Source organism: Capricornis sumatraensis, chromosome 3 (genome assembly GCF_032405125.1).
Source record: "Capricornis sumatraensis isolate serow.1 chromosome 3, serow.2, whole genome shotgun sequence".
Classification (NCBI taxonomy): domain Eukaryota; kingdom Metazoa; phylum Chordata; class Mammalia; order Artiodactyla; family Bovidae; genus Capricornis; species Capricornis sumatraensis.
This window is the reverse complement of record NC_091071.1, coordinates 173,462,510-173,532,676: the sequence shown is the minus strand read 5'-3', so window position 1 is coordinate 173,532,676 and position 70,167 is coordinate 173,462,510. Positions and strand designations below refer to the sequence as shown.

At 46.2% G+C, this 70,167-nt stretch overlaps 3 protein-coding genes across 3 annotated transcripts in view; all 3 read left to right on the top strand.

Annotated features, from left to right (window-relative positions):
- Positions 1-1,297, top strand: part of RPL11 (ribosomal protein L11) — a 3,891-nt gene extending 2,594 nt beyond the window's left edge. The window contains exons 5-6 of the mRNA XM_068968000.1: positions 646-756; positions 1,176-1,297. Coding sequence (XP_068824101.1) covers positions 646-756; positions 1,176-1,205 — 141 coding nt within the window. The 3' untranslated portion in view covers positions 1,206-1,297. The remainder of the gene's footprint in view (positions 1-645; positions 757-1,175) is intronic.
- A 35,437-nt stretch (positions 1,298-36,734) lies between these two features.
- On the top strand, positions 36,735-51,961 carry ELOA (elongin A). The gene is made up of 11 exons (XM_068967257.1): positions 36,735-36,887; positions 41,491-41,547; positions 42,531-42,637; positions 43,532-44,723; positions 45,069-45,183; positions 46,110-46,265; positions 46,358-46,455; positions 47,285-47,465; positions 47,768-47,879; positions 48,436-48,617; positions 49,542-51,961. Exons 1-11 carry the CDS (start codon positions 36,735-36,737, stop codon positions 49,601-49,603), a joined length of 2,415 nt encoding a protein of 804 aa, XP_068823358.1. The 3' UTR covers positions 49,604-51,961.
- Positions 51,962-59,944: 7,983 nt separating this feature from the next.
- PITHD1 (PITH domain containing 1) lies at positions 59,945-67,557 on the top strand. Its single transcript, XM_068968233.1, has 6 exons — positions 59,945-60,161; positions 60,809-60,852; positions 61,228-61,305; positions 65,019-65,123; positions 65,771-65,879; positions 66,648-67,557. The coding sequence occupies exons 1-6, from the start codon at positions 59,964-59,966 to the stop codon at positions 66,747-66,749; spliced, it is 636 nt and encodes a 211-aa protein (XP_068824334.1). The 5' UTR covers positions 59,945-59,963; the 3' UTR covers positions 66,750-67,557.
- Positions 67,558-70,167: the final 2,610 nt, after the last annotated feature.

The window sequence follows — 70,167 nt, the reverse complement described above, 5'->3', positions numbered from 1 at the left end:
CCATCTGGGGGCATAAAAGCAGGTTTGATGATGGAACTGTTTGCTCAGGATGGGAATTTTAATGTAGACGTGACCATTAGTGTCACTGTAATGTTTTGGCCCCCCAAAATCACAGTAAATAGCAAAACCCTGAAGTCCTGACTAGTGTAAACCTGAAGGACGGCAGTATTCTGCCTATCAGATTTGAATGTCCAGACAGACTGTGAGTTTGGTGCTCACAGGTACCACAAACGTTTAACTAGAAGCACTTTTGAGCTGAAGCAGAGGAGAGAAATATAATTATTTCTTTGTGCTTCTTGAAATTTTAAGATTTGTACAATGCGCATGCTGAAGTGAGATTTTTTTTATCTGCTATTTTTTAAAATAATAGCCCTCTGGGACACGGGAGCAGTGGTGACTCCTTAGCCACCACTGGGAGCTAGGTGTGGGGAGAGGGGAGGTGCTGGGGGGCTAGCCTCCAGAGCAAACCTGTCTTGAGGCGGTGTGTCGTCCAGGATGCTGGTTCCATCAGACCCTGGGGTCATGGGTCTCTTGCACCAGAATTACGAGGTGACTCTGGAAGATAAATTGCTCCAGTGTGTGAGTCTTGTCCGTCTGCTCTTGACTCTGAGCTGGCTAGGTGACTGTTGGTTATTCCTGGGACAGGTGCTGGGTAGGCCAGGTTTCAGCATCGCAGACAAGAAGCGCAGGACAGGCTGCATTGGGGCCAAACACAGAATCAGCAAAGAGGAGGCCATGCGCTGGTTCCAGCAGAAGGTAAAGCTTGACCTGTCTCAGGTGGAGTGGCGGAAGGCGGTGTTGGTGAATGAAGTTGGGATACGGGGATGCAAAGCCTGGTGGGTAGCTGTTTTAAAGATAGAACATTTGGGCAGCTTGGCAAATGGGCTTCCAGAGTTTGTGGTTTAAGAGAACCCAGAACCAGGCTTCTCCCCAGCCCCGTGAATGCAGATAACTGGAAGGGGAGGAATATGACTTTTAATAGGAACCCCTTTTTCTCGGGGTCCAGTGCAGTTGAGCATAGTGGAGCGATTGTTAAAACTGGCCAGCTTCCTGTTTAGGGATATGGGATTTCAAGCCAAAATTCGTGTATCTGCTTTGAATTCTCAAACGTTGGCCATTGCTGCAGTCATTACTGTTACCTCCTGTTCTGAAAAAATAAATCTCTTCTCTTTCAGTATGATGGGATCATCCTTCCTGGCAAATAAATTCCCGTTTCTATCCAAAAGGCCAATAAAACATTTTCAATGAAATGTACAATTACTGTTGTGTGTTCTGTGCAAGGAGCCTGGCCATATTCAAGTCCCTGGACCTCCAGCCACTTAAAGCTTCGATGGGAATAGCTGGTAACCACCCTGTCTTCCCCTTGGACGCCAGTGCTTCCTGGCAGACCCCAGGCTGAGAGCTTCGCAGCACTGCCCGTGCTCACCGCACCTGTTGGCAGGCTGTGGTGCCGTGGCCCGGTGGAAACGGATTGTACGGGGGGTGGCGTGGTTGGGGCCGGGTTTGAACTTAGAGCCTTGGTTAAAGTGGGGTGCAGGGCTCCCCTCTGCTCAGTGACTCTGCCATCCACTGGAGGTTTACCAGTACTGATGTCTGGAAGGATCGGAGTCTTTGATGTGGTGCTTTCGGGTGAAACACTGGACTCAGTTTTTCCTTTAAAATGAGAATCTAGGGTTGCTGAGAATGTAAGTAGAGAAGGGGGTGGTGGTCTTTGAGACCTATTGGCTGGATTTGATTCCCTGCCCTGGATCTTATTAGCTCTCTTAAGCCTTAGATCTGCGTTAGCGTCCCCATGTGTATTGTGGGGGCAATGGTAGTTAACCTCCTTCAGGGTTAAGCGGTTTAATGTTTCTTAATCTTAACTTGCAGCAGGCACATAGTGCTCAAAAAGGATGAGTTCTGTGTTACTGTCTGTGCGAAATGTTACTGCTACCAGAGTGCCCCCTTTGGTATGACAGTGGGACCTTTGCCTGTACTTTTCCAGGTCACCGAGATAGTGACATTCAAAAGTCACCATTTCTCTATTGAACATAACACTTGGCCAGTGGTTCTAGCACAAGTTAACTCAATATTGTCACTTGTGACTAATGAGTTCAGTTGTCCCTGGGCCACCTTTACATTGCTGTTAAATGGTTCTTTATTAGCTGCCTTTGTAAGGTATTTTTCAACCTTATTAAAGGTTATTTGGTATACCTAACTTTTTATGAAAATATGGCTTACTTTGTTTTCCTGATAGTCTTATCCATTGGATCCAGGTGCTTGAAGGGGTGGATCATGAAATATGTTAGCATAAGCTTTGTTTCACTTCAAACATCAGCAGGCACTCATTTCTCAACCTTTTACTGTGGGACCCCACTTTGTAAAGAGTCAACTTGTGAAGGAGCCCAATTTCTGTGATTAAGCTTCACATTTATAGTGGGCGGACCTCTCTGTTTAACATCTCTATACTAACAACTACAACTGAAATAAACCTCTTTGAGAACAAACTAACTCTTGGTGAATATATTGGCTGGCTAGTACTGGGTGCTGTGGAAGTAGGTATATTTTCTAGTGATGGGAATGTGTACTAGTTTAAATAAAGCACTGCAGGAAAATGAAATGTAGAAAGTTTCTAATGGTATTGCCATCCTCTGCACTTGGCTGTTAGCCACTTGCTGTGTAGCTGTGTTTTTAAGTTAATGTGGTACTTCCTATTTAGTTTAGAGTGTGTGTGCCCACCCTTCATTTGGTCCTACTGACTTGTAAATGAGTTCACTTCCCATTTAAAAACTACCTAGGCTTCTGGCCCAGGGGGAACAAAGGCCCTCAGGAGTTTGAGGAATAGCTGGGTTTTGCTTCTAGCTCTGGCAGCGATGTTTTAGGTGAGCGACTGTAAACACCTTGGGAGCTGGCACAGGTGAGCACACGCGCCTAGCCAGCTGGGAGCAGCAGTGCAGGAAAGCCTGCCACTAGAGGCTCGTGTGCGTGCTCAGTTGTGTCTGAGGCCAGAGCCCGTCGGGCTCCTCTCCATCCATGGAATTCCCCAGGCAAGAAGACTGGAATGGGTTGCCATTTGCTAATCCAGGGGATCTTCCCAACCCAGGGGTTGAACCCAGGTCTCCTGCATTGGCAGGTGGATTCTTGACCATTGAGCCACCTGGGAAGCCTTGTTAGAAACTCGGCTTCCAAACACGTCACACAGGGTCTGAAGCGCTGGTGTTTGCTGGAATCGCCTGGGGAGTGGTCAGAACTACTTACTAGACCCCACCTGAGACCTGCATTCCTTTTAACAAGCCCTGCAGGTGATGTGTATGGACCTGAAGAGTAGAGGTGCTCCCCACATCCTAACGTCAAAGGGAGGGAGGGAAGGCATAACGTCCAGGGAGGTTTCTTTAATAAAATGTAGTCTTGCAAGGTTCCTGCTGTGTTTGTTTTTCTCAGTTCCTCAGCTGCTACCCGTGAAAGCTTACCTCGGTGTTAGGTGACTGCCCCCTGCTACATGTGGTGGTGTGCAGAGTAAGGTGGTATCCCTGGTGGGCATCTGGCTGTGTCCCAGTTCCAGGCCCAGGGACATTAGATGCTGCTAAGCTGAATGTTGTCCTGCAACTAGTCTTCAGGACAGCTCTCAAACAGGGTCGATGTTGCCCATCCCCGTCCAGGGGTATTTGGAGGTAGGCTTTTGATTATCACATTAACTAGAGCTGCTATTAGCACTAGTACCTGGAGGTGAAGGGTATCAAACATTCCACCATCTGAAAAAGTTAGTGTTACAAGAGTAGTATATGGCCTCTTGTGACCCCTTGGACTGTATGTAGCCTGCCAGCCTTCTCCAGGCAAGGATACTGGAGTGGCTTGCCATCCCCTTCTCCAGGGTGGATCAAACCCAGGGTCTCCTGCATTGCAGGCAGATTCTTTACCAACTGAGCTACCAGGGAAGCCCCACTCTGAGACGATCACAAAAATGTGTGAAGCACTGGGGGAGTAGGCACAGGGTGGTTACTGATGACCTCGGCTGCGTGGTGGCGTCTGCGGTGCAAACACTAGGAGGTCCTAGTCTGGTTGAGAAACTTTAACCACAACCAGAGAGAGTGAGGGTGGGCAGACCTGTGTGGAGCCTGCCATTGGAGGCTCCAGCTGGGTTATGGCAAAACAAAACTGTGACACAAATGGAAATTGTAGGTAAAATTTTGATTTGTGCTTTTTCTCTCTCTTCGCACGATGTGTTCTCATGTCCCAGTGGCTGCATAACACGCCATTCCTTCAGATGTATAGGCTCTACTATCCTAATCTACACGGCCAGCACCAAATGCCAGGAATGTCAGTTCCTCCCACAGAACTGTCCCAGGAGAAGCACTTGGGTCCGGGTTTCTTGGCCCTGTGTCCAGTGAGCGTAAGGTTCTTGTATCCTCAAGCTGTTGCTTAGTGTTGTGTAATTTACGGGCTTCCCAGGGGGCGCTAGTGGTAAAGAACCCACCTGCCAATGGAGGAGACATCAGAGATGGGGGTTCAATCCCTGGGTTGGGAAGATTCCCTGGAGAAGGAAGTGGTAACCCACTCCAGTATTCTTGCCTGGAAAATTCCATGGACAGAGGACCCTGGCGGGCTACAGTCCATAGGGTCACATAGAGTCAGGCACGACCGAAACGACTACACATAATTTATGCTCTGCTTCTGCCAGCATTGAGACCAGAGGCAAGTAACTGCAAACTGTCCTTTCTGGTCCTTTATAGCAGAGCCTGTTTGATTTTGTGCTTTTGCCTTTTCCTGCTGCTTGACCACCACGTGTGCAGCTTAACCACACATGGAGTTTATCAGTCCCAACCTGTTAAACTCTGCATATACACTGAGACTCTCTAACCAACTGTTGGGTAAAGACTGCAGTGACTAGGCTGTCAGAGGGGTCTGAGTCTTAAAGGGTTAAGGCCCATGCTGTCTAGGTGAGTGGTGAGGTCAAGGCCCAGAAACACCCACAGTTTCAGCTGCCTGCCACTGGGGACCTGGCTGGTGCCTGGGGGTACAGAACAACTTTAAGTGCAGCTTGTTATGGAAACCACAGTTGCTGTTGTCAGGGGGGAATCCAGCCTAAGGCACCTGGGGGCACCAGAACTTGACTCTGTTCAAGGTGCAGGTGCAAGAAAGCTTAGGAAACAAATGCAGATGGTTTGTGTTTTTACAAGTTTGAACAAAATGATGTGTGATTGTACCAATTAAGGACCTTATGTAACATGATTTTAGGATTCTGTTTCATAATTATATATCACTATTGATGTGATTTGTTATGTGATAAATATTTCAATAGTTAGAAAAACCTGAAAGTAGCTTACAAGGCAAAGATACCAGACAACTTAAGCAGAAGTGACATTTTAGACTCCTCCCAGTTACCCTGCCCGGAGAAGGCAACGGCACCCCACTCTAGTACTCTTGCCTGGAAAATCCCATGGACAGAGGAGCCTGGTGGGCTGCAGTCCATGGGGTCGCTAGGAGTCAGACACAACTGAGCGACTTTACTATCACTTTTCACTTTCATGCATTGGAGAAGGAAATGGCAGCCCACTCCAGTGTTCTTGCCTGGAGAATCCCAGGGACGGGGGAGCCTGGTGGGCTGCCGTCTCTGGGGTCACACAGAGTCGGACACGACTGAAGCGACTTAGCAGCAGCAGCAGTTACCCTGCTGAACACATTGCTTTGATAACATGACCCTTTAATACTACGATGACTGCCTCTGGAAGTATTTTCCCTGTAATAGTATTTTTGTAAAATAGTATTTCTAGTTTTTGCTTTAAAAGATTGGTCCTATTTCCTGTGTTGCTTTTAGCGTGTGCAACCTTTTATGAATGTGTGTGTAAAAAACTGTGATTCTATGAGAAAATACAGTTTACATCATCTCTTTTCAGAATTCCAAATTTCTCGCTGTACTCCAGAATGACTGGAAACAGTCACTTAATTAAAAACCACCTATTGAGGGACTTGCTGGTGGTCCACTGCAGGGAGCATGGGTTCAATTCCTGGTCAGAGAACTGAGTTCCCACGTGCTGTGTGGCGCAGCACCCCAAAAAAAGCATCTATGGGGGGGAGACTGCTTCTACTTAATCATTGCATGGTACCTCAGAGTGCATTGGAGCACAGAATTTGGAATTTAAGCCTGTCAAATCCCTCGCAGGTCCCTGGCAGATAGTATAGGCTTGTTTTCCATGGAGAGTCCCACTAGCTGCTACTTCAACCCTTTTCCAACTCTCATTTTAGGAAATAGCTGTGTGATAGTTGTTATTCTCAGAGTAGTGGTCCAGGCACATACCAGGGAAGGGGCGTGCTTTCCCAGATACTGGTTGGGATTCTCTCCTGACACACACATTAACTCATTTAGTTTTCATAACTCTATGAGGTGTTACAGTGAGGACATGGAGAAGGGTGTTAATTACCCAAAGTCACAAGTAGTAGTGGTAGAACCAGTCTTCAGACAAAGGCAGTCAGACTCCAGAACCTTGAGACCAGCTGTCTTTTTTGTACAGTTTTATAGCCCTGGTAATAAGGTTAAGCCTTTTTGTAGCTTCTGTTGTAATAAGGGTAAACCACACATCTGCCCCTTGACATATGCTTGTATCGAGTTTTTCTTTAAATTAGGTTGACCAACCCGCAAAATGCTGGCCTACATTTTCCAAGTCCCCAGGAGGGCTGAGAGTCATAGAAACGGAGTTGGTCTCTGCTTTTCAAAGACTGGGTCTACAGGGACAGCCGCCCAACTCACAGCTTAGTCGTAATTAAGGGAAGAAAGGTCTTCAGATTTCCGGATGTGTGCATTTTGTAGCTGGTGTTTTGTAACCTCAGACTTGAGGCTGTGTCTCCCCACGCGCTCCCAGCGTCTGGCCATCAAGACCAGCTCGTTGCTCAGATGGGCACAGCCAGCCAGCGACACTGCCCCCGGCTGCCAGGGTGAGCCCTTAGGCAAGTCAGCCAACCTCTCTGGGCCTAAGGTTTTGTGTAAAGTAGGTCAACACCTACCTTCCCGGGTTATTTTCGAGAATTAAAGGTCGTATATGCAAATCGCACAGTGTAGGAGCTGTTAGGATGTATTACATGTTTATGGAACATATATCTGTGGCCTGTGGTAGACTTCAGTGTGAGAGCTTTTGTTCTGTGACGTAAGGGCTTCTCCTTCCTGGGAAAGGAAAGATGAGGATGGTGGTGATTCACTGTAAAGGCGCTGAGCAAGCTCAGACTTGGGGTTATTTTCAGAGAAGCGGGCCTTGAGAATGACAACAACTTGCAGAGGAGCCGCGCGCAGCTTCCTGTTGTCTCAGTTCAGCATCTCCCTCTCTCATCATTCATTCAGCAAATACTCGACTGCTTACCCACCGGAAGCAGGACACTGAACCAGACAGGTAGCAGTCCTTTCTGTGAAGTGGAGCAAAAGTACACATTTCTCCTTGCTGCACTTCTTAGCAAAAAAATCCAGTATCCTTTCTTAATGTTATAAATAACAGAATAGGGTACCTCCCTAGTACTGCAGTATGGTGATATTAACTGTGCTTTTCCAGATCATCCCTTAGCACCACCAGAAACAGGGAGGGCTGGGAACTGCTCCTCCCAGGGGCATTCCAACCCTCTTCCTCCCCCTCCCCCAGTACCTAAAAGCACCGCATGAGATGGGTTCTGGAGGTAGCTTTGTGTTCACAGAGCTCAGTTAAGTGTGGTCTAGGGCCATGAAAAATGCAGATTCCTGAACTCCACTCAGAGATTTGAATTTGCTGGGGCTCAGAAATTCACGCTCTTAAAACACTGAAAGTTGAGATTCATTGTTCTCTTTCAGAGTTTTTTTGACCACAAAAGTATTTTAATATTACCACTTGTTACTTACATATATACTCATCTGTGGAAAATATTTCATGAAACAATAACCTTTACTACAGGTAATGCATTCTCAATTTATGGTCTGTTCTGTTAATTGTTTTTTGTTTTTTTTTTTCCCTGATGCTAGTTCTAGCCCAGTAAATCCACAGTTTGAAAAGCCCTGCTTTCCAGGGTAGTCAGCCGTGTTTCAATCACACAGTCAGATTCAGAGCTAGAGGAGCCCTCAGAGGTTATCTGGGCCTTAATCCTTGTCCAGTCCTGGACTGGTTACAGGAGAGTCACATGAGACTTTTGTTTAGAATATGAATCCCAGCCCCAACCCTAAAGAGCTTAGAGTAGGATATAGGCTTTTTGTTGGTTGGTTTTGCTTGAATATAACAAGCTTCCCAGGTGATTCGTGTGTGCAGTCAGGTTTGAGAGTTCTAGTATGTGACCCTTGCCTTGTGAAGGCTCTCCAGAATGAAAGGATTTGAATTTACCTGTGTGTATATAGAGGACAGTTTCTCAATTTGTAAACCACCTTTAAATAATTTCTGAAGTACTGTTGGTTACCAGATATTTTCTTTAAAACTCATAAAAGAGCCTGTCACTGGATTTACAGGTTTCACATGTTTATTACTTGATATATTTTTAGTCCTTTTTTTTTTGTTTTGACTGCTCTGTGAGGCTTGTGGGATTTTCGCTCCCTGAGCAGGGATTGGACCGAGGACCGTGGCGGTGAAAGTGCCAAGTCCTAACCGCTGGACCGCCAGGGAGCTCCTCTACTCTTGTAATAATACACTAAATAGACGTGGAACTGTCTTTAAGAAATGTGTCCTGCTGAAGTCACCTATTCTGTACATTTTTTGAGTGCCCACTCTGTGCCCGACACCGTTTAAGTTCCAAAGTTCTTAGGATACATCAGCAAACAAAAACAAAGATTTCTGCCTTCGTAGAGCTTTTAACTGTTTGGGAGGAGACAGATAATGGTGCACAAGTAAATTATACGTCTTATATGCTCTAAGACGACGTGCACGGCGGAGAAAAGAAGAAGTGGGGTGAGGGGGATGGGGCAGGTGGTCAGGGTGGGGCCTCAGTGAGATCCGAGAGGGCTTGAAGGAGGTAAGAATTGGCCGAATGGGTCTGTGAGGTCGAGCTTTCCAGCGAGGGAACGGCTTGAGCAAAGGCCTGCCCCCAGAAGGACATGCCGCCCATGGGCCAGTTGAGCCAGGGAGAGTGAGGGGGAGAGAAGGAGGGGCTGAGGTCAGAGAGGCCGGGGCGGGGGAAGCTGCTGGCCTGGTAGACCGCTGGCCTTCTCTGCGAGTGAAATGAATCACTCTGCAGAGTCAGAGCAGAGGCGTCACATGAGCTGACTTCCATTCTCTAGCTAGCTCTGCTCTGTTGAGCCTGAAATACGAGGGCGTGCGTCGAAGCAGGAAAGCCTGTTGGAAAGGACTTCGGTAATCCAAGCAATCATGTTGAGGGAGGCAACGGTGCTGAGGGTGGGGAGAAATGGTCAGATAATAGGTTTTGCAGGTAAACCCGCATGATTTCTTTGAATGAATGGAGAAGGGATATGAGAGAAAAAGAAACCAAGAACGATTAAAATTTCTGACCCAAGCAACAGAAAGTACGGAGTTGCCATGAATTTCAACAGGGAAGGCTGTGTTTAGAGCCATTTCGACTGGAAACTAAGAATTCCATTTTGAACATATTTAAGATGTCCAAGGGGAGACATGGAAGAGGCAGCCAGAGTCTGGAGTCTTGGCTGCCAATGTGTGTTTGGGGGTCTTCAGCATCAAGATATCCATGTTTAACATCTTGAGACTGGATGAAATCACAAGAGAGAGAGTGATGGAAGGGCAGTCCAGGACTGAACCTTGGACTACTTCAGTAGGAAGAGGTCTGGGAAAAGAAGAGAAATTGACAAAGAAGACTCAGAAGGAGGGACCCATAAAGTGGGAGGAAAAACAGATGAGCCTGGTGCCCTGGAAGCCCAGAGAGAGAGTGTGTAGGGAGGGCATGATGAACTCGAAAGCAGTGCTGGTGGGGGTCGGGTCAGGTGAGCCCTGAGACCGCTGGATTTCTCAGTGCGGAGGCCACTAGTGGCCTTGACCGGAGCAGTGCTGGAAGGATGGCAGAGGTGACAGCCTGAGCAGAGACCGGAGACAGCTGGTACAGACAGCGCTTGCAGACGGTCTTGCTGTCGGGGGGAGCAAAGAGGGGTGACATTTTTTCTGGTGATTGGAAAAGTCCAGTGGGGGGGCCGGAATTGATGTGAGAGAGAGGAGGCGTGCTGTAGCAGTGCCTTTGAATGAGTGAGAGGGGTTGCTTCTAGCGCACACGTGGAGGGATTCGGTTTGGATAGAATCGTGGTTGGTAAGTCAGGAGGCTGAGTGTGCGGGAGTAGATGTTGGTAGGTGGTAGGATGTGGGATGGAACTCCGTGGATGCTCTCTTGTGGTTGAGCTTCTATTTCCTCAGTGAGGTAGGAGAGTAAGGGTTGGTGGGCGGGGGAGAGGTGTTAGGCATTAGAGAAGGAGGGGAAGAATCACCCGCGAGAGCCCCACACCAAACAGGGAAACACTCCTGAAGGGCAGGGCCCTCTCAACGAAGCACTGGTGAGTGAAGAAACAGGTTGAGAGCTAACGGGTCACATTCAGGGTCACATAGCTGGTGAAAGGCAGAGCCACGCCCAACCCAGATTGCCCGGTCACCTGGCCTGACACTTGGTAGATCGGCGAGGAACTATCTTTTTCACTGTAGACTCTGCTCTCCGTGGCAGCATCTCAGCCTGCCGGCCTGTCCTGCTACAGAGTGCTCTCTGTCGTGCGAGCAGCTTTCTCTCTTCTCTGCTCTTGGTCTCTGGACTCTGCCTTGGCTGTCTTCCAGCCCTGCCCTGTATCTTTGTCCTACAGATCAGAGGTGATCAGACCTAAGAGTGCCTGTGAGACTGTAAGAACCTCCTATAACACCAGTTTGCTAGGACCCGCACCCTCAAGAGTTCCAGTAGATCTGGGGTGGTGTCTGAAAATTTGCGTTTCTGAGTTCCCAGGTGATAACTGAGGCTACTGACTCAAGAATCATTCTTTGAGAACCACTGGACCGGCCTCAGTATGTCTCTGTAACTCATTCATTCAGCAAATTTATACTGTGGGCTTGCAGTGTGTAGTGGGGTCTTGGGGATACAGCAGTGAAGACAGTCTCTGTCCCCGAGGAGCTCACAGTTTAGTTGGGGAGACGAGTGAGGAAATCATCAATATACTTCCATAGCTTGCTTCCCTCGGCTTTATTGACTTACAATTGACAAATAAAATTTTATCTGTTTCGAGGAGTGTTGGGGCTGAGTGGTGGCTCCGATGGTAAAGAATCTACCTGCAATGCAGGAGACCTGGGTTCCATCCCTGGACTGGGAAGATCCCATGGAGTAGGGAATGGCTACCCATTCCAGTATTCTTACCTGGTATGGATAGAGCAGCCTGGTGGGCCACAGCCCGTGAGGCCACGGAGAGTCGGACAGGACTGAGTGGCTGAGCAGCAGAGCAGAGGAGCGTTGTCGCGCGGTCACCAAGTCGTGCCCGACTCTTTGGACTGTAGCCCAGCAGGCTCCTCTGTCATGGGATTTCCCAGGCAAGAAGACTGGAGTGGGTAGCCATTCTGTCCTCTAGGAGATCTTCCCGACCCAGGGATTGAACCTGCATCTTCTGCTTGGCAAGCAGATTCTTTGCCACTGAGCCACCAGGGAAGCCTATATATTTACAGTATACAGTGTAATTATTTGATTAATGTATAATTGTGACGTTGTCACTACAGTCAAGTTAACTAGCACAGTTATCACCTCATAGAGTTGTCTTTTTTTGTGTATGTGAGAACACTTGCATATACTTCTTTAACTTTGTTCCAACTCTGCTTTTATCATTTGTTTCGTTTCTTTTTTTTTTTTTTTTTTTGGCTATATCGAGGTAGTTACCTAATGATTAAGTGGACTCAGTTGTTAAATTTATTTATCTATTATTGTTGTTTAGTTACTAAGTCGTGTTTGACTCTTGTGACCCCATGGACTGTAGCCTACCAGGCTCCTCTGTCCATGGGATTTCCCAGTCAAGAATACTGGAGTGGGTTGCCATTTCCTTCTCCAAGGGATCTTCCCCACCCAGTGGCTGAGCCGTGTTTGCTACATTTCCTACATCGCAGGCGGATTCTTTATTGCTGAGCCACCGGGGCTTCCCATACCTCTTTTTGTGTGTATGCTTGCATGCTATGTCGCTTCAGTCATGTCCAGCTCTTTGCAACCCCATGAACTGTAGGGAAGAATACTAGAATGGGTTGCCATGCCCTTCTCCAGGGGATCTTCCTGACCCAGGGACTGAACCCATGTCTCTTACGTCTCTTGGACTGGCAGGCAGGTTCTTTACCACTAGCACCACCTGGGAAGCCCATGTCTCTGTATCCTGTTATAAAAGGAACATCAGTATCACTAGCTGCTTAGATTCTGTTGCCTACTAAAGGCCCTGGGCCTGAGGCTCGCACTATTCAAGAGTAAATAGCAGTAGTTCAAGGGAACGGAAGAGAGCTGTTAGGCTTCCACGGTGGCGCTGGCGGTAAAGAAGCTGCCTGCCAGTGCAGGAGATGGCAGAGACCCACTCCAGTGTTCTTACCTAGAGAGTCCCGTGGACAGAGGAGCCTGGCAGGCTACAGTCCACAGGGTCGCAGAGCACCAGGCATGACTGAAGCGACTTAGCACGCAGGCAGGGGGAACTATAATAACTACCTGCTCCGGAGCACCTACCCTGCGCAGGTAATGTGTTAGTAACTCTCTCAACCCTTGGAACGACCCCATTTGTACTCTTATATGTATAGTACAGGTGAAGAAGCACTGAGAAGTCAGTTGGCTGTTAGGTAGCACAGCAGGGATTGAACCCAGGCAGGCTGGCTCCAGAGTCCATGCTCATCGCCACCACCTGATAACTAGCTCTGCTTTGAAACTTCCTCCTTGTAGTCAGAGACTGAAAAAGCACTGGAAAGGAAATAACCTTCTCACTTTGTGACTTAATATATTATTTACTATCGTGTCCATATACCCATCCCACACTTGAGGATACAGCAGGTTAGAAGACTGATGGATGGTGCGCCAGAGGTTTGCTCGGGCCGTTCTCTGATTACTTGTGTTGGGTCAGGTGTGTGTGGGGGGGGGATGCAAATGAGGAGGAGGGAGGGGTGTTGGTAATGACAAAAAAACTCACTTGATTTAAATGTCATTGTGAACCAGGCGAAGAAAAGGGCTGAGGAGAATCATTTTGGACGAGGCAGCAGTGATCTCTGAGATATGTTTGCTGCAAGGAGGATGTTGAGCTATTTGCGTCTGGAGCGAAGAGCAGTGTCTGGGGCGTGACAGGAAGGCCTGGGAATCTGCTGGCCGTGATGGGGAGGGCACCGGCTCCGGAGCCACAGAGACCAAGAATGGAACCCCACCCCTGGCTTTGCTAACCCTCTGCCCTTGGGGAATTTATTAATTTCTCTGAATTTAGTTTCCTTGATAAATAAGGATAGGTAAGTCCTGTCTGACTTGGTTATTATCAAAAGTGAAAATAATGCAAGTGAAGTTATTATGACCCAAATGTTCAAGTTAGTGTCCTTTGTGTTTAGAAAGCTCTTCCTAGCAGCCATCAAAACTCCCGAGGCACCAAAACTAGCCAGAGACAGAAGCCCCAGGGGTGGTCAGCCACACTCTGGATGTGAGAGGACGTGACCTGAGTTGAGGCAGTTGGAAAGGGGATGGCAAGTAGGGATAGCTGAGTGGTGTCTGGCGTTTATGAATTTTAGTCAGGATTGCAGCTGTTTGCAAGCAAATGTGAAAATCTGTAGCAGATTTTAATTTGTAGTTTTGCTGGGACACCCTTAGGACAGCTGTTAGGAAAATCACTTGCCAGTGGGGGTGATGGAGGTGAAGAGAAAATGATGTGCTCTCAGGAAAATTGATTTCAGTGACGCAGGCCCAAGGGAGAGAAGAGTGGAGGTCAGATTCGGCGGTCTTGCACCCACCCTGTGAGGTGCCCTCCATATGGGCAGAATGCTGTGAACTCTGTGGCAGAGAGGAAAAGCCATCTGTTTTCATCATTTTCATTCATGGTGTAAGTTACTCATCCAAAGAGAAGGAAAAGGTCAGATGAAAGTTAACATACTTAATAGCTCCATAAAGCACTGTTGTCCTGGGTTTAGGTGACCAGTAGGTATCTAAGGGGTTTTGGGTTTTTTCCCCCCCAGTTATACCTTATATCATATTTTGGAGGCAATTATATGGAAGTCTGAATTTGGGGAAGTCTTAAAAATCTCATCTTTCCAGAATATCAGGTGTTCTCTGTAGCACTGATAGGCTTTGGCCTATAATTTTCAAGGCTATTCTTTTCTCATGTTCTCAAGGATGGCAGCAACAGATGAGGTCAGTGAGAATCAATCACTAACTGATTGATTCTGAGAAGTGATTCAGGTCACGAAGCTTAGTTTGAGATATGTTAATCCAGTATCTAGGTTCAGTCTTTCAAAATACATGCCACTGACCGCAGCATCTGTGGAAAGTGATAGTGAAAGTCACTCAGTCGTGTCCGACTCTTTGTGAACCCATGGAATGTATAGTCCTTGGAATTCTCCAGGCCAGAATAGTGGAGTGGGTAGCCTTTCCCTTCTCCAGCATATGTGGAAGGCTGGGGTCAGTCTGAAAGTTTTGACAAAATAAGGTCCAAGGAGGGCCTCCAGGAATAAAATATAAAAGATGTCTAGACTGTCTGAGATCTTTTGTGCAAATACAACTCCTTCATCTAACCTGCTGCTGCTGCTATGTCACTTCAGTCCATAGATGGCAGCCCACCCGGCTCCCCTGTCCCTGGGATTCTCCTGGCAAAAACACTGGAGTGAGTTGCCATTTCCTTCTCCAATACGTGAAAGTGAAAAGTGTAAGTGAAGCTGCTTGGTCGTGTCCAACTCTTAGTGACCCCATGGACTGCAGCCTACCAGGCTCCTCCATCCATGGGATTTTCCAAGCAAGAGTACTAGGGTGGGATGCCATCGCCTTCTTCATCATCTAACTTAGAAGCGTATAATTGTCAAGGCCAGTGGCTTCAGCCTAGATTAACTCCCCTGGAGCCATAACAGCTATTAGAGATGAAATAAAAAGGCTTTAAATTCAGACCTGCCTTGTACTCTTGAACTTTGAGTGTATGCATTAACCTCTGCAAGCTTCAGTTTTTTTATTTGCAAAATAGCAATAATGCTATTACACAGGATTAGTGTTGGAATGGTCCCTAGAAATTACATGCCCTGGGGTTCACATATTTAAATCCCTGTAGGGGCTACGAGCAAAGAGATGGGTGAAGCAGGTATGGTGGTGGACACTTTCTCAGAGGAAGTGGGGATGGGGAATCTCCATTGTGCCAATTCATCAACCTTTTTTAAAAAATCTTTTTTATTTTGGATTGATTTTAGACTTCCAAAAAAATAGGTGTCACAGATGCACAAATGAATACAAGTAAAATGGAGAAGATGGGTAGATTATATCAATATTAGTATCCTGATTGTTATATTGTACTATCATTTTGCAAGATATTACCATTGGGAGGAACTGGATGATGTGTACGAGAGATCTACATTATTTTTTACAGCTGCGTGTGAATCTACAATTGTCTCAATAAAATTTTCAATTAAATAGTGGAGAGTGCCTACAGATCCTTCATCTAGGTTCTCCTGATGCTAACATCTTATGGGACCAGAGCACAATGATATCAAAACTGATAGAAGAAGACTGCAGATGTTATTGGGATTGCACCAGTTTTTCTATTCCAGTGTCCAGTCCACATGCCACGTGGCATTTAGTTGTTATCTATCCTTAGTCTCCTTTAGTCTGTGGGAGTTGTTAATCTTTCCTTGTCTTCCTTGACATTGATATTTTTGAAGAGTACTGATCGGTTCCTATGTAGAATGTGTCCCTCACCTTGGGACTGTCTGCTGTTTTCTCATGGTTAGAATGAGGTTAATACATTTGGGGAGGAATAGAGTTGGCACATTCAGAAGTGATGTGTCCTCAAAGAGGTAGAGGATGAGAATATCTGACATAAGTAACTTTGGACAGTGGTGTCCGATTGTAAACTGTAAGGCTAAAGACACAAAGAACTGTATGCCAGCGCTGTACTAGTTGGTAAATTTGTTCATCACACTGGGAGACGGGAAGAGAGAGGAAGAAGAGGAGTGTGAATTAGCAACTCTGAAACTTCTTGATATTTATTCTAGGATTGGACAATAAGTAATATATTGTTGATAATGAGAACCAGGTTTCTCAGTGTTGAAAAAGAAGTGACCAGAAGAATTACCAGTAAGCAAAAGGGAAATAAATGCCAGAACGAACGCTGTGGTGCTGGGTTGAAGTTTGAAATATTGGTTGAAGCTCGAAGCAGAGATAAATATGTGTGGATACATGACTTAGTTTAAACACGTGTATTTTCTAGCTCTTTCTACTGAGAAGGCCTAGAAAAAGGAACACCCCAGTAACACCACCTAAACCAAGCAATTAAGATTAACGTCACCGGGGAACTTCCCTGGTGGTCCAGTTGCTAAGAGTCCACCTTGCAATGCAGAGGACATGGGTTCGACCCCTGGTCAGGGAACTAAGATTCCACATGCTGTGGAGCAGCTAAGCCCGTGTGCCACAGTGAAAGATCTTGTATTGTGCAACTAAGACCCGATGCAGCCACATAAATAAATATTTAAAAAAAAAAATAAAAAAAAAGATGAACATCACCAGTGTTAGCTGTGAGGAGAGCAAGCTGTAGGGTCGTGGAACAGTTGTGGAGGCCCTTGCAATGCGAGGGCAGAGACTAGGTTGGCAGTGGTCAAGACATCCATGGTGAGCAGGGTGGGATTCTGGAGGTTTGAAGACTGGATGGGCAGCATCTGTTGATGGATTGGATCCGATACAGGATCTGAGAGAGAACAGCATCAGGAATTCCATCTAGGTTTTTGGCTTGAAGAGCTGGGTCAGTAGCTGTGCCTGTTCCCACTGGGAAAAGACTGCAGATGCAGCAGGTTCAAAGAGAAAAATCAAGAGTTTGGTTTTAGACACATTTTCATTTTCGATGTCTTTTAGTCGTCCAAATGGAGAAGTCACATAAGCAGTTGGATCAATGGGGGAAATTGAAATAAACTTGGGAGTTATCCAGGGTATAGAATGTATCAGTTTATTCACTGTAGCAAAGTGCTTCTCACACTTTAGTGGGTTTACAGATTAAATAATGTATTCCTGGGCCTTCCAGGGATGCTGATTTAGTAGCTGCTTGGTGGAGTCAAGAATTTGCATTTCTAACAATTCAGCCAGTGATGCTGAGGCCACTGGTCTTCCAAGCACACTCTGAGCACAACTTGGTGCTGGCCTTTTCCCCTCTGTATTCAGTTTTTCCTTCCTGTCTATAAGAAGGCAAAATATCATACTCTGGAGGACAAGTGTCAAGAAGTCATATGCCTCAAGTAATTATTATTTTTTAGAAAAACAAGAAACGTGAGTCTCATTCACTTTGTTGCTGTTGTTTAGTTGCTGAGTCATGTCTGACTCTTTGTGACCCCGTGGACTTTAGCCCACCAGGCTCCTCTGTCCCTGTGATTTCCCAGGCAAGAATACTGGAGTGAGTTGCCATTTCCTTCTCCAGGAGTCTTCCCCAACCCAGGGACTGAACCCACATCTCCTGTTTGGCAAGCGGATTCTTTACCACTGAGCCACCAGGGAAGCCCCTGATTCACTTTATCTTGTCTAAAATCACAGCATGAGTGAATGGCAGAGTCAGAATATGAACTCAGATCTCCTGAATGCTTTATGTTATACTCTACTGCCATATGCAGCGGAGAAGGCAATGGCAGCCCACTCCAGTACTCTTGCCTGGAAAATCCCATGGATGGAGGAGCCTGGTAGGCTGCAGTCCATGGGGTCGCTAAGAGTCGGGCACGACTTCACTTTCACTTTCCACTTTCATGCATTGGAGAAGGAAATGGCAACCCACTCCAGTGTTCTTGCCTGGAGAATCCCAGGGACAGGGGAGCCTGGTGGGGTGCCATCTATGGGTTCGCACAGAGTTGGACACGACTGAAGCGACTCAGCAGCAGCAGCAGCCATATGCAGGCTGTGGAACCTTAGACCCGCCTTTCAGCCTCAGCTCTCCTGTTTGCTGCCTGGCTTGAAAAAGATTCTATACATGGCAGTGTCATGCAAACTCCAATATAGTTTGTCTATCTTCGTGAGGCATTCCCATCATCATCATTTCACGTGTGGTCAGTGTCTGTCAATGTGCCTAAGCATTTCAGAACTGGGAACTGTAAGGAGACTCTCAGCTCTAATTGTGGACTGAGCCTCTGTGGGGAGAATGTGTGGAGTATAATGAATTCCTCTGTGCTCTAGAATATGTTTCGTTTGGTCTTTGTTCTACAAATTGCCCCCATGGTGATCAAAACCATAAAGGCTTTCCAAAACAGACACTCATGCCTATCAGGTGAGCACATGCTGTGTGAGGAGAGAAGGGGGAACAAGCATTTCATTGACAGCACCTCTCTGGTTCCAGGCCCTTTACATACTTGAGATAATCCTTGTAGTTGCCTGATGAATACTGTAATACTCCCATTCCTGTGAATCACATAATATTCCCATCTTACAGGTGAGGAGAGAGGCTCAAGAGCAAACACCAGGAGGTCGTGGAGCTTGAATTCTAACCCTGTTCCTCTGACTCAAAGCAGCAGTTCCCAGTGTGCTCCGGTTGCCCCGTGAGTGAACCACAGACACTTGGATGTAGTTTTATGTATTTCTACCTAATAACTTCAAGTGTGAAGCCATAGTCAGGGTGAATCCTGTAGGAAGGTGTGAAACTTAAAGAGCCGTAGCGCACTCCTTGGGACTTCTAGGAGCTCAGACCCCTGAGGAACTGCTGTCACTTTTCCTCCGTTTCTGTCTGTTTCCCCCAAGTCAGCTAAATTGCAAGTCATTCGTTCATTTAATAAACATTGATTGAAACACCAGCTTGTGCTGGTCCCAGGAGTAAGACAGACAAAGTTCCTATCTTCATGGTGCTAAAGTCTGTGATAAGGAAGAGGGCAGGGAGAGTGTAAAAGAATGGAGAAAAGCAATATGTACTACACAGTATTACCATTTGATCTGGGCTTCCCTGGTGGCTCAGATGGTCAAGAATCTGCCTGCAATTCAAGAGACCTCGCTTTGATCCCTGGTTTGGAAAGATTCCCTGGAGAAAGAAATGGCAACCCACTCTAGTATTCTTGCCTAGAGAATTCCATGGACAGAGGAGTCTGGTGGGCTACAGTCCATGGGGTTGCAGAGAGCTGGACACGACTGAGCAGCTAACACTTTTCAGGTTTTCACTATTGGATCCAGAAATTCCATTTCTGGGTATATACACAAAAGAACGAAAAGCAGGGCCACTAATATTTATACACCAGTGTTCACAGGAGCATTATTCACACTAGCCAGAGGTGGAGGCAGCTCAAGTGTCCATCAGTGGGTGAGTGGATAACCAAGACGAGGTACATCCATGTGATGGAATATTACTCAGCCCTGAAAAGGAGGGAGGTTCTGACACATGCAACAGTGTGGAGGAAGCTTGAGGACATCATGCTTAGTGAGACAAGCCAGACACAGAAGGACAAGTACTGTGTCATTCCACTTAGGTAAAGCACCTGGAATAGTCCATTCATAGAGACAGAAAGGACAGCAGTTACCAAGGGCTGGAGAGAGGGGAAAACGAGGAGTCATCGTTTAATGGGTATTACATTTCGGTTTTAGATAGTCGGGAGTTCTGGAGATGGACAGAAGTACTGGTTGTATGACAAGTGTCCCAAACGCCACTGAATCATACGCTTAAAAATGGCTACATTGGTGAATTGTATATTAGGTACATTTTACCACAATAAAAAGTAATGCATTTTGGACTTTGTCTTGAAGAAAATGAAATGAAAAACTAGGAAAATAGATTCCTCTTATATTTAACCAAAATAAGGTAATACAGGTAGTCATATGATGGCCGTCACGTTAAGTGCTGCAGAGAGTGCTCCCTAGAGTTGGAAGAGAAGAGAACCTGCTCTGGTTAGCGGGGTTAGTGAACAGGGCAGGGCTTCCCCAAGAGAACGGCACTGAAACCGAGCCCTGAAAGAGTCAGCGTGGTGAAAGTGGGGTGGGTATGTTTGGAGGACAGGATGTTGCAGACGGAAAGAACAGCAGGGGAAGACCGGGAGCAGCAAAGGCCCTTGGTGCAGCCGAGGAAGCAGAAGGCTTGGGTGTGGAGCAGAGAGGCGGCAGAGTGGCAAGGGAAGGGTGGACTTGCAGGGACTTGCAGAGGATTTCAGGCTCCTCCAAGAGCAAATGGAAGCCACCAAAGGACTGAAGCAGGGGGTTTTTATTTTCAGTTTGCAAGGCCATTGTTTCAGATGAGATTAAATAGAAAGGGAAGGAAATTAAAGCTTATCGAGGGATTGTTCTGTGCCAGCCAGCTCCTTATCTACCATTCCACTCTCGCTAAATGTAACGCTTGGCACAGAGGTGCGCAGTAATAATCCGAAGGCTGATGTTCCAGGTGAGGCTCATGGAGGGGAAGCCAGCTGACCCAGGACGGTACTGCCTGCGGGAATCTGGCCTCTGTGCTTTACAGGCTCCTTCACTGGACCCCCTCTAGGAGCTGTGCGCCTCCCCACACGACCCAGGAACTGTGCCATCCCAGAGCCCATACCTGCTTCCAGGCCAACCACAAGTACAGAAAACCCACACTTCCTTGCTTGAATGGCCCCAGGTCTCTTCTCGAGCCTCTTTCCTGGGTCCCTTCTCCTGAGAACACTGGTGTGTTGCAGATGCCAAGGGGCAGCCACTCAGGACTTGTGACTGGAGTGGCCCCGCAGGCGAACATGAGACTTCATGGCTCACGGCAGAGCCTAGACCGTTTAGTAGTTTCCTGTTGCTGCTGTAAAAAGTTGTCACAAACGTATCCTCTCACATTTCTGGAGGCCAGAATCCAGAAACGGGCCTCAATGAGCTATAATCCAGGTGTCCGCAGGGCTGTACTCCTTTCTGCAGGCTTTAGAGCAGAATCCCCTTACTTGCCTTTTCCAGCTTCCAGAGGCCACCCACGTTTCTTGGCTTGTGGCCGGCTCCATCCGTCTTCAACGCCGGCAGTCCTGTCGCTTCCGTCATCACATCTTCCGTGACTCTGATTCTCTCTCTTTCACTTGGAAGGATCCTTGTGATTACATTAGGCCCACCGGGATAATTTCCCTGTCTGGAGGTCAGGTGATCAGCAACCTTAATTCCTTTTGCCATGTAAGATACCCTGTTCATAGGCTCCAGGGGTTAGGCTGTGGACATCTTGGGAAATTATTCTGCCCACCACTGGTGGGGAGAGAAGCAGTTTTTCTTGTGCCAGTGTATCCCCAAGAACACTTGAGAATTCAAAATCCAAACCTAGGCTTCCAGGTCATTATGAAGATGTATTTATCAAAAATAGGAGAATAGAATAGAAACGGTATTTAAATGGTCTATTAGTTTAATTGATAACTTTTAGATATTTGGGCTTCCCAGGTGGCTCAGTGGTAAAGAATCTGCAGTGTGAGAGACACAAAAGACATGGGTTGTGGAGATCCCCTGGAGAAGGAAATGGCTCCGGTATTCTTGCCTGGAAAAGTCCATGGACAGCGGAGCCTAGCGGGCTACAGTCCACGGGGTCGCAGAATTGGACATGACTTAGTGACTAAATGAAACAGTGTGGGCCTCCATTTGCACTCCTGCTACTGGCCCTGCAAATATTGAGGGTAGACCTAACCCAAAGTCACATAATAAGGAAACGTCCAAATTAGAACACAGATCCTCTCTTAAACCTTTGTATCATCCACACAGGCCACTTCTTCAAGGAGAAGTAAAGGAAAAGTCAACTACCTCTTTTTTTTTTTGCTCAGTTTTGATACTATGTCATGTATCTATCTGACTGGTGGTTGCAAAGCTGTCTATTTTTGAACCTCCTATCCACAGCCTGGCTTCCTCAAATCGGAAGCCTCTGAAGCTGTAAACCTTTCTCTAAGTAGCCTCCTATCTGCTCATACCTTGTTTATACCATACGTTGTCTTAGTTGGGTACCTCTTATAAAGACCCTCCTCTCATCATTCAAGTTCACTCCTTTATGGATTCACCAAACAATTAATTAGCACCTCCACTGGGGAGACAGAGATAGTGTAGCCACTAACCCTGCCGTCAAGGAGCTCACAGTCTAGTGAGGGTGCCAGAGAAGGAAGTGGGCCATGACGGCCGTAGATGCAGAGCTGAGTGCGCTGCTAATCTGGGCAAATCTGGGGGTGGGGTTTGGTAGAAGCTTTTCAGAGGAAGTGGTTCTCAAACAGAGTCTCAACGAGGCCAGGAGGCTGGCGCCTAGATTTTTGGGTTGAGAGAGTTCCATGTTCACAGGCCCTGAAGCTGTAGGGCAAGTTTGCTGCTGCTGCTGCTGCGTCGCTTCAGTCGTGTCCGACTCTGTGCGACCCCAGAAACGGCAGCCCACCAGGCTCCCCCGTCCCTGGGATTCTCCAGGCAAGAACACTGGAGTGGGTTGCCATTTCCTTCTCCAGTGCGTGAAAGTGAAAAGTGAAAGTGAAGTCACTCAGTCATGTCCGACTCTTAGCGACCCCATGGACTGCAGCCTACCAGGCTCCTCCATCCATGGGATTTTCCAGGCAAGGGTACTGGAGTGGGGTGCCATTGTGGGCAAGTTTGGGGAATCCCAAATCAGACAAGATGACTAGAACAGAGTGGGAGGGGGGAGGAGGCAGAACGAAGGCTTAAAATATTAAGAGCCCCAGATTGACCCTGATAGGCCGTAGGTTTCATGTATTCTTCACTCGGCCTCTGTGCCAGTGGCGAATGCTCAGTATTTGCTGGAAGACTGAATGACTTGAAGTTCCTCAACACCATACAGAGGAACCTGGAGGCCAGCAGGTTTCAGCCCTGGCTGCACGTTAAAATCAATTGGGGAAGCTCCCACCCTCCACACCTGACTCCCCCTCCACACACCCCCGCCCTCCCATCCCCCCTCCCATCCCCCTCATGCTCCCATCCCCCCCCACGCTCCCATCCCCCCCCACGCTGCCATCCTCCCCCCCCCCCCCCACACACACACATACCAGGGACCAGACTCCTGCCCCTGTAGTGGAAGTTCAGAGTCTTAACCATTGAACTGCCAGGGAAGTCCCTGGGGGAGCTTTAAAAACTAAAAATCCTTAGTTTTTAGGGCCCTACCCTAAACCAATTTAGTCTGAATATCAGGATATGGGCACTTTGTGCACTGAAATCACCTAAAAAATTCCCTGGGTGATTTAAATGTGTAGCCCAGGCTAAGAATCAGGGCTACAGGCCACACACCATGGAAATGTTCTCCCCAAATCATACTAGCAGGTCGGAAATGAGTGAGATTGGGTTTAGAGTTGGTAGTATTGACAGGTTAACGATCCAGGTGAGAGACAGTGAGAGCCCCAGCAAGCATGATATGAAAAGTAAATTGATTTGGAGAGATTAGGAAGATACAGTCAATAAGATCTGGTGGCTGGTGTGGACGCATGAGAATCTAGGATGGCCTCCTCACTTCAGATTCGAAAACCTCAGGTGAATACTGGGGCTGTTTCCTGGAATCTGAAATACTGGCAGGCACAGGTTTAGGAAGGGCTTCCCTTGTGGGCTTTCCTGGTAGCTCAGATGGTAAAGTGTCTGCCTACAATGCGGGAGGCCCGGGTTTGATCCCTGGGTCAGAAAGATCCCCTGAAGAAGGAAATGGCAACCCATTCCAGTACTCTTGCCTAGAAAATCCCATGGACCGAGGAGCCTGGTAGGCTATATAGTCCATGGGGTCGCAAAGAATCAGACATGACTAAGCGACTTCACTTTCTTTCACTTTCCCTTGTGGCTCAGCTGGTAAAGAATCCACCCTGCAATGTGGGAGACCTGGGTTTGAGCCCTGGGTTGGGAAGATCCTCTGGAGAAGGGAAAGGCTACCCACTCCAGTATTCTGGCCTGGAGAATTCCATGGACTGTATAGTCCATGGGGTCGCACAGAGTCGGACACAGCTGAGCAACTTCACTTTCACTTCCCTGGCCTTGTAAACCTGCTGCTGCTGCTAAGTCGCTTCAGTCGTGTCCGACTCTGTGCAACCCCAGAGACGGCAGCCCACCAGGCAGCCCACCAGGCTCCCCCGTCCCTGGGATTCTCCAGGCAAGAACACTGGAGTGGTTGCCATTTCCTTCTCCAATGCATGAAAGTGAAAGTGAAGTCGCTCAGTCGTGTCTGACCCTCAGTGACCCCATGGACTGCAGTCTTCCAGGCTCCTCCATCCATGGGATTTTCCAGGCAAGAGGACTGAAGTGGGTTGCCATTGCCTTCTCCATTGTAAACCCAACGGGCCTCTATAAACAGCTGTCTGCTCCTTTACTGGCCTTCTGACTTCCCTAATCTCCTCGCATCTTGCCTCAGGCCCTGAGGAATTCTACCTACTTTCTTCTTTCCCACCTTCACTGTCCACCTGAGCTTGCGGGGAGGGGTGGACCACACTTCTTCCACAAAATCTGACTGCTGGCATGTCTCTTTAGTTCCTCTCCTCCATGCTGCCCCAGAGACATAATCTAGGCCTTAAAAAAATAAAGAAATTAGAGTTGAGCATGGTAAAAGAATAGGGGAGAAGTTTTCCCTTTCTACTATCAAAGTAACCCTCATTTAAGAACATTTGGAAAATACTGGGAAAAATTTAATCATGCCCACACAGATCCAGTCACTGCCATCATTTGGGTGTGTTTCCTGCCCCCTTCCCCTTTTTTGGCTAGACATAGATTATTTTCTTATGTTCTTTTTATAGTTGTAATCACACTGGTTCATAAACTGATTCATAAAAATAATGAAGCAGCTTAAGGAAGACAGCTTGAGAATGGTGCACAGAAAGCAGTAGAAAAAATATACCCAGTGGAGGGAAGGCCGTGGAAAACAGGTGCTAGAATGGTATTGGGGATGTGCATTAGTCGAGCCTCTCTGGAGGGCAGCTTGACGTTATCTATCAAAATCTTATACATGCATGACCTTAACCTGGTAGTTCTAGTCAGAATGCACAAATTTAGGTGAACAAGGATGTTTGCTGTATCAATTTTTTTTTTTTTTAAGTAAGGAAAAACTGGAGACTGATGCTTATAGGGAGATAAATGAAGGGAACCATGACATGAGGGTGGGATTTGGAAAGAGCTGCGCGGTGTATTGTTAAGTGGGGGGAAGACTTGACAGGATGGTATGTGGTATTCCATTTTCTTCTTAAAGGCCAGCACTAAATATTTGTCTCGAAAGGGAGGCCCTGAACTGTGTGTTGGTGAGGCCCAGGATCTGGGAGGTGAGGATTTGTTCTCACGGTGCTCCAGACGGTGCTCCAGAGGCCTGTCAGCCTTGCCCTGAGACTCAGGCTCTTCAGTGAATGACCAGGTTCAAACCCCTGTTCTGCCTCTTACTACCTGTGTGGCCTTTGACAAGCCATTGCCTTTCTTTCTGTGCCTCCATTTTCTCATAAGTAAAATGGAAATAATAAATTCTCCCAACCCAGGCATCAAACCCGGGTCTCCTGCACTGCAGGAAGATTCTTTACTGTCTAAACCACCAAGGATTTAGATTAATGGTATGTAAATATCTTGCTGAGGAAATTGTCTCTGGATATGGATCCTGGCCCCGTTGCAGAGTTGATAATACCAGTTGCTGGATCTTCTCCTGGGCGTGTATCTCCTTCCATATTCAGTTGAGGGGGAGCATGCTTCAGGGCTTGAAGTGATGGAAGCGGGTGCAGTGGCCCCCCTGCTGGAGGGTGGGAGAGTGGGAGTATGCCGTGGGAGGCGGGGTTCAGCTACTGCTGGACTAGCCAAGCACTGTTAGCCGTTAACCAGTTTTGAGAGAAGTTGTGAAATCTCTGATTTTTAACTCTTAGCAATTAGCTCAATTTTGTAAACACTACAAGGGCAAACAAAGCATGGCAGCAGACCAGATGTAGCCCATGAGCTGCCACTTTGCTATCTCTGCTCCAGCTTTTCTGTTCCTGGATTAGCAAAACATTTACTAGACGCCTGCTCCACCTGTGCTCCTCAGCGCCTGGTCAAGCGGACTGTTCTGCAGCCTCAGGTCTGCTGGCCTTGTATTGCTCTGGAGGAGGGTATGGCAACCCACTCCGGGATCCTTGCCTGGAGAATCCCATGGACAGAGAAGCCTGGTGGACTACAGTCTATGGGGGTATTGCTATCAGGTACTAATTCGATCTGGTGGGTTTGAAATGATATTTCATTGTGGTTTTAATTTGCATTTCCCCGATTACTCCTGAGGTTGAACATCTCTTTATGTATCTATACAAGTTTTTTCTTTCTCAAAATTTTTGTTTCAAGTTTTCAGATCAGGCTGTAGTCACTGATAGTTTTAGGGCTTCCCTAATGGAATCTTTATTTTTGGGGGCTCCAAAATCACTGCAGATGGTGACTGCAGCCATGAAATTAAAAGACGCTTACTCCTTGGAAGGAAAGTTATGACCAACCTAGATAGCATATTAAAAAGCAGAGATATTACTCTGCCAACAAAGGTCTGTCTAGTCAAGGCTATGGTTTTTCCAGTGGTCATGTATGGATGTGAGAGTTGGACTGTGAAGAAAGCTGAGCGCCGAAGATGATGCTTTTGATCTGTGGTGTTGAAGAAGACTCTTGAGAGTCCCTTGGACTGCAAGGAGATCCAACCAGTCCATCCTAAGGGAGACCACTCCTAGATGTTCATTGGAAGGACTGATGCTGGGCTGAAACTCCAATACTTTGGCCACCTCATGTGAAGAGTTGACTCATTGGAAAAGACCCTTGATGCTGGGAAGGATTGGGGGCAGGAGGAGAAGGGGATGCCAGAGGATGAGATGGCTGGATGGCATCACCAACTTGATGGACATGAGTTTGGATGAACTCAGGGCCTGGGAGTTTGTGATGGACAGGGAGGCCTGGTGTGCTGTGATTCATGGGGTTGCAAAGAGTCGGACACGACTGAGCAACTGAAGTGAACTGAACTGAATGGAATCTTTCTTTTGAATAATATCACACCCACTAGACTGGACTCCTTATATCTTTGAGGCTGTCTGCACACCTGAGGGGGCCAGCATCAAGCACACTGCCTGCTACACAGAGTAGGAACTCAGGAAGTGTTTGAATGAATCAAGCCCTGTTTCCAGCGTGTGATGTTTCTTTCTTTATTTTGCAGTTCCAAGCACAAGTAGTATTGATTTAGCTATCAACTTATTCAAGGCACACCTCCCCCAGTCTGGAGAGAAGACAAACCAAGAGAGAATTGTCTGTGTCTTGCCCCTTTAAAACCAGGAAGTAAAAAGAGGAACTTAGAAACAAGTAAAAAGACTTGCCTTGAGGGAACAGTGATTTTTGTAGGTGATTAGGAGAGTGTTTGCTGAAGGAGGTACTGGAGCTTAAAAGAGGGAGAGATTGGAACTCTGATAGCCAACTGCTTAGAAATTATCCTGACCTGAGGCTGAGGACGATAAGCCTGAGGTCTGAGTGCTCATTTGGTAGTCTGTGCACATCATGTTAACATGTGGGATTGAACGAACCCTCTTTTGTCTGAAGGTCCTCCCTCCTTCACTGGTTTCAGTTTTGAAGTGAAGCCTCTTTTGTGTTCAGGTGGGAAAAGCATTGTTTTCATAGTCAGAGACCTGGATTTCAGTCCCAGTGGTTCTCATTACCTCACCAAAACTCAGCTTCTTTTTCTGTCAAGTGGGGACAGTAGTAAAAAAGGCTGTCCTTTAAATGAGAAAATATTTAAAACATTCATTTCTCCTAACAATTCTAAGATTCCCATTTGGTTTTTGTTGTGTTTGCCATAACTAGTCTGCCTTCCTGCTAGGTGATGGGATGTTTTATCTGGTGGTAGAGGATGCAATGTCTCTGAATCAATCTGCCTGTCTTGGGCAACTCTGTTCCCAGGGGTGGTCTTCCTGTGGATTTGCCCACGAGTCTGGTCTCTGTGGTGGCGGTCTCTCTGATTCTTTGTTACACAGCTGCTTTTCTAGAGAGTAAGTTCCTTGAGGGCTGCAGGGCGGTCACGCTGGTTTGAACAGGGTGGTTCTGCACGGCTGGTTCTGCTTCTGTGCTCAGATGATCTTTTTTGTCTTCACGGTAGAGAAATGCGCCAGCCTCACACCCCTTTAAACAACAGCCGCGGGAAGAACTGGTGGATGTTTTTGTCAGTTTGGGGTACTTTGACCAAAATTGGGTGCGGGGGTATATGCACTCTGAGTACCGCGTGGTCCCTCCTCTCCTCCCTTTACCCTCCGCTCGAGCCATCCCTGCATTTCCTCCAGTTGCAGACTCTCTCAGACCTCCAGTTGCAGACTCTCTCAGACCTCCAGTGCCTCTATGCCTGCTGCTGCCTCACCTGCAGTGTCTTTGCACTCACTCCTCACCTAGCAAATTCCTTCCTTTTCATCCTTCAAGGAGGTGTAGGTCAAACGATTCCTCTCTGAAGCTTCTTCTGGCCTTCTAGGTAGAATTGGGCCCCCCTTCTTTGTAGATCTCCATTGACTCCCTCACTTGGTTGGCTGCAGATTAATTGAGGGGCTACTGTGTGCCAGGCAGAGGCTACAGAGATTCATTTAAGAAGAGTCCTTGCCCTAGAAGAGTCCATCGGCTAGCTGGAGAGACAGAGCCAAACGTGCAGACACATGCTGACTGCACTGAGGAAGCACTGAGGGGGCGCGCCTCCCGTGCTTCAGGGGGCAGACGGCAAGGAAGGTTCCCGAGGGTGGTGGCACCTGAGCTCTAAGAGCGTGGGGGCGTCCCGGTGGAAGGGCTGGCTTGGGCAAAGGCACAGAGTTGAGGACTGATGTGCTGTGTGCAGAACAGTGGCAAGCGGTTGGTTGTGCTGGAACATAGGCAGGGGCTAGAAAGCATAATGCTTTCTAGGGTTGTTTTTGTTTGTTTTTAGCTCCACGCTGAGGTTTGTGGGATCTTAATTCCCTGGCTAGAGATTGAATGCGTGCCCTTGGCAGTGAAAGCCTGGAGCCCTAACCACTGGACTACCAAGAAATTCCCAGGACTTTGTAGGCTGAGCCATATGAAATTGTCATTTTTGTAGGTCAAAACAAAAATAGATATCAGTTTCATATAGCTCCAGCTCATATGTTCCCTTTAGGGTTTTGGATCTTAGTGTTTTCTATACTTCTGTCATTCTTAAACGACCTTCGTGATTTTTACTGCTGGGTGTGTTCAATCACTCAGTCATGTCCAAGTCTTTTTGACCTTATGGATTGTAACCCGCCAGGCTCCTCTGTATTTGGGATTCTCCAGGCAAGAATGCTGGAGTGGGTTGCCATTTCCTCCTCCAAGGGATCTTCCCAACCCAGGGATTGGAACTGTGTCTCCTATATCTCCCGCATTGGCAGGCAGATTCTTTACCACTGAGCCACCTGGGAAGCCCAAGCAGATACTACTGAATACCCAGTTAATTTTTATGTAAAGAGATTCACTCTTCTATTTTTTTTTTAACTTAAGTAAATTTATTTAGAAGGAAATGAAACTTCATATCAAAATTTAAAAATTATTGTTACTTGACATAAAAACAAGTTAGCTGTACAAAGAAACTCAGTGAAAAGAAAACTCTTGCTAGGTCCTTGCTCTGCGTAAAAATGTCCCCTTCCACAAATAAAAGGAGTCTAGGCAATTGTTAGAGAAGTGTTCCGGAGAGTCTGAGAGAACAGATGTCTTTTAAGAGCCCAGAAGGGTGCAGGGCAATAGAATTTTAGAGGAGTAGATGGAATCAACAGATACTGGGGAATAAAAATCACCAGGATTAATTAAATGTGACAGGAGAGAAAAGAGTCAGGAAGGGCTTTCCGGTTTCTCTCCTGGAAACGGGGTGATGGCACCGAATGTGGATGTAGGGAAGGATGAGGAAGAAGGATCATGAGGCCAGGTTTGCATTTGAGATGCCCTTGGGGCCTCCGAGATGGAGATGCCCATAAAACAGCCAGGATGAGGGCTCAGAGCAGAGCTGCTGGGCACAGGCAGTCCTCGAGACTGAGGGCACGAGCCTCTAATAGACCAGCTCCGGGGCAGCTGTCTTGCTGTTGGTGCTTCCCCGCATTTTCTCCCAGGCTAACCACCCATCTTTGCCCTCCTCTAGGAAGGAGTAGATGGAAGTCCTGGGGCATCAATGTTCTCAGTCATCTTGGTCTCAGCAGCTCCTAGCTCGCCAGGGGAAAGGAGGCGAAGACGGCAAGTTCCGTCTTGAGTCTGCTGAGCCATGGGGCCATGGGGGACATCGTTGGGGAATGTCCATCCAGATGGATCCTGCTCTCATTCAGGCAGTCTAAAGTTTGGGACAATATCTGGGAATTACCAGTCAATAGCTGGTGATGGAAACCATGAGAATAGATGAGAATGCCCAAAGACAATGTAGTACTGTGGTAGTAGTGGGCCCAGGACTAAACCTGGGAGAAAAGTGGTGGGAAAGGAAGCTGTTAAAGAGACAGAAAAGGAACAGTCAGAAACGCTCAGAGTTAATCAGGAGAGGAAGTGTCAAGGAAGCCAACAAGCAGAGTTGCCCAGAGAGGAGAAATCACCAGTGTCAGAAAAAGCAGAGAGGTCCGCCACGGGGAAGACACCTTCAGGTGTTGCAATTGGGATTTTACTGATGACCTTGGAAAAGTTATTTTCAGTAAAGTGGTGAGAATAGAAACTAGCATTCATATTGATTGAGGAGATGAACAGCAAGGACAGCGAATGTAGACTGCTCTCTGCAGGGGGCATATGACACACCTTTATCATTTGTTCATGCAGTAAATATCTACTGACTGCCGGCTGTGTGCCAGGCACTGTGGTAGGGGATGATGAATAAAACAGTGAACAAAAACATGGGGTTTATATTCTAGAGATGGAGAGGCAGACACTATATAAAATAGAGTTGAGCCTTGAACGTCATGGGTGTGACCTGCGTGGGTCCACTTACAGGCAGACTTTTCCCACACTTACACTACCCTGCTTGCCATGCAAGGCTGATTCACAGATGGGGAGCTATGGGTGCAGAGGGCTGACTGTAAAGTTATACACAGGGTTTTGAGGGATGTTGGCACCCCTAACCTTCCAGTGTTGTTTAAGGATCAACTGTCTGTTAGGTCTTGATGAGTGCTTTGAAGAAAAACAAAGGGGTGTGTGCGTGTGCATGTGTGTGTGCACTGTTGTATATAAGGCGATGACAGTCTCTGATCAAATGGCTGTTATAAGGGATTGTTGAGTTTGTTTTAAAGCACAGTATCAAATAAATTACAGTCCTTAATTCTTGATAGATTGTCTACAGTGTTAAAATAATTAATTGGTAGGTTTTACCACCCCCCTACCCGACAATAAAATACGAAGTCCTTACCATGGTCTCTAAAACCCTCCATAATCTGCCCCCTGCCTTCCTCACAAAATTCATCTAGTACTGTCTTCCCCCTTTCTGGGTCCATTCCAGCACCCACGCCGAAGTGAATGAATGAATGAAGTGTGTCGCTTGGATGGTGTCCTGCCAAGTGGCCTCGCTGGCAAGGGAAAGCAGGCAGCTTAAGGTCAAAGGGCTTGAGCTTTGGTGCTGGAGAAACCTGGCTTTGATTGCTAGCTGTGCCGCTTACAGGTTCTCTGACTTTGGGTAGGTCACACATCCTCAGTTTCCTTGTCTGTGAAATGGAGATGATATGATATCCATATTGCAAGCTTGTTTTTAGTAGAGTTGATAGTTAACGCAGATCGCTTAGCATAATATATGGCACATTGTAAGCACCAAGAAATGGGAGTGATGTTACAATGTGATCCCTGTTACAATGTGATCCCTGTTTTGTTATCATTGCTTTGATACATTGGGCCTCCTCAGTTAACAGGTGAGGAAGCAGGCCTCACCAGAGGTAAGCGGTGAGTCAGAGAAGGGGGAGAGGTGACCAGCACCCAGGTGTTGAGGCACGGCGTGTAAGTCAGCATGAGCTTCCGAGCTGAGGAGACCTTGGCTCACGTTTTGGGTTTATCATTTACTATGTTTGCACTAGTTGCTTGGCCTCTCTGAGCCTTGGGTTCTCCATCCTTAAAATGCCTCATGAGACAGTTGGAAAGTGGAGAGCAGAGAGCAGAGCCACTTAGAAGGCCCTCAGCAAGCAGCAGTCCTCCCCGCGTTGGCTGCGGTGCTGCTTGCTTCTCTACTTAACCCGGTGGTTGGTTAGTTTGCTTTCTCAAAGAGATAAGGGAGACATGGACCCCTTTGAGAATCTGTGGATACCCAAACTCAGAAGGCTCCTAAACCTTTGCTAATAGTGGGGGTGAAAATTTAATAGATTCAGACTGAATCCAATCAATCTCTCCTTCTCCTCCCTCCCTCTTCTCTTTTCCTTCTCTTTATTGTATAGCCTTATGTGTTCCGGGCAAGCTGCCTTTGTTTATCTCACACTTTTTCTAACAACTTCCTTCCAAGGGCATTCTCAGATCTTACAACTTCCTTCCAAGGGCATTTTCAGCAAAGACCGCACCCACACTCTCAGTTTCTGGGGCTAAGGGCATGGTGTCCCTTAAGTTTCCAAAGCATGAATTTCCTTATCTGTAAAATGGATTTGTTATTGTTCAGTTGCTCAGTTGTGTCCGACTCTTTGCAACCCCATACACTGCAGCATGCCAGGCTTCCCTGTCCTGCACTATCTCCTGGAGTTTGTTCAAACTCATGTCCATTGAGTCAGTGATGCCATCCAACCATCTCATCCTTTGTCGTCCCCTTCTCCTCCTGCCTTCAATCTTTCCCAGTGTCGTGACCTTTTCCAATGAGTTGGTTCTTCACATCAGGCAGCCAAAGTATTGGAGCTTCAGCATCACTCTTCCCAATGAATGTTCAAGACTGATTGCCTTTAGGATTGACTGGTTTGATCTCCTTGCAGTCCAAGGGACTCTCAAGAGTCTTCTCCAACAACACAGTTTGAAAGCATTGAACGAAAGTAAAATGGTGAGGGTTAACAAAACATTGTTGGTTGATAGTCTGTTCACACGTAGTCTCATTAAGTCCAAACAATAATTTCATGAAGTAGATCTTTCATTCGACTCAGTCAGTATTGAATGCCTACTGTGTTCTAAGTAGCTTTAGCCACAGTGATGCCTCATGGAGCTTACATAGTGGGAAGAGACTATAAGAACATGAACCACTAAATAAGGCAGTTTCAAATTGTGTTGGATGATGTAGCAAATGGGAACAAGAACTAAGGGAAGGTGGTTAGGTTTCTACCTGGATACAGCTTGTATAAATTCATAGTATAAGAGTATCAAAGTATATCCTTGTTACTTTTTAATTTAAAAAAATTTTTTTAATTTTTATGGTAGCTTCCCCCCCCCCCCCCCATTAAATACAGATTCTCAGTGGACTGCTCTTCAAGGGCATTATAGAATGCTTGAGCTTGCCCTCTTAGACAAGAAGGCCTCAGTTAATAGCCTTAGTTAATAGAGAGTTTAACCAAATCAGATTTCAAAGCAAGTCTACGAAAGATGTGGACTTTGGATGCCAGACACCATTCCCTGGAGCTGGCGGTCTTCACTTGCATCACCACATTTGAGGAGGGCAAATCTGAGTTTCTGTGAAACTCAGAAAGATGCCATGCCTAAGTAAAATCGCCAACTGAACATGTCTGAAGGATGTGAAACAGAGGTGAATGTAGTCAGTTCAGAAAAATGAGCCCATTGAGGAAGAGAACAGTGCAGAACAGAACTGCCAAGAGGGAGGGTTTGATGTTCCCTTTACAGCAGAACGTAATATTCTCTTTACCAAGGCCATGATTTTTCTCTAATAATTTCTGCTTAAAAAAATACCTTCTGTATGTCACTTCCTTCATATGACATATTAATGAGAAAATCTGTAAGGAAACAATTTCAGCCAGTTTAAGTAACTTGACTACAGCCAGAGTTGGTAGAGGTGGGGATCAGAGCTCAGATTGTCGCTGAGCCCCAACCCAGTGCCCTTTACACTCACCACCCCACAAACCTAAGATGCTGCCCACTTGGTAAGACGGAGGAGTGGCAGAGGCCAGGCCAGAAGAGGCACAGGGGAAAGCCCTCCATCCACCAGGATTCCTCACCCGGCACGCAAGTCCAGCCCAGAGAATCCCACTGGACCTTTTGCCATGAAAGGCAAGAGCCCCTTTCTGCTATTGAAGACAGACTGGTTGGTTTTTATTTTTTGGTTTTTATTTTTCCATTTTCCTCTTGTCTTTCAGTGCTTTAAATGACTCTACTGCCAACCAGCCTGAGATTGCTCTTTTCCAAAATTAAAAGACCTTTAAATTGTGTTTGTTGTAAAAGTAGAACATATTTGTTTAAAAAAGTCAAAAATGCGCATAGCAGAAGATGAGTGTCTCTGTGCCCATTCCCCCCCCCCCCACACACACACATACCCAATATAGCTTTAAACGTGCCTTCAGAACATGTTTTGTTGTTGTTTTAAAAGATGGGTCTTTTACGTTCTCTCTCAAAGGGATCTAACCAGAGTGCTCTAACCCCCTCAGGTTTTCAGATGACACTTTGGACTGGCCTTAAGTTGAACAGTAATTAGCTCAATTTATAGGGACGTCACCTGTATGCTAGGTGTTGCTGATCCAAGATGGACAAAACAATGGCAGACTTCGAGGAACTCACTCTGTTCCTTAAACCAAAGATGAGCTGGTAATCCCCCAGTGAACATATACAGAGTATCATTTTAAAAACAGGATAAAAACATTCTTTTTAATCAGAATGACAACGTAATTAACAGATCTGAGAAGAAGACCAATATTCAAGTGTAAGAGTTCTTTACTTTGTAGGTGACCCTGCCTCCTGCTGAGATAGATGGGGTGAGATCTCTCCATGGGTAGATCCTGTTCCAGCGCCCTAAGTATATGCCAGGTCAGTTAGTCAGCAATTCTCCTTCAGGAATGAGCCCATGTATCCATTATACCAATGTTACATTTTCAAAATGGAATGCATTTAAAATGTAAATATAAATTAAGCATTTCCTGTGCAGGAGAGGGAGATTTTAGGCCTGGGACTAGAATGCAAGGCTCCTCACACCAGTTTGATGTGTTTCCTTACACCCTGTGATTGAGTTCTAGAGCACCGAATGAGTATTAATCTTCATGGACTTTTTATCCATTGCTGACTATATGGATTGGATTGTGCTGGGCAATAGAGATTTAAAGTTGGACAGCTCAGGGAATTCCCTTGCATTGGAGGTCCAGTGGTTAAGGCTGTGCACTTTCACTGCCATGAGCCTGGGTTCAGTCCCAGGTTGGGGATCTAAGATCCCTCCAGCTGCACAGTGCAGCTTAAATAAAGTTGGTCAGGTCAGTCACCTGCACTTTGTGCTGAATAAACAGCCCAGTGACAAAACAGAACAATAAATTGACAATTTACACCCAAAAAGGGTTAGTTGCAGAGGAAAGGGCCTGGAGCAGAGGCGTGGAGGGCTTCTCAATTTAGTGAATGAAAGCTGATTGGAAGAAACAATTTATGTCATTTCTTTTACTTTTCCTGGAGCAGAGACCTGGAGAGCTGCTAGGCTTTCCCAGGTTGGGTGAGGAGTCAGGCTGGGTACATTGGGGAATTGCTGATGGTGATCAGATTAGTTTGTAATCCAATCTGATCTAATCCAACAGGATGTAATCAATGCTGGTATTTTAAACCAATTTTCAACTGTTTGAAGTGAAAGTTGCTCAGTTGTGTCAGACTCTTTTGCAACCCCATGGACTGTAGCCTGCCAGGTTCTTCTGTCTGTAGAGTTCTCCAGGCCAGAATACTGGAGTGGGTAGCCTATTGCTTCTCCAGGGGATCTTCCTGACTCAGGAATCAAATCAGGGTCTCCTGCATTGCAGGCAGATTCTTTACCAGCTAAACTACCAGGGAAGCCCCTTCAACTCTTTAGTAGCTCTTTCTAGCCATGATAATAGTTTATTAATAGTAAAATTTAGTGCTTCTGGGATGAGGGTAAGAACCCTCAGGGATGGTGTCTTGGACTGGTCTGATTCAGGCCTACTGGTTTAGAGGAAACAGCCATTGGTTCATTCAAGAAGTATTTATTTGGTAGTCGGGTACCAGGCACTGTTCTGAGGTTAAAGTGAAACATGGGCTGTTACCTCTTGTATGACTTTTAACGAATCCCTTTCACTCTCTGGGCCTCAAATCCTTCACCTTCTCAGAGATGTGCGTTCACCGTGAACCTAGACTGTTTAGATTCAAATTCCAGCATCACTTCTTTGGTGTTATGTGACCACAGGCAAGTTAACTCCATCCCCCTGAGCTACGCGTTCCTCATCTGTAAAATGGGGATAATATGACTCCTTTCATTGGGTTGTACTGAGAGTGAAATTAAGCTAACGAAATCACTGGGCTTCAGTGCGCCCAATCAAGAGTGGTCACTAGCGTTAATCCCTGCTGATTTCATTAGCCGCAGACCCACTAAGCAACCACACACAGGTGTTATTTAGGGCGTGGCTAACAGCGCAAGGGACCGGCCCGGATTTATAAAACCAGGGTCCGGCGCTACGGTCCACATTCCGCCTCGGCTGGACATCGGAGCGTGGTCTTTTCGGGCCTGGGCTCCGCGCCCCCGAGGACCAGAAGCGGGGCTGTCCAGCGGCGACCAGTGCGGAGCACCCGGCGCGCCGAGACTAAGCGGCCCCCCGGCTCCCGGAGCGCTCGGGCCCCCGGGCGCGCGCGGTGGACCCGGGTCCCCGGCCGCGGGGGCGGGGCCTGCGGCCGAGCGGCACCCCCGACGCACCCCGCCCTCCCCGCCCCCCGACTTCGCCGAGGCCCGGAAGGGACCGGTGGCGCTTCCGTCTCCGCCGGGGATGCACGGAGGGCGGAGCCGCAGCCCGAGGACGCGACGCGAGCCCAGTTCCGGCGAGGAGGCCGCGCCAGTGACAGCGATGGCGGCGGAGTCGGCGCTGCAAGTTGTGGAGAAGCTGCAGGCGCGCCTGGCCACGAACGCAGACCCGAAGAAGGTGAGCGAGCGGGCGGCCAGGCTGGGGCGGCGCGGGGCGGGCGTTGGGCGCGGCGCGGCCCGGTAACGGTCGCGGGCCCGGGCGCGGCCGCGGGGGGCTCGGACCCGCGGCGCGGTCCCCGCCGGGCTGCGGCCTGCGGCGGGCAACTTCGTGGCCGTCCGGCCGCTGCCCACGCGGTGGGGCCCGCAGGGCGGCCGGCCTCGGCCGGCCCGGGCCTCCGGCTTGTGCCGGGCCCGGGCGCCCGCGGGCTGCGGCGGGGCCGGGGCGCGCTCCGCGCGGACGCCGCGTGCCGGCGGGGCTCGCCGAGTCCTCCCCCGGGCGTCCCGGGCCAGCTGTTTTTCTGTCGGGAGAGCTCCCCGCCCGGAGTTAACTCCTGCCCGCTCAGCTACTTCCCCTGCGCGATCCGTCCCCTGATTTCTTCCCGTCTTTTTGATGTTTGTTGGGGAGAAGGGGGTAGCAGGGGAGTGGTTCTCTGCCTGCGCCTGATGGAACCTAGGCTCGGTGTGTGGTCCCTGCGTCCTTAAGACGTTTTTTAATTCTTTCCGCTTTGATAATTAGAACGTGGACTCTATTATTTTTGCTTTCTCAGTAAATCTCTTTCAAAGCAAAAATAAACCTCATGTCACCCTAACCAGAAACTTAGGTTGTAATTGTAAGAGGTGGGGAGAAACGGGGTTAGAAGTTGCCGCTAGATTTTCCTTTTCCTTCTGGCATTGCTGGAAAGGTAAGGGCTACCGTTTCTGGCGGCTGCGATTGATGGGCAACCATTTTTAATTGTGCTCGGCTAGTTTTGTTCCCCCTGCTTAACTGTTTCCATAAGTTAAATGCATGTTTTGGGGGGTTTTTTCCCTCCGATTTTTCTTCCATTCAGCTTCTCAGTGTCTGGGAGAGGGTCCGGTGGATGTTAGTTTTTTTTTTTTTTTAATTGAAAGACAGTGATAAAAACGCTCAAGGTGTTTGACATTTCTGTCAGCATTATAGCCGCTGTTGTACAGTCCTTAAGAGTTGGCTCTGTAAATCCCAGAGTGCCTTTTAAAGAGGAAATAATCCAGGGAGTCATTAGAGAGAAAATGGTGAGGAGATTTGAGTTCTAATTTATTTGCTAGCCGTGGCCATTGGGGGGGGGGTGGGGGGAGGGATGTTCCTTGCTAAGCCAGTTTCCTCACCTGCTTCTTCTAGGACAGCACCAAAAGGCGGAAGTGCTCAGTAGATGTTAATCTCCACTCTTTACAGTTTTTCTTGATGGGTCCCTTTCTCTTCACCTTGTTCTCGGTCTGTCATAGGTGAGGTTTTTTTCTTTCTAAAGGCTGTATCTCATTATCAGACGACTTGCTTCTCATGCATACCTAGCTCAAAGATCCACTTCTTCAGGACGACATTTGAGCTTTAAGTCTGTGAAAACTGAAATGCTTCCACTTGTTTTGTGTTATATTTTCTATCCTGGCTTCACTACCTAGTGGACAGACATATTTACAAGTTTCTTTTACAATAACCCTTTGTGGGCTTCTAATCAGTGGTCATTATTTCTGAGTACTAGCTTGTTTTCCCAGACACTGTAAGTTTGCTAGTGACTTTAAAACCTTAAAACATTATGTAAATCCTCTTATCTCCCCAGTTTCATCTTCCATTGGGTTTAAAAAAAGAAAGAAAAAAGCACCATTTAGTATCTATAGCCATTTCCCCACTAGAACTTGAATTTTGAAGTAGCTTTTCTAGTTGTTGATGTGCATGAAATTTCAAAGTAAAAAAAGGTTTGTTTGACTTCTCAACCTATTCCAACTAGGAGTGATTTTGAGTATCTGGGCACAGACAGTCACCCTAAACTTCTGACTTTGCATTATGAAGATCATTTTTGCAAAGGGCACAATAGTTGGCATTCACAAATGAGCTAATGCAGAGGGAAAACTGCAAGCTGGCACCCCGGCCTTCTCAACCTTCTGTTAACCCAGCAAGCTCCCACAGGTTGTTCTTGAAATTGCAAGATGATTATATAGCAGTATTGAAATTTGAAACGAAATCTTGATTTCAAACCATTATTAGCCAAAGGGTTGATCCTACACCTCTGTGGATGGATTTTCCAGTGCTAAACATATAGATGTTTAACTGTAACGCTGTTTTCACTTTAAGCCCATGTATAATCCAGCTTACTTGGGGGAAAATGTATCAGGCAAACCAGGGTCACTTGGTTCCTACTATGAAGTGGAAACAGTTTTCATGGCTGGTCAAGTTACTTGTCACGTGTTATCATTTGAACATGGAAATAACCAGGAACACAGTTTGAAGGCAAGTGGAGAACAAGGGGTCAACACTATGAACATCTTTAGCTCTTTGGGATGAAGTGGCATGCAAAGGACAACTGAGATTCTTAAGCATGGACTGTGCAAATGTTTTCCGTTTCTCAATGACTTGTTATCACTTCTTGCAAACTACAACTGGTCCCTCAGTTTGCTAACAGCAAGTTTCCACTTACCTGAGGATGCCCAAAGAGCTTTACCTTTTTAATGCTTTGTTCTTCTTTGAACCTCATTGAGAATAGAGAGGCTCTGAAGCCGTGTTTCTCTTGGCTTCGGCTAAATTGGTTTAAATATCTCCAGGGTTTTAGTTTTGTCTGCTTTTAATTCGCCCCTTCTAACCCAAAACGAAGCAGACAGGATTTACACTTCGAGTTAGTGCTAGGCTTCAAGATGAACACCTTCAGTGACTTCTAGCCCTATTCTTATAGAGGTCCTGGTAGTGACCTTCTTTCCTCTGCAGACTCTAAACTATCTGACATTGTAACACTAAGGAGGGACTCTTCTGCTTTATGTCACGTGTGCTAAGAGGAACATTTTCTTTGCCTCTCTTCTAAGGACAGTGTTTTTTTTTTTTAATGTGGCTTTGTAGTATTAAGTTGGCCAAAGGGGTTTTTCTGTAACATTTTACCAACCCAATGCCTGCTGTGTTAAACACACTTGACTGACTTGCTTGTTAGGCAAGTTACCTTAATCTCACTGAGCTCAATTTCAATATTTGTAAAATGGGGAACCTAAAATCCATTTAATAGAGTTGGTTAATGAGAATGAAATGAGCTAACAGGTGTAAGAACTTAATGTAGTAGCCAATGGACAATGAATAGTATTCAATATATAAATGCCTTCCAGAGAATGGTGTTAGAGGAGACAGTCTGTTTTTGATCTTTTCAGATATTCTAAATTTTCTTTTTTAAGAAAAGGATTTGGCAGGAATCTTTGCACCCATCACTTGGGTGACAAGAAATACACATATGCTTTGTCCTGAGTTGGATGGTGGTGGTGATTGAATTGGAAGCAGAGCATAGTTTTCCACAGATACACTACTTGGCTTCTCAGTTGTTCCCAATCAAACAAGATGATCACATGTGATCCAGTTGCTCTGCCTAGCGACTGTGTTCAGTAATTACTGAAGTAGAATGACCAGAAAAACATACTTGCTACTCCACCTAGTAGCAATATGGCATACTAATTATAGCCTGGGCTACACATGTAAAAAGAACAGATCCTGTTATCAGATATTTAAATATAAAGGCAGTCATAGTTAATCTGTTTTGAACAACCTGTACTTTTTTGGCACTCCTTGAATGTAAATTTATATATTCATAAACCTTTCCTAGAGAATGGCATAGCAGTCATGACTTTGGGTAGAAGTGGAGCAAGTGGGAACTGGCTGAGAATATCTGGTAGAAGATTAAGGGTAGCTGTTTAACGAATGGTCAGTTGATGAATGAAATGATTAATAAGCGTTTATTGAGCTTGTATAGCATTCCAGGCCCTAGGGCTATAGACATGGTTTGAATCCTCACAACCTGTGAATAAGTAGAGACAGGATTTCAGTTCTGTTTTGCAGATGAAGTAACTGAGGCTCAGAGAGGTTAGTGACTTGCACAAGATCACCCCACAAGAAAGTGGCAGGGGCACATTGAAGCCTGTCTGTGACTGAGACTCTTATCTTAACAGCTCTGCTGTCCTCTGATTTTTATCAAGTTCAAGAGACTATACTATAGAAAGGAAATATGGCCAAACCCAGATTGCTTCTCCAGTCTACCCAGACATTTTCGTTCACCATTTGCAACGCAAAGCTCCTATTCGAGCGACTTGAAATTGGTCTTGGCTTCCCACTTAACATCAAATAGCAAACAAACAAAAACCCCATTTCCGTTAGACACACTTTCTCTGGAAATGTGATTCCCTTTTCCTGTAGAGACCTCTTCTCCTTTTTACTTTCCTCCATGAGTAATCTCCTACATTCAGCACCTTTCTCAGAAATTCTAACTGGGGCAGAACGGTAGTTGTTGATGACTTATATTAGAACTGATAGGGCTTCCCTTGGTGTCGCATAGTGGTTGAAAGTACAGAATCTAAAGCCACAGAATCTAAAGACCTGAGTGAATCTTGCCCTACATGCATCCTGGGACAAGTAAGTTAACTTTATTGTGTCTGTTTTCGCTCTTGTAAGTAGGATAATAACCATACTTAATACTGTATAACACAGAGTAAGCACTTTGCCATTAGATATTATTCTTTGACATTTGTTCAGGGAATGATTATGATTTTATAGAAATTAATGTGTATTTAATTTCTCTCTGCAGCTATTGAAATATTTGAAGAAACTCTCTGCCCTGCCCATTACCGTAGACATTCTTGCGGTAAGAGCTGTGTAATTTTAGATATTATACAACTGTATCCCATCCCCTTTGCAATTGGAGAGATTATACAGTAAGGTTAAGACCATGGGCTCTAGAAGTGAAGGAAACCAGACACAAGGTCACATATTGTGTGGTGGTGTTTATATGAAATGTCTAGAGTAGGCAAATCCACAGACAGAAAGTAGATTAGTGATTACCAGGGGTGGGAGGAACTGGTTTCTTTTTAGGGTGATGAAACTGTTCTAAAGTATTAATTCAAGGAGTTCCTTGGTGGGTCAGTGGTTAGAACTCTGCTTCCACTGCCATGGGCCTGGGTTCAATCCCTGGTTTGGGGAATTAAGTTTCCACAAGTCGCACAGTGTGCCAAAAAAAAAGTATTAACTCAGACACCAGATGCAATACTCTTAGGTCAGGATCTGACACCTGCCATAATCACTCTTGTTATTATTTTTAAAGTTCTAGAAGTGTTTTATGTCTTATAAACCATGGGCTTGATTTTTTTTTTTTTTTTACTGTATTTGTTTTTGCTGTGCTGGGTCTTTATTGCTGTGCGCAGGCTTTTTTAGTTGGCACAAGCAGGCTTCTTATCACAGTGGCTTTTCTTGTGGAGTGCAGACTCTAGGGCGAGTGGGCTTCAGGAGTTGTGACACGTGGGCTGAGTCACCCCGAGGCATGTGGAACCTTTTGGACCAGGAATTGAACCTGTGTCCCCTGCACCAGCAGGCAGATTCTTAACCACTGGACTACCAGGGCAGTCCCTCCAGAAGTGTTTTAATTTAGCGTTTTCCTCTTCTGAATTTGGTATGCTTTGCTACTGTGTGTCATTAGAGGCTCGGCACATTGACACAAACTAACTTTGTACTGAGACTTGTATGTTTTTGGAATGAAGTATTGGTTTGTTGGAATGTAGGAGGCTTTGTTTCTTTAGAAAATTATGAGCCTAGTTCCACAACCTTCTAAGGATTTCTTTGTCAACTTTGTAGGAGACTGGAGTTGGGAAAACGGTGAACAGCTTGCGAAAACACGAGCACGTCGGAAACTTTGCCAGGGACCTAGTGGCCCAGTGGAAGAAGCTGGTTCCTGTAGAACGGTAGGAAAAGTTCTTTTATTCCTTCTCTGCCTTCTTATTTAAAATGTTTATTCTGCCTCAATTATCAAAAATAAGTCACGGTCATTAAAGAATATTATAAAATCTTTAAAAAGTAGAAGAATAAATTTCTCTTTTTGGTACTGCCTCTGGAGCTTCCCTGGTGGCTCAAGACGGTAAAGGGTCTGCCTGCAATGCGGGAGAACCGGGTTCGATTCCTGGGTCAGGAAGATCCCCTGGAGAAGGAAATGGCAGTCCACTCCAGCACTCTTGCCTGGAGAATCCCATGGACGGAGGAGCCTGATAGGCTACAGCACATGGGGTCGCAAAGAGTCGGACACGACGGAGCGACTTCACTTTGACTTTCATGGCTTATGGGATCTCAGTTCCCTGACCAGGGATTGAACCTTGGGCCACAGTAGTGAAAGCCCAGAATCCTCACCACTAGGCCACCAGGGAACTCAAAAGAATAAAAATTTCTAAATTGTACCTTCCAGAGATCAGCATTACTGACATTTTGGAATGTTTCTTTCTAAGCTGGTCTTAAAAGTCATTTTTATACAGTTGTGAATAAACTGACGTAAATTACTGCCCCTTTTTAATGTAACAAATTCAGTATTTCCCTGTGTTGAAAAGCTTTTTAAGCATTTTCACGTACACAAGATACTTGATCTTCTTTGTAGCCTGTAGTTAAACTCGTTCTGTTCCATTTATGGAATATTTGAGTTTTCCCAGTTTTAAAACCTAGTTGAGTATCTTTGAGCAGAACCTTCTTCCCAAGCCCATGTTTCTAACTATGTAAACTCTTCGTCTGTTTTGTGAGTTCAGGTTCTGTGACTTTGTCTTATGAACAAGGATTACCCTGAACTTTTTCTCTGTTTTTTCCTTTTGTTTTAGAACCACAGAGCCTGAGGAACAGAACTTTGAGAAGAGCAGTTCTCGGAAGCGCCCCAGGGATGCCCTGAGGGAGGAGGCAGAGATAGAGGGGGACTACCCGGAAAGCTGGAAAGCCTCCAGCAGCCAGTCGTATAGTCCTGATAATAGACAGAAAAAGCACAGAAAACTCCCAGAGCTCGGGCGGCCTCACAAAGTATCTCACAGTCATGGGAGGAGAGATGAAAGAAAGAGGTACCACAGAGCTTCTCCAGTTTACTCTTCAGACCATGAGTCTTCCGATTACGGCCATGTTCAGTCCCCTCCACCATCCACCAGCCCTCATCACGTGTCTTTGGACCATTACAGATCCCTGGAGGAGGACCATGAGCCCTTTGTTCCCCACCAGAAGCCTGGCAAAGGCCATGGTAACACCTTTCAGGACAGACTGGGGGTCAGTCAAGAACGACACGTGGGGGAAGCCCAGGGCAGAGAAAGCACGAGTCAGAGCAAGGAGCACAGATCTTCCCATAAAGAAAGACGTCCGGCGGATGCCAAAGGAGACGAGAAGGCTTCTCTGAGCAAAGAAAAGTCGCACAAGGTTGTCTCCAAAGAGGAAAACCGGAGGCCGACCTCTGGGGACAGCACAAAGGAGAAACTGCCCTCTGGTGTCAGGAAAGAGAAAGAGAAGGAGAAGGAGGGCAGCGCCAAGAAGAAGGTCTTACCCCCCTTGGAGGTGGCTTCAGACAACCACCTTAAAAAGCCAAAACCTAGAGACTCCGAGAAAACCAAATCAGACAAAAACAAGCAGGGTCTAGAAAACTCGGACGTGGGCAAGGGGGCAGGAGACCTGTTGCCCAAGGCAAAAGAGAAGGTTTCCAACAACCTGAAGACTCAAGAAGGGAAAGTCAAACCTTCGCATTCAGACAGAAAGTCGGTGGCTTCCTTCCCTAAAGGTGAGGAGGCAGATACGGATGATGAATTTGAGAAGCCCACCATGTCTTTTGAGTCATACCTCAGCTATGACCAGCCCCGGAAGAAAAAGAAAAAGGTGGTAAAAACTTCAACCACGACTCCCGGAGAAAAAGGACTTAAAAAAAATGATTCAAAAAGCACTAGTAAAAACTTGGACTCAGTTCAGAAATTACCTAAGGTGAATGAAAACAAGCCCGAGAAGCTTCCGCCAGTTGGAGCCGACTCAGCCAAGCTGAAAAAGGTAACCCCTGCGGCCCCTTCCACCCAGAGCACCTGGGCCTGCAACCTCACTGCTGATTTGCTTGGCTGGCTTTTCCGTGACTTGCTGAATTTCAGTCTGAAATAATTTCCTCCTGGTCTCTCTGGCCATCAGGGTCGGTAGAACCCAAGAAAAGTTTTTCTGAGGCTTTCCATCGTGCTGGGCCCATCTGTGTGTCTCCTGACTTAGGTGGCATCAGGCACGGCTGCTGCCTCTCCTCCTGCTGCCTGTGAAGTTACTGCCGCGTCGGCACCGCTGGGCATCGACTGTGGGAAGGAGCTGTGCTGGTAGAAAGGGGCTCTCCAGTCACTGGTCTCTTCTCTGCAGGTCCCCAGCGATGTGTTGCCAGTATTACCTGACCTCCCATTACCTGTGATCCAGGCCAATTACCGTCCACTTCCTTCCCCTGAATTGATGTCATCCTTCCAAACAAAGCGAAAAGGTAATTTGCTTGTCTCTTTTTTTTTTTTTTAAGGAAAAAGTGATTTTAAAAATTCATGATCTGACATCATGAATGGTGCATTTTCTAAGAGCGCAGGTTCTAGAGTTTGATGGCTTAGGTTTGAATCCCGGCTCTGGCCTCTACTACAAGTTATATGATCTTGGGCAATAACATAATTTTCTTGGACTTCAGTTTCATACTCTGTAAATGGATGAAATAGTGGTGTCTGCCTATGAGGTGGATTGAAAGTGATAATGCTCGTAAAGCTCTGAGCTCTGGGATTTTACACAGAATAAGTGTTCATTAAATTTTAGCAGCTGCTATTACTAGCAGCCTTCTGTTCTGTACATTCCACAGGGGCTTAAAAAAAGGTCTAGGTTTTTTCTGGTTTTGGGTTTTTTTTATTTTTTAAGGTTAGTTTTAATAGCAAAAGAATTAGATGCTACATAGGTGCTCCTTTGCAAGAGACTCACAGATGGATCATGGTTCATCCACACAATGGCATCCTATGCCACTTTTTTTAAGTGGAAAAATCTATGTATTGAGGTGATTTCTAAAATTCAGTAAATGACAAAATGATAGTATGTTATTGATTAAAAGGAATAAAATAAATATTAGCTTGTTTTTGCGTAGACTTTCTAGAAGGACATAAGAAACTGGTGGCATTGGTTGCCTCTGAGAAAGGGAACTGGGAGGCTGAAGAATGGGGTAGAAGGAGAGTTTTCATTGAAGAGCCAGTGCCTTAAAAAAAATTTTTTTTTTAATCTTTTGACAGCAGCACATGGCATGTGAGGTCTTAGTTCCCCCTCTAGGGATTGAACCTGCGCCCCCTGCATTGGCAGCTCAGAGTCTTAACCACTGGACCACTAGGGAGGTCCAGCTTAGTGCCTTTTATGACTTACCTTCCTGTTTTTCTTGCCTTGCAGCACTCTCCTCACCCCAGGAAGAGGAAGAAGCTGGATTCACCGGAAGGAGAATGAATTCTAAGATGCAGGTCTATTCCGGTTCCAAGTGTGCCTATCTGCCCAAAATGATGACCTTGCACGAGCAGTGCATCCGGGTGCTTAAAAACAACATTGACTGTAAGTCGCACGCTTCTCCTCTGCTCCCTGGCGTGTTGGTCACCGGGTGGCCTGACCGCTACTCAGTCCCTTTTACCCTCGATCCTCTGCAGCGATCTTTGAAGTGGGAGGCGTCCCATATTCTGTCCTTGAACCTGTTCTGGAGAGGTGTACACCTGATCAGTTGTATCGAATAGAAGAGTACAATCACGTGAGTATCCTGCTTGGATGGCAAGCGGGCGGTTTGCTGGCTTGTGTCTGAAAAAATAGATTTGTCTCTGATTTGCCACAGTGTTGGGCAGGCAGCAGGCAGAGCGCTGTTCCGGGTTTGCCTGTGGGCCTTTAAACAAGCAGAGTGTTAGCCCCTGCCCCTAGCATCTTACGTAGGCCTCTTAGGCCAGAATCAAGGTGGCATTAAAAGGTGGGAGCAGGGACAGGCTGACCATTTCCCACACGTCCCTTGCGTTTTCCTAGATTCAGAAGTCAAGGAAAAATTCTAAAAGCACAGCCCGTGGGATCCAAGGCAGGGATTGAGCTTTGTTCACCAGACACCTGAGCATCAACACGGAAGATTGACTGAGTGTCTTCTAGAGGCAAACAAATCTATCCCCCTGTCCTCCTAAGGCTGGAGACATTCATTTGATTGCGTGAGCTGTCTCTCTCTGTTTCAAAAGATCTGTGGCATCTCCCCCTCAGGCGGCCCCTGGCCATGGTGATTCAGTGTGAATAGATTGGGGGAATGCTTGGACTGGACTTCACCTCAGCTCCTTCCTGCATAAGAAAACACTGATCTGAAGCTAATTTGGTGTTGTGTTCTCTCCTAGCCCCACAACCCCCAGCAGCAGTTAGCAGTGCCTTGCACTTAATATTTTAATTCAGGGATTCGGTTTTTTCCTAGAACTATGATGTTTTACTATACTACTACTGTTACTGTGCAGGCCAAAATACTGTTAGGAAACTGGCCACCATGGGTGATTAAAGATGGAAAAGAGGTATCTAAGAGTGCTTGCATGTAAATGACGTCCTGGTTCTGATTTTAGGTATTAATTGAAGAAACGGATCAATTATGGAAAGTTCACTGTCACCGAGACTTTAAGGATGAAAGGCCGGAAGAGTATGAGTCATGGCGGGAGATGTACCTGCGGCTTCAGGATGCGCGAGAGCAGCGGCTGCGAGTCCTCACAAAGAACATCCGGTCCGCACACGCCAATAAGCCCAAAGGTAAGACTGCAGGCCAGGTCTGGCAGAAGAGTGAGCCCTGTGCTCTGGTCACGTCAGGGCTGTGGCGGGCTCAGCTAAGGTAGAACCTCTGGCTCCCAGCGCTCTTGCATTTGCAGAAGCGGGCAGAGGGCAGGTGTTTGTTCTGCCACTACCCATGCTATCCTACAGAGAGGTTTCCAGGGTTGGTCGATTATCCACTGCCTTTGGAGGCCCTTGAAAAGCCTTTGTCCCTTAAGAGCATAGATTATTAACAGTAGCATCTCAGCTCAAGAAGGCAGGTGTTAACCTCCATTTATCTACAGGCCGACAAGCAAAAATGGCGTTTGTCAACTCTGTGGCCAAGCCACCTCGTGATGTTCGAAGGAGGCAGGAGAAATTTGGAACAGGAGGAGCAGCTGTGCCTGAAAAAATCAGGTAAGATCTCTGTTCCTCTGTGGTTCTGCCTGCTCAGGGAGAGAGCCCGAAGGCAGGTCCCAGGGCAGGAAGCAATTCATTTTGTCTGGTGGGGGTTGCAGCGTGAGGCCAGAGGGGGTTCTGAAGGCTGACTTTGACCCACTGGGCCCTAGCTCCCTGAGCCGCAGCTTCCTTGGCTGCACTGTGGCCCGGATAATGACCCCTGCCCCTCAGAGAGGTCAGGATTACATGGAGAACAGGGCCTGCCTCTGGGACACATTCCCTAAGGCTTTCCCTTTCTCTGTTTAAACAGAAAATATATTACTGCAATGACTATGTTATCTAAGTACGTTTGCATTTTCAAAATACAGATTTACACTGAAACAGTGAAAAGTTAGTCAAGATTATCATTCATCCTGAAAGACTACCATGTCACTGCCAAGCCTTGAGCAAAATCTAGGTAGCAGGTCCACTGGTCAGAGCCATAGAACCGAGTCCTCAGCCCAGCCTGCTCCAGGCTGTTTGTGCCGAGGTTCGGTTTCTCCTGCTTTTGACTGTCAGCTTTGCTCTGCTCCAGGATCAAGCCAGCGCCGTACCCCACAGGAAGCAGCCGGGCTTCCTTCAGCAGTGGCAGCAGCAACAGCTTTACCGCCAGCCCCGAGGAGCCGGCCTACGACGGCCCGAGCACCAGTGGCGCCCACCCAGCCCCGGTGGTCAGCAGCACTGTTTCCTATGATCCTAGGAAACCAGCTGTGAAGAGTAAGTAACTCGGGGCTCGCTCAGATGTCCCAGGACTAGTTCACGCTAGTGTTGCGCCCCTTTGACGTCATTAGCGCGGCACCATCAGTGCCCCTGTGTGTTAGGTGGAGCGATGTGGCTCCTTGCCTGTGGCTGGCCTAAGCATCAGCGCCTCCTTCCTCTGCCTTGTTCATATGCGTGTTGTGTGTGTCGTGTAAAGTTTTGAGCGTAGTGAATATTCATTGGTGCTCTGCTTGGTGTTTTTTTTTTTTTTTTTTTTTTTAGCCTAAATGTAAACTTGCTTCTCTAGGCAACAACATGGAGTTAACAGCTGAATGATTTTATTGAAGTTTTATAACCTCAGCTTCCAAGTATTTGTTTTTTATATCTAGTTGGATCTAGTTCATGTCTTACTAACTTTGTTACCATAGACGATCCTGAGTATTCTACAGGGGTGTCCTGACTTAAGCATTATTCTGTATTGACTTCAGGGCCCGCAGGAGCGTGGGAGCTTTGGCTGGGCTCAGGCTAACCCGTTTAGAAGCAGGCTAGTTCTTAGGTGGTATCTGCATTTAGCTCATCTCAGACCTGTTGCTGCATAGGACAGGTATGAGAGTGGGTGCTTTTTGCTGGTTTGGATGTTGGTGAAGCAGAGTTAAATTGTGGCTCAGAATGGCCTTTAGAGTCTGGCAGGGATTGAACCCCAGTTCTGCCACTTACCATACAGGGCCCAGCCAAGTCTCGGTGAGTTGTGAGACTTAGAGGGAGGGATTGTCGGGACCCTGGCGGGGGCTCGGGAAGCATTCGCTTCGGGCTGCCACTCGCATTGGTTCATCTGGCTGCGTAGAGCCAAGAGTAGCAGGCCTTGGGTTTGCCTAAACCACTGCTGTCTGGTGTCCAAACTGCCGTGGATCTGAAACAACTGCCTTGTCTCTCTCTTCACAGAAATTGCCCCAATGATGGCCAAGACGATTAAAGCTTTCAAGAACAGGTTCTCCCGACGATAAACCAAGGACTTACCTTGGAAATGAAATCTGGGGGGAGGAATACAGGATGGTGGGGGCTGGGGAATGGAACTTCCAGAGGAGACCAGAGCCTTTCACTCCGTGGAAGCTTTCAGTCCCCGAGTCCTGCGCCGTCAGCGGGCGTGCGCCCGAGCCGGTGTCTGCAGCCGCTGCCTCCTTGCCTGGCGAGTGCTTCAGAGTTCTGAAGATGTGAAGCTTCGCTCTCACCGAGGATTTTAAGGTCAATTGTACCTTTGTTATTAATTAGCTTCTTTGTAAACTATAAAACATAGTTTTAATTAATAAATATTGCCCCCAGATTGTATTTATATTACCTCCCCCCCTGCCCCCAAGTTTTCTGTTCTGTTTTGGTCCTGTCGCACACACTTAGCCTTTTATTTTTAGGGTTCTTTGTTAGAAGCCTAGTGGAGGTCTTTCTCCTGTCCCGGTTCATCTCTCTTGAGCGGACTCTGGTCCAGAGAGAGGACTGGGTGTCCCCGGAGCCTGTGTGGGGCACACTGTGCTGTGAGCTGCTTGTGCTGGAAGGGGAGCCCTGGCCTGGAGACCGGCGTGTTCTGGGCGGCCCCCCTCCCTCTGGGAACCCGTCTCAGTGTCGCGCTGCGGTCCTGCACAGGGGCATCTCTTCCCTACTTGTCACATAGTATTTATTAAGGGTCGTTCTGGAGTCTCCCCCACCATTCTTTTTGCCAGGTCCCGCTTCTTTTGAGGCTTAACTTGACGCAGAACCCCAGTATTTTTACAGTTTCCAGTTTCTAATCCAGAAATTTAGGCTCCCTTTTCCTCCCTTATTTTTCCCTCTCCCCACTGGCATGGGGCAAAACACAAACCCCTGGCAGGGCTTTTGTAGGCCCCCAAGTACAACTTAAAAGAGTTTTTTAAAAACCAGCACTTTAATCTCTTACTCCCTGTGAATTGCTGAATGGTTTTAAAAAGTAATGCTATGTTGGAAATCGGTTTTGTTTTTGCCTTTCTTTAAGATCATGTGATTGAAAGAGCACAATTTGCTATGTTTTGTAAAGAACTTTGCATCTTGAAACTCTCTCTACCTTTTGAGTCTTTAAGCCAGAATTTGGAGGAAAGGACCAGTTTAAGGAAAGGGTCTGAGCCACAGGGGCATCCACAGGTTTGGAAGGGAGAATCTCACTTTGGAGTTGACATAGGAGGAAAGATTAGAACTAGGAGGACAGCATCAGTGTTCTTGGCTGTTGAAGGGCAGTGGCCTAGTAGGAACCCCCTTGGTCATGACGCTGGTAGAAGTAGATACTATGAATCGGAGATGCCCGTCCTTTAGAAATCTGAGAAGCAGATTGAGGGTGTGGTTAGTGTGACAGCCCATGGAGCTTGGCAGTTGCTAGTCCCTTTGACAAGGTCACTCAAAGCTCACAGTATGGAACCTACTGTTTTTAACCATCCTGTAGACCTCAGGCTAATTCTGAAGATTGCAGAGCAACACAGCAAGAAGTCTGTGCAGCGAACGCTGCATCGTTCAGTGTGCATTGCTGTGCAAGGTGCCTGAGGGACGCTAGTATTGCTGTGTTTTAATTTGCTGTATTTTTGAACTGGGTAAAAGCATTCTTTCTCTTGATCATATGTATTACCATTCCACCAGTCCCCCGGGCCGCTCCCCAAATGTGATACTAGGAAGCCTCTTCTCTAAACCACACAAGCACCTGGGTCAGGCGCCAGACGTCTGTTGCCTGGGACAGCTTCCTCTCGGTGTCCACACCTTGAATTTGTCTCTTTACCTGTGTGTTGAAGTCTCTGCCACTGAAACGTGTTTTCCATATTTGATTCAGTTGTGTGTGATTTAATTTCCTTCATTAGGAGTCTTTGAGCAGGGAGGGAATAAAAGACACACCCCACCATCACTCCCCATCTTTGGATCACCCGTTTACCCAGAGCCAGGTCTTCCTCCCGCCCCCTCTAAGAGTGTCTGCATCAGGGATATGACTTGGTGGGAAGAGTGAGGGAAGAGGAGAAACCGAGTTTCCAAACGACTGCCTCTCCTGGGTTGTTGAAATGGCTGCAGAGCAGACACAGGTTGATGTTGAACCTTGGGTCTCATTTGTGAAAACTTGTGCAATTCCTTTTTTCTGTGCTACACTACACACAAATCACCAAATTGCAAATTATCCCATTGTGATCCTTGGTGTAATGAACAGTTTCTTTGGGGCTTTTTCTTTCTGGGAAGTGGGAGGGAAAGGAGCAAGGTATTATCTTGCTCTTCATTTGTATTTTGGTCCCAAAATGTAAATACAATTTTCTATGTTACTTTTTTGTGGTAACTACCAAGATGAATATTTTAATTAGATAAGTTATATGAAAAGAAAGGAAAATTCCATGTCTAAATAAAAAAAAAAAAACCAACACAATATCAATATTCTGTTGTCTTTCTTCCGTTCTCCCTTATTGTGTCAGAATGTTAGTCGGTCACAATGTCTGGTTCCTGGGCTGGAGGCAGAGATCTTAATCCCTGGGCTGGGCCGTAAAGGATGTTGAATTTCTGTCTGTTCTGGGGAAGGGGGACTCCCAACTGAGAGAACCCTATGAGCAAAGCAAGGCAACACAGATAAAATTGAGCACTTGGTTTAAAAGCTCTTGGCTGGGCTGGGCAACTTGCATATTCAGTAACACAGCAAATACTGTGTTGTCCCCAGTCTGTTGCTGCGTAAGACAGACACTGCCCTGCCTTCATGCAGCAGCATCTAGTAGGGGAGACGGTAATGAAATAACAACACAAATAATTTGTTTTCCTTTTTTCTGGCTGCACCACATAGCTTGTAGGATCTCAGTTCCCTAGCCAGGGATTGAACCCAGCCCCTCAGCAGTTAGAAGTGCACAGAGTCCTAACCACTGGACTGCCAGGGAATTCCCAAAATCATTGTTTAAAATACAGATTTCTGGGCCCCACTACAAAAAACTGAATTGGTCAGAAGTATGATATGGAAAAAGGTACTTTCATAGGCCTCCCTCAATGAGTTGCATGAGCAGCCTGGTTTGGGAATGCCTAGTACTGGGATGGAGAAGGCAATGGCACCCCACTCCAGTACTCTTGCCTGGAAAATCCCATGGATGGACAAGCCTGGAAGGCTGCAGTCCATGGGGTCGCTGAGGGTCGGACACGACTGAGCAACTTCTCTTTCACTTTCATGCATTGGAGAAGGACATGGCAACCCACTCCAGTGTTCTTGCCTGGAGAATCCCAGGGACAGGGGAGCCTGGTGGGCTGCTGTCTATGGGGTCACACAGAGTTGGACACACTGAAGCGACTTAGCAGCAGCAGCAGTACAGTGGGAGGTATAATGCATGAACTTTGGAGTAAGTCAGATTCAGGTTTAAATCCTGGCTCCACCACTCTAGCTTTGTGAAATCTCTCTGAGCCTCGGTTTCCTCATCTATGAAATGGGAATAATGACACCTCGCAGGAATTCTTACAAGGATTAAATGAGAGAAGCAGAGCTCAATAAATTTCAGTGTCCTTCATTCTCTCCAAAGGTAGAATGAAAGGCAAAGTTTTGTTTCCAATTGACAGGAATTAAAGCTTTAGGGTCACAAGCTAAGCACTATTCTGAGGTCAGTCAGTCCTTCCTGATAACTGAAATCTTAGCCCCTGCTGCCCCAGATAGATGAGTTCAATTTCTCTGTTTTAGACTCTTATCTCTTCCAGGTCCCTTAAACCATACCCCCCAACAACCACCAAAAAGGCAGCCACTACCTAATTTCTTCTTATCTCAGGAATCACAAATACCAGGAATTTCGTGTAAGACAGAAGTGGTGGGAACAGAAGGAAAATGAGCTATTAACCCAGCTCCCCTTGATTGTTTCCAGGTAGAAGGCAGGGTCCAGTGTTGCCACATCTTATGAGTTTTAAATGAAATCTAGATGTCTATGTAAAATTTCCCAGTTTCTAAAACCCTGTGTCACAACTATATGCAGTACTTCAGAAAACCTATATATGAAGTGGATAAGTCTCCAGAAATACAGCTTACCAAAACTGACCCCTATAGAATTGGCAAATCTAAACAGGCTAATTACCATAGAAGAAAGAGAGAAAGTGGTTGCAGTGGTTGCCCTATAAAAAAAGCTCCAGACCCAAGATGTCCTAGGGGAATTCTTTCAGCCTTAAAGATCAGATAATACCCAGGCCACTTAAACTACTGCAAAGCAAAAAAAGAGAAGAACTTGGGGAACCTGGGGCTTGGCTATAGTACAGTAACAACTAAAACGCCAGTAACTCAAAACAGCTAAGCTTTGGGGACTTCACTGGTGGTCTGGTGCTTAAGAATCCACCTTGCAATGCAGGGGACGCTGGTTTGATCCCTGGTCCAGGAACTAAGATCCCACATGGCCTGGGGCAACAAAGCTCATGCACTGCAACTACTGAAGCCGACTTCCCACAACTAGAGAGTCCATGCACCACAGTGAAAGATCTCGCATGACACAATGAAGGTTCTATGTGCTGAAACTAAGATCCGAGGCAGAAAAATAAATATTAAAAAAAAGTTTGTTACTCAGTGTCCCTTAGAGAGGCCTTTCCAAGTAAGTGAGGAATACTGTACTGGAGCCTAAGCTGTGTCCAGAGGATACATCCATCATTTCCATCATATTTCACTGGCTGCGCCAGAACTCAAGGGTACAGGGAAGTGCAATTCATCCATATACCTTGATGCAGAGGACCGGAAATATTTGCTCACTCCAAAGGCAATCATAGTAGCCTGGACTCGAGTAATCCACAAGCCCACCCAGCTTTGGGTCCCACACTTGCGAGCAGGCCAGGTAAGTTCTCTGTGTCTCAATATTTTCCTCCAAAAATGAGGACAATACACCAACCTTATAGAGCTATCGTATAATGATTTAATGAGATAAAAATATGTCAAGTGCTTAGAATAGGGCCTGGCACATAAAAAGAGCTCAAAGCATGTCAGCCAGGACATTGATGATGAATTAGGGGAGGTACCCAACATGGAAGGACTTCCCACGTGGTGCAGTGGTAAAAGAATCCTCCTGCCAATGCAGGAGACCATCCCCGGTCAGGAAGATCTTGTGGAGGAGGAAATGGCAACCCACTCCAGTATCCTTTCTTGGAAAATTCCATGGACAGAGGAGCCTTATCATTTTATAAAGCCCTCAATAAAACACTATAAAGTAGGCACTCTTATTATTCTCATTTTATATAAGAGATTTAAAGAAGCTAAGTGACTTGCCCAACAGGCCATACCCAATATTTGTAGGACTGGGCAAGAGTACAAATAAGGAAGCTTCGCAGCAGAACAGCTTCAAAGTCAATGGAGTAGAGTGGCCAGTACAGTAGTATGTCTGAGGTGCTGGCTGTGGATTTCAACGCGATCATTTGCCCTCATGTGTTCATTGTCTGGCTTTTGCTTCTACAGATGCTGCTTCGTATCTGATTCAGACAGATTGTGAACATATCTTTTAAAAATACCTTTCAAATTCTTCATAAGATAATTTTGATAGATGACTGCAGATTTTCCTGTAGTTTGTCAGATTAATAAAGGCCATATGACTTTCCCCAAAAAAGTTATAAATGGAACTAATGAACTGTTAAATAAAATACAGCCTAGGGAATTCCCTGGCAGTCCATTGGTTAAGGCTGCAAGCTTTTACTGCTGGAGGCATCCCGCAGACTGCATGGCCTGGCCCCAAACAGCCAAACAAACCAAAAATACAGCCTATTCTGCTACCTTGACAAATAAATACTTTCACGATGACCTGGGAGGCCACATTTAGATTTCTGAGCCTTTGGAGCTCTGCACTGGAAGGTCATGGAATGGGAAAAGGCAAGGCCCTAGCCCCATCCCTCTTCTCATACCCCTAAATATGTTTCCCTGCAAGGGGGCTTGAGCACAGATGTGCAGTGTCCTAATCTGCATGCTCACATTAATTGTAGGGTTTCTAAACTGAAAAGGTCCATCAGGTATCCAGCACAGTGAGTGATGAGAGAGCCACAGCATCACATCTCAGAATGCTAGGGACCAAGAGAAGATCTTAAAAGCTTCCAGGGAGGAAATGAGGGAAATCCACACAAAGAATTAGAATGACACTGTATTTCTTAAAGCCAGGAGAAAACAGAATAATACCTTCAAAATCTTGAGATTCCATCCTCATCCAAACTACCAATTAAATGTAAGGGAAGTTTAAAGACATTTTCAGGGGTCACTTCCCATGTACAGTAGCATGGTAGCCACCTACAAGAGAGCCTCTAATAGGTTCTACCTCTTGGTGCTCACAGCCTTATGGTGTTTCCTCTCACACGAAATACGGCTGATGTATGGACCCATGGGATACTGCAGAGTCACCAACATGTGATTGCTAAGGTTAAGCCATAGAAGACATGGTATTTTCGATTTTTCCCTCTCTTGGATCACTTGCTGTGGTGAAAGCCAGCCACCATGTCAAGAGGACACTCAAAACAGTCCTATGGAGTGGTCCATAGGAGGAACTGAGGTTTTGTGCCAACAGCCTGCACCAACTTGCCAGCCGTGCAAGTGCACCATCTTGGAAGTGTGTCCCCCAGTCCCGGCCAAGCCTTCAGAAGACTTGAGTTTCACGAGAGAAGAGAGAGACCCCCCTGCCCACACCAAGCAAATCCACTCCCGAGTTCCTGACTTGCAGAAATTGTGAGACGAAGGTCAATTGTTGCCTTAAGATTAAATCTGGCAGTGATTTGTTACATAACAAAAGGTGAACAGGGGTACACTGGGGGCAGGGGAGCAGGGAGCCACAGTATTTGGCAGTTCTTCCAATTAAAAGGTGAAGTCTATATCTCAACTCTTGAATTTGGATTTGGCCAATAAAGCTTGTTTTGGCTGATGGAACACTAACAAAAACGATAGAAGCCGGAGGTTATCGAATGCTTGTGTAATTGGCCCTTCCCTCCTGGAATTCAGTAACTGCAGCAATGTGAGTGAGCTCAGGTAGCCTGCTGGTGACCCCTGGCCATCACTTCCGCTAACAGCTCCTATCAACAAGACGTGAGTGAGGCCATTCCAAACTAATCAGCCCAGCCAACTTGCCCAGAAAACAACTGCCCTGGTGATCTGCAGAACTGTGAGAAACAGTAAATGTTTAAAGCTTTTAGGTTTTGGCGTGATTTGTTACACAGTATAAGCTAATTGATACATGTTTGCATTATGTATACCTTTTTGTTTCAAGAAAACAAAGGAGGCTCAAAGACTAGTTTCTTCTCAAACTTATCTGATCTTGGGCAAATTAATTCACCTCCTTCAGCCTCAATTTTCCTCACCTTCAAACTGGAGAAAATACTGGGCAACACTCCCTATCTCTTAAAGATCATGTGACAAATAATTAAGATGAGCCACATGAACTACCCTCATTGCTCAGCTGGTAAAGAATCTGCCTGCGATGTGGGAGACCTGTGTTCGATCACTGGGTTGGGAAGATCCCCTGGAGAAGGGAAAGGCTACCTACTCCAGTATTCTGGCCTGGAGAATCCCATGAACTGTACAGTCCATGGGGTCGCAGAGTCGGACACGACAGACTGACTTTCATTTTACATGAACTACATGGGCTTCCCAGGGCTTGTGGTAAAGAACCCAATATTCACTGGAAGGACTGATGCTGAAGGACTGATGGCCATACTTTGGCCACCTGATTTGAAGAGCTGATTCCTTGGAAAAGACCCTGATGCTGGGAAAGATTGAAGGCAGGAGGCGAAGTGGACAACAGAGGATGAGATGGTTGGATGGCATCACCGATCAATGGACATGAGTTTGAACAAGCTCAGGGAGATGGTGAAGGACAGGGAAGCCTGGCGTGTTGCAGTTCATGGGGTCGCAAAGAGTTGGACACAACTTAGCAAGTGAACAGCAGCAGCAGCCAGGGCAGGAGATGGAAGAGACCTGTGTTTGATCCCTAGATTGGGAAGATCCCCTGAAGGAAGGCATGGCAACCCACTCCAGTATTCTTGCTTGGAGAATCCCATGGATGGAGGAGTCTGGCGGGCTACAGTCCATGGGGTCACAAAGTGTCTGACATGAGTGAAGCAACTTGACACACACACATACAAACTACATAATGTGCTTAGCGTGGCACAGGACACAGGATAAATCAGTAAAGGATGACAATGATGCAAATGACAGGAAAGAAGACAAAAAAGGGTAGAAGGGCAGGGTAAGGCCTGGGGTAGTGGGACACAGTCTTTCCAAAGACGGACTACCGAGTGTATCATTCAATTAAACAAGTATTTGCTAAGTGTTTAGCACATGCTGGGCCCGATCCCTGAAATTGTAAAAGCAGGAATAGGTCATGACATTGAGCTATTTGAATCAGAACAAAGCTTGCCTGCTTCACAAAGAACTGAACTAGGACATCAAAATATTTCTGAATGGAACTTGAGGAGATAGATGTTTTGTGGCTGCCCTCAGTCTCATCTGGATACTTCGGAGCCAGAAGTGAAGGGCAGGGGATATTCACAGTATCCCTTAACTGTCCCTGCATCCTATCTTTCCCCATCTCCACCAAGGAATAACACATTCTACCCCAAAACCAGAATTACTCCAGCTCTAAATAGTGCTTCCCACCCTTGATCTCAACCTGAAACAGCAGGTCTACAGTCCCTGCCCCCCTGCCAAGTCCTCAGCCTGCCTTTTTTCTGTGGAAAAACACTTTAGCCAAAGAATACGTTTAATCAGAGAAGTGAGAAAATGCAGAAACAAAGAACAAAGGAGACCAAATAGTAATGATGTAGTCATGAAGCATATTCAAGGACCTTTTACTTCCTTCTTAAGAGCTATAGATAAGATTCTGAGCCACAGCCTGTGAGCTGTCTTATAGATACTGAAGCCTCCACCAGGTGGAAGAAGTTGACTACACGATGCCATGACAGAAGTGGCCATAATTCCAAGAACTGGCCTCAAGAAATGCAAACAAACTGACCTCGGAACTGAAGATTAACTGTACCTAAAACACATAAGATGACACTGGTTGGACCGCCAATGACCAATCTGAAGATGACTGTCAGAGCTGACTGTTGTTTCTGCATGTAGCCCCCTCCTTCAGTCAAGAAAAACTCTGGCCCCTTAAGTGTCAGGGGAGCTGGGGAGCCAGCCTTTGGACAGGCATTTGCTAAAACCCCTCTGCCTTCCATTTCAGGCATCCAAAATAAAGCAAACTTTTCTTTCCACCCACCTATATAATGATTTCTGAGCAGCAATCAGCCAGACCTGGGTTCAGTAACAAACTCACAAGATGAAAAACATTTTAACTTGCACCTGAGTATACAAATCTGAAGCTGAAACAAAAGTTCCATAAACTGAGACTAAAATGTGTAATACATTCTGAATTTTTAATTCTATTCTATTTAGTTTTTTAAATACTGGTCACAATCCTCCTAAACAGATTTTAAGACATTAATGGGTCATAACTAGCAGTTTGAAAAAACTGCTCTGAAATGTCATATGAGGAGGGGACTTAAAGTTCATCTAGTCCAATCCTTTTACTTCACAGAGGGTAAACTGAGACTCAGAGAGGTTAAATTAATTGCCCCAGGCCCCACAGCTGGTAAGTGGTAGAGCTTGGATTTGAACCAAGATTTGACTCGACTACTGAATTCTTACCATGTGTCAGCAACTGCGCTGAGTTCTTGAAGTGCAGTATTTCATTTAATGCTCACTGTGATCGTATACAGACGAGGATCGAAGTCTCAGGATGGGGAACGTGACTTACTCAGGCTGTTACAAGGTCAGTAACAGACCCGGGACTTGTTTCAGATTCAGCCGTCCATAAAGCCTGTGGTCTCCAACGCGAAGCCCACTGTGAGGAAAGTGACCATGTAGGGTCGTGAGCTCTAAGCGCCTAAGTCTGCACATGTGAGGCAGTGATAACGTTGTGTTCCCTACTCTTCAGGGCCTTATCACTGCCATCACCAGCTCCTCCAAAAAACGCTGGCGGGTAAAACGAAAAGAGAACAGATTGTAGCCTAAGGAGGAGGAGGATTCAAAACCCGACCTCACCATTTACTCGGAACACCAGCGTAATCTTTCTGCTTTTTTTTTTTTTCCGCCCTCAAGTTTCCACATCTGTGAAGCTGGGAGAACAATAGCATCCATCTTCAGGACTGAAAGGGTCAAAGTGAATTTCCCAGGCTTGGGAGGCGCTTTAAGCGAACGTCCATCCTCTCCGAGCCCCGCCCTCTCCAAGTCCCGCCCTCTTCTTCCCACGCGCATGCGCCGCACAGGGGCGCCTTCTACGACGCGGCGGCGGCGGAGCGCTTGGCGGCCAGAGTGAAAAGAGCGAGTCGCGGGGAGCGGCGGCGGCGGCGGCGGCTGCAGGGCCGAGGGGACGCGCGGGCGGTGGCGTCGCCATGTCGCACGGTCACAGCCACGGCGGGGGCGGCTGCCGCTGCGCCGCAGAACGGGAGGAGCCGCCCGAGCAGCGCGGCCTGGCCTACGGCCTGTACCTACGCATCGACCTGGAGCGGCTGCAGTGCCTCAACGAGAGCCGCGAGGGCAGTGGCCGCGGCGTCTTCAAGCCGTGGGAGGAGCGGACGGACCGCTCCAAGGTGGGCTTTCGGGGGCCTGGGCGGGCGGCCGAGGCGAGGCAGGGGATCTGCGCGGGGCCTCAGGCCACCCGGCTGCTCTGTCAGCCTAGTTCCTGAAGTTAAAAATAACCGCAGCCCGATTGCCAGGCGCTTTCCAGTGCCCGTCTCCTTCCAGCCCTTTGAGAGGCGAACAGGGTTGAATCTCCCCATCTTGCAGGTCGGGGAACTGAGGCCCAGAGACGGGAGGGGGCGCTTTGCTTTCACACGGCCAGCGTGCAGTTCCAGGGATTAGGAAGGGGTTGGTGAGGGAGCATGTCCACGAGGGCGTGTTCCCTGCCGTTTGACCACTGGCCCCGATGGCTGCCTGATCAACTTAACCACCTGATGAAGACCAAAGACCAGTCTTTGGGAGATGAAGCACGTGATCCTATCTAGAGCATTTACCATTGTGGGGTTGCAGAGCCATTTGAAAGCTGTGGACCGCAGAGGTACAGATCTCTGCACACAATTTCAGGAAACTAGTCGGCCCTGGAATTTAGTATGTGCTGGAGAACAGAGGGAGGTTGACTATTTGCATTGCACACCAGTTGTGAAACAGGGTGGAAAATGCCTGAAATTGTGGGCGCTCAGCAAATATTTGTTGCTTTCTCCTCCCTCTTCCCGTCCAGTTTGTTGAAAGTGATGCAGATGAAGAGCTTCTGTTTAATATTCCGTAAGTATCTCCTTGGTGCTTGCCTCAGGCTAAATAGGCTGAACCCAGTTGCCTTATCAGGATTCATTCAGTGGTTATATCGAGAGCACACATCTGTTTCTAGAAATGGGCTAAGTTACTGAGGTGGGTGTGTGAGTAGGAAAGGATCAAAACTTTTCCTGGTGCAAAAAAAGACACATTTGTTAAAACATAACTGAGAGGTCAAGGTAAAGGCAGAATGCCAGAGGCAGACAGGATCTTAGAAATTGTTTAGTACAAGTCTGACACATGAGTAAACTGAAGCCCAGAAAGGGGAAGGGTCTTGCCCCCAGGGTCACACAGCTCAGCAGAGACTCTAACCCAGGTTGACAACCCTCTTTTTTTGCATTCTGGCAGATTTACAGGCAATGTCAAGCTAAAAGGCATCATTATAATGGGAGAAGATGATGACTCACACCCCTCTGAGATGAGACTGTAAGTGGCAAGGGTCTTGGCCCCGAGAAGCTTCTGTCCTTTTTTCTCTGGTCACTGATAGCACTTTATTCCAGATTGGCAAATTTTTTTCTTTTTACTGGGTTAAATATCCCCTTCTCCTCTTAAAAAAAAAGTTGTATATTTGTTCTGCGTCAGAATACACTAATCTCTTCCTGAATTAACGACATTTTTAGATTAGCTATCTTTTGGACCAGCAGCTTGTCTCTCTTCAAAGTACTTGTTGCAGCACCATTCATTCAGAGAGCATCCTCTAAATGCCAACTGTTGATGACTTTGCAATTTTCTTAATAACCCAGGTGCAGATCTCAAATTATCTTTAAGGACTCTACTCTTGGGGTTAGCTTCAATGTTTTCCCTTCTGTTTTAGACAATTACAATCTTTCTGTGTGTTTTGTTGAGATGAAATAACTCCAGCTGAGTTTGCATGGCCTTTAGTTAGCAAAGTTCAATATATCTCTTGTAGCAGCTTCCCACATGGCATAGTGGTAAAGAATCTGCCTGCCAGTGCAGCAGACGCATTGGTTTACTCCCTGGGTTGGGAGGATCCCCCTAGAGTAGCAAATGGCAACCCACTCCAGTATTCTTGACTGGAAAATTCCATGGATAGAGGAGCCTGGTGGGATACAGTCCATGGTGTCACAAAGAGTCGGACAGGACTGAGCAAATGAGGTATACACACACGTATACCTCGTTATAACACTAAATTGGTTGATACCAGAGCTACTACTCCCTTTCTGACAAGCTGCCTTATTTCACCGCAGCCTTTCTAGAAGAAGGGGGACACCACTTGGCTGGAGAAACAGAAATCAGAAGAACTTTACTTAAGAAGTTCTTCTGAAAAATCAATCAATTTAAGTGAAAGATTTAAGAAATGGAACTTATTTTTGAATGTTAGAAACATGAATTGGAAAGCAAACCCAAATATTTAATGATTTTAAGGAAATGAAGTAGGTTTGAGTTGATGCTTTTTGAGACTCTCTTACTTGGGAGATGGATTGGCTGGATAAGACTTGACATCCTTGCTGCATTCTGGGTAAGAATGGGCTCTGGAATAAACTGGCGTTCAGATTCTGGCTGCACCGCTTGCTAGCTGCATGACTTTGGGCAGTATACTTTTTTCTATATCTCGATTTTTTCATTGTAAAATGGTAATAATAGTTGGAACCTCTTAAGATTGTGGAGAGAAATGAGCTGTAACATATGAAGAGCTTAGAAGAAATCTGGAAGGTAGTATGTGCCCAGTTTTGTTTCTGGTGTGTGTGGGTATTTTGGGGGCTCCATTACACAGCTTGTGGGATCTTAGTTCCCAGATCAGGGATTGAACCCAGGCCTTCGGCAGTGAAAGTGCAGAATCCTAACCACTGGACCACCAGGGAATTCCCTAGTATGGCCCCAGTTTTGCACCCCAGGTGCAAATACTTACATAGCCCTCCATTTTTAAGCACTTTGTACTTTATTAAATCTAAGATATCATTGATTATAAAATGCAGCATTATTTTGTGAACCAATGGTAAAGAAATACATAGCATCTGTTCATTGACATGTCATTGACACATCTAGAAAAGTTAAATTCAGACTTAAATCAGTGAAATTTGAACACAGACTAGTTGTTAGATGATATTAGAGAATTATTGCTAATTGTTAAACTGTTAATTATAAAATAGTAATCACTGCAGATGGTGACTGCAGCCATGAAATTAAAAGACGCTTACTCCTTGGAAGGAAAGTTATGACCAACTTAGATAGCATATTCAAAAGCAGAGACATTACTTTGCCAAGAAAAGGTCCATCTAGTCAAAGCTATGGTTTTTCCAGTGGTCATGTATGGATGTGAGAGTTGGACTGTGAAGAAAGTTGAGCCCCAAAGAATTGTTGCTTTTGAACTGTGGTGTTGGAGAAGATTCTTGAGAGTCCCTTGGACTGCAAGGAGATCCAACCAGTCCATTCTAAAGGAGATCAGTCCTGGGTATTCTTTGGAAGGAATGATGCTAAAGCTGAAACTCCAGTACTTTGGCCACCTCATGCAGAGTTGACTCATTGGAAAAGACTCTGATGCTGGGAGGGATTGGGGGTAGGAGGAGGAGGGGACTGCAGAGGATGAGATGGCTGGATGGCATCACCGACTCGATGGACATGAGTTTGAGTGAACTCCAGGACTTGTTGATGGATAGGGAGGCCTGGCATGCTGCAATTCATGGGGTCGCAAAGAGTCGGACACGACTGAGCGACTGAACTGAACTGATCATAGGTTTTTTAAGAAGTTCTTACTCTATAAAGATATATACAAAAATATTTATGAGTGAAATGATATGTTTGGGATTGCTTTAAAATGTCAAGAATAGGGATTTTCTTGGTGATCCAGTGGTTAAGAATCGGTACTTCCACTGCATGGGCCATAGGTTTGATCCCTGGTCAGGGAACTAAGATTCCCAGATGCCACTTAGTGAAGCCAAAATAAATAAGTTGGAAAAAACAACAAGAACAAAAAAGCCCTACCAAAAAACAATCATTTGACAGTTTACCCCTCCCCGCAAAAAAGAATCAAGCACACACAAAATGGGGGTGATAGACAAAATTGGCATAATGTTGGTTATTAAAACTTAGTAATAAGTATATGGAGGTTCATTATATTTCTCTTTATTTTTGTATGTGTTTGAAATTTTCAGTAGTAGAAATTTTTAACAAGTGTGTCTCTTAAAATTGGTTCAGTTTAACATCCATATCAGCTGTATGGGATATGCACTGTCACTAATCCCATTTTACAGATGAGGAACTAAGAGAGAGGTTAAATCACTTGCCCAAAATTACAGAGCCGGTCAGTGACTCAGGCTTTAAACTTAGGAAGTCTGGCTTCAGAGCACTGCCTCCCATAATGCTGCTCATAAATGCTTACTGTTGGTAGTAGTACTATGCTGTGCATCATTCTTAGAAACACTTGGAAGCAAACATTTGCTTTCTTATATTACATGCGTTTTGCTCTAGCTGATATCTAGACCCATCCCATGTGGATGTGTTAATAAAACACTCTAGAGATTGAGGTGTATGGCTCAGTCTTTTAGACTTTGTGAGTTATAGAGGAGACTGGTCAAAGACCAGTCTCTGAAAAAAAATTTTTTTTCCTCATTAGCAGTTTTACTTGACTTTCCAAAGCCCATTGTGAGTTGATGGCCTTTTATACCCTTTTCAGAATGGAAATCCCCTGGTTGTATTTTTTTAAGACTGAACTGAACTGAACTGAAGGTGACTCGGTATATAGGCTAATTTTGGACAGAGAGAAAAGATTGAATGTTGGGTTACCTGATCTTACCTCTTAACTGTATTTAGTATGTTTCTGCCAAAGTATTTTTTTCGCCACGAGTAAGCTGTTTTGTTTAACGTCCTCAGCTTGGTCCAGATGTGCTGAGTTGCTTATTTTCTCCGTGCGTTTGCTGCCTGTGACCAGTTTGAGCTGTCTCTTTGTGTTCTGCTTCTCATGTGATCTTAACCCACTCAAAGATGTTATTGGCTTGTGTTGCGGTTCTCAGCTCTTTTCTTGCTGGGTTAAAGATATTTATGTATAAATGCCAGTAAAATGTCATTTCTAAAATTTTATCTCCTTTTGATAGAACTGAGGGGAGTCAGTAGGAAGTTTTGAGAACCTGAAAAATGTGATAATGCACATTTCTCAATTTTTCTCCCCTTTCCTTTCTCAGGTACAAGAACATTCCACAGATGTCCTTTGATGATACAGACAGGGAGCCAGATCAGACCTTTAGTCTGAACCGGGATCTTACAGGGGAATTAGAGTATGCCACAAAGTAAGCACTGGGCCTCTTTTCCACTCTCTGGCTTCTCCTGAGAATAGCAGGCACTCCCTTGTTTGCAGAGAGCATCTGTGCATTAGCGCTTACTGGGCTTGCAGTTTGGTTTGGCTGGTCTTCTGCTATCTTAGCATCAGAAACAAGTTAAAACAGTGGAGAGTCCTGATCCTAGGCTTGGTCAAATTTTGGCAGAGTTTCAGTGCAAGCCACAGACTTGTTAACCTGGAATCAATTGACAGATCTGAATGAGCTTCTAGCGTGGTCTTAGGAAAAATGTTTTCAGAATTGCTCTTTGCATAGTGGGCTTACAGCAGCTAAGTTACATGTGACCACATATCTCTTCACTGATTTCTCTCTTTTTTGAGCTTGCTTTCAAATCCCTGTGTAGCTGCACAGTGGGGGCAGTATTGATTATTTTTCGTCCCTATTGCCTTGGACAAGATCTGGCCAATTTCAGTAAATGTTCACGGTATTCATTGCTTGTCCAGAGGAGAAGAATGAAACGTAAGACCCCAAGATTATTCTCTGACATTTGCCTGGGTTCTACCACAAGATGGAGCTGGAATTGACATTTTTAACATGGTGGTGAGCAGGCTCTCTGACCTCTAATTGTTGTCTTCTCTCTCTACTCCTTCATCCTCTAGAATTTCTCGTTTTTCAAATGTCTATCATCTCTCAATTCATATTTCAAAAAACTTCGGAGCCGATACCACGAAGGTCTTTTATATTGGCCTGAGAGGAGAATGGACTGAGGTAAGATGGGGCTGGAAGTGTTCTTGCCCTTCCATGATGTGCACATGTGTGTTTGTAGCTGTAGGCTGTGTTAGTAGGAGCTTGAAGGAAAGGAAAAAGAGTGAGCAAGTGAGACATTGATTACTTTGAGTCTCTGTAATATTTCATGGTTTCATCGCTGTAAACTATCTCATTTGACAGGCTATAGGAATTTTAAGGGGGTTGAAATAATACAGTTGATGTCAATTTGGTTTTTCACCTTAAAATTCTTTCCTTGATTTAACATTGTTAATAACTTTTCTTGTTCCAGGCACCAGAGATAGGGTGGTAAACAAGATAGACAAGTTCTTCTTCTCATGGTGCCTCCATTATAGTGAAGAAATGAATCTTCTAAGTTACAGGGTGACTCATTGATTTGATCTTATCCAGGCTTCTCATGGGCTTCCCAGGTGGCTCAGTGGTAAAGAATCACCTGCCAGTGTAGGAGCTTCAGGAGACGTGAGTTCAATCCTTGAGTCAGGAAGATCCCCTGGAGGAGGAAATGGCAACCCACTCCAGTATTCTGCCTGGGAAATCCCATGGACAGAGGAGCCTGGTGGGATGATGCAGTCCATAGGGTCTCAAAGAGTCAGATGCAACTGAGCACACAGTGCAGGCTTCTCAGGATAAAAAGCATCCGAATGAGGATGAAATTAGAGGATGATGTCTAGAAATGAACCTGAATAAGGACTACTCCAGTGTGTGGTCTGGGAAGTGGCCAGCTGACCCAGCCTCTTAATTTTCTTGCAGCTTCGCCGACATGAGGTGACCATCTGCAATTATGAAGCATCAGCCAACCCAGCTGACCACAAGGTCCATCAGGTTACCCCACAGACACACTTTATTTCCTAAGGGCTGCCCAAGACTCCCACAGAGGTGTTGTGTTGGTGAAGAAGTATGACATCCTGTTGGGAAGGACAAAGAGAGATGGGGCTCCAAAGAGAGTTGGCTGCCACAGCCTCTACTAAGCTTTGTCTTTGGGGCTTGCTGCAGAAACCTGGCCTATGGAAGACACCACACCCCCAGGGAGGGTTGTGTGGGTGCCGAGGAACAATCGTGGTTCTCTAGGGCCCTAAAGAAATTGGGTCTTGGGCCGGTCAGTACCTGGCAGCCGTGGATAATGCCTGCCTTCCCAGTTTATGTGGCCATGGGATCCCAAGTGTCTTGTTGCTTTGTGGCAGGATTATTGTGTGACTTGTTTTTAAAATGGAAACTATTCCTGGGCTGCAGTAAACTTTCTGAAGCCTCAGCATTGTGTTTGTATTAACCATCAGGAGGGTCTCCAGCTAGAAATACTTGTCCCTGCTTGCTCCTTCTCCCTGTCATCTTTCAACATTCTTGTCAAGTTGCCCAGCTTGGAGTTGTCTGTCATGCACCAGTGTCCCGTGTTATAGCTTGAAGAGCAGAAATCTCCTGATGTTGCTTAATAGTTTGGGAGGGTCTTTTTTTCCTGTTGCCCAGGTAAGCAGTCTGAGGAGAGCATTGTTTCTGTGTGGGTATCCTGGTCAGGGTAAGATTGGGACTTTGATATGCTTCTCTTTGGGACATCCTTAATGTTTATCAGCTTTTAACTAGTGTTGTAAGCCCAATGGCAGAATTTGGAGATCTCAGTTCTTCTGTTCATGGCTTTTTATTCACTGTGACTAATAAGCTTCCTAATAAATCCTTGCCAGACTTAATGTTTATATATTATTTTGTGTTCTTAGTAGTAATTATGAAACCTTTGTTGAGAACTGTATGAAATTTTCAAATCTCTTGTTATTTTGGACTAGGTAGATCATAAGTGCCACAATTGTATCAACACTAGATTAGTGTCTCCAGGAAAGGTCAGGCCACATTCTGTATAGTAGGGTAAAAACACTCCTACCACTAACCCACATTTTGTAAAGAAGCTGAGGTTAAAATCCTTACATTTCATTTCTCATGTAAGGAAGTAACTTGTGGGGTGGTTTACAAAAATAAGGGAGAACAGATTCTCGAGTTCATCAGAAGAAATGATGGTGAGGAAATTAAGTGAGCAGCAGATACAGTCTGAGGTGGACCCAAGACTGGACTTAAGTTTTGAAAGTCAGTTGTACGTCAAGGCTGTGTATTGTCACCCTGCTTATTTAACATATGCAGAGTACATCATGGGAAACTCTGGGCTGAAAGAAACACAAGCTGGAATCAAGATTGCCGAGAGAAATATCAATAATCTCAGATATGCAGATGACACCACCCTTATGGCAGAAAGTGAAGAGGAACTAAAAAGCCTCTTGATGAAAGTGAAAGAGGAGAGTGAAAAAGTTGGCTTAAAGCTCAACATTCAGAAAACAGATCATGGCCTCTGGTCCCATCACTTCATGGGAAATAGATGGGGAAACAGTGGAAACAGTGTCAGACTTTATTTTTTGGGGCTCCAAAATCACTGCAGATGGTGACTGCAGCCATGAAATTAAAAGACACTTACTCCTTGGAAGGAAAGTTATGACCAACCTAGATAGCATATTCAAAAGCAGAGACATTACTTTGCCAACTAAGGTCCGTCTAGTCAAGGCTGTGGTTTTTCCAGTGGTCATGTATGGATGTGAGAGTTGGACTGTGAAGAAAGCTGAGAGCCAAAGAATTGATGCTTTTGAACTGTGGTGTTGGAGAAGACTCTTGAGAGTCCCTTGGACTGCAAGCAGATCCAACCAGTCCATTCTAAAGGAGATCAGCCCTGGGTGTTCTTTGGAAGGAATGATACTAAAGCTGAAACTCCAGTACTTTGGCCACCTCATGCAAAGAGTTGACTCATTGGAAAAGACTCTGATGCTGGGAGGGATTGGGGGCAGGAGGAGAAGGGGACTGCAGAGGATGAAATGGCTGGATGGCATTACTGACTCGATGGACATGAGTTTAAGTGAACTCTGGGAGTTGGTGATGGACAGGGAGGCCTGGCGTGCTGCAATTCATGGGGTCGCAAAGAGTCGGACACGACTAAGCAACTGAACTGATCTGAACACCATTTGGGCTTAAGTATCTTAAAAGAGATTTGAAATAGTATTTTCTCCCTTGCAGAAAATAGAAACACTTGATAATGGGAATTAGTGTTGAATTTGATCCTTTTGAGAGAATTCCTCTGAATCGGCCCACACAGTTGTTAGCCTGTTTCTCCAGCCTGTCCTGGGGAAAGTCTGCCACCACCAAGCCTGTCAAGCCTCAGAATTTCTAAATATGCAGTCTGAAATCAACCAGAATGCAAACATCATTCTTGATGCACTAAGGATAGTACTCACTCTACCACAGGCTCTCTCTGTCACTTGGGTCATTTGGAGATAAAAAAGAATGACTATGTTTAATTTGGAGTAGGGGGAAAATAAAGTTAGAAATGTTAGAGCAGACTAGCCCTTCATTAATCCCACTGATTAAAGCACTAGTCATAGGTAGTCTCTGGGGCAAGGCCTCTGAATTTGAGCTTCCCTTTGAAGAGTTTGCTCTAATTGCCACAGTGTCTCAAGTGATTGGAGTGCAGGAGGAATTGTTTATTTTTCCACAAGCAGACCCAACCAGGAGTCTGGGAGAAGGGGCAGGTGTGTTGTCTTCACCCACTCATTCCCCTTCCAGTCCTGGGTCCTTGGTCTGCTGTGGACTTCTGGACCAAAAGTTTTCCTGTTCAGGGCCTCCTCTGACCTGCTAAGCGCTCAAAGCCCCTCTTAACTTGGGGAAAAAGTGCTTTGCTGAGCTTCCAGATACTGTTTTCTTTCAGTTCAAAGAAAAATCAGCATAGGTTACACTGGGCAAGTGAGTCCTGAGCTGCTGAGGGCTGACTCATTTCCTGTGTGCGGATGTCCACAGGCTCTGTCAGGGATGTGCTCCTTCAACTCAGCTTGCCTCCCCTTCCAGCCTTTACTGGGCCCCGAGTCCCGCTCCATTTTACCAGTGCAACAAGGAGCAGAGTGACCTCAGTGGTGGCTAACTGAAACCCTTTCTGTTAACAACTGGAGCCTCCGACGGTAGTATTTTGTGCACTGTCTGCATGTCATAGCTTGCCGAGGGTAGAGCTAAGGTAACACTTCGGATTCCTGACCAGTTGCCCCGGCCACTGCTGATGCCAGTGTGCTTTCTTTTCCCAGGGTCCTTTTCAGAGTCATTAAGTCCTCACACTGTGATTTTACACTGTATAAAGCATTTCCACACGACCTCATTTGAGCCTTAACAGCAAAGCTGTGAAGCAAGCAGGGTGGTTATTACCGCCGTTTTATAGCTCAGGAAGCAGGTGCAGAGGCAGCATTAGAGTAATCCTGAGATT

What these genes read in the sequence shown, in the direction of transcription:
- PITHD1 (XM_068968233.1), top strand. Translation starts at nt 59,964, where the DNA reads ATGTCGCACGGTCACAGCCACGGCGGGGGCGGCTGCCGCTGCGCCGCA. An exon ending in CACCCCTCTGAGATGAGACT is followed by an intron (nt 61,306 to 65,018) that starts GTAAGTGGCAAG and finishes TTCCTTTCTCAG; the next exon opens with GTACAAGAACATTCCACAGA. An exon ending in GAATTAGAGTATGCCACAAA is followed by an intron (nt 65,124 to 65,770) that starts GTAAGCACTGGG and finishes TTCATCCTCTAG; the next exon opens with AATTTCTCGTTTTTCAAATG.
- ELOA (XM_068967257.1), top strand. Translation starts at nt 36,735, where the DNA reads ATGCACGGAGGGCGGAGCCGCAGCCCGAGGACGCGACGCGAGCCCAGT. An exon ending in AAGCTGGTTCCTGTAGAACG is followed by an intron (nt 42,638 to 43,531) that starts GTAGGAAAAGTT and finishes CTTTTGTTTTAG; the next exon opens with AACCACAGAGCCTGAGGAAC. An exon ending in GAATAGAAGAGTACAATCAC is followed by an intron (nt 46,456 to 47,284) that starts GTGAGTATCCTG and finishes TTCTGATTTTAG; the next exon opens with GTATTAATTGAAGAAACGGA.